This window comes from Gymnoscopelus microlampas, assembly GCF_963454915.1.
Source record: "Gymnoscopelus microlampas genome assembly, chromosome: 16".
In the NCBI taxonomy this organism is placed as follows: Eukaryota; Metazoa; Chordata; class Actinopteri; order Myctophiformes; family Myctophidae; genus Gymnoscopelus; species Gymnoscopelus microlampas.
The window spans coordinates 47,162,963-47,224,164 of record NC_139953.1 but is presented as its reverse complement, the minus strand read 5'-3'; the positions used below and the strand labels follow the sequence as shown (position 1 = coordinate 47,224,164).

At 41.3% G+C, this 61,202-nt stretch overlaps 1 pseudogene across 1 annotated transcript; it reads right to left on the bottom strand.

Annotated features, from left to right (window-relative positions):
- Positions 1-32,730: 32,730 nt before the first annotated feature.
- Positions 32,731-42,358, bottom strand: LOC311063046 (annotated as a pseudogene). The gene is made up of 2 exons: positions 40,648-42,358; positions 32,731-34,852 (listed from the first exon to the last, which is right to left on the bottom strand). The product of its transcript is annotated as an uncharacterized misc_RNA (transcript).
- Positions 42,359-61,202: the final 18,844 nt, after the last annotated feature.

Genomic DNA, 61,202 nt, shown 5'->3' with positions numbered 1-61,202 from the left:
ATGGATGATGCTACACTCTGAGGAAGAGTAGGCATGGCCTGGTCCAGTCTGGTGAAACTGAGACCCAACAAGTCAGGGGTTAACATCAGCCAATAATAACGAATGAAATCACATCTACCTGTCTTCAAAAAACATAATACTATATATTGATGGATCTACTTACATTATTTGGTACGATGAGCAGGAAATGTTTCCCTGAAAAGTGGCAAAAATATGTTGTCATTTCAAACCTTAATGTGCATGGTTACATTTTCTATTATCTTTACTTTATGTGTTTTACCGTTCCAGAGAACATAACAAGGTGGGACACAAACTCAGCCAATCCAGTTGGAGATGCAGTCAGGGAGTCAAACACTGCGTTGATGACAACGTCTTTCTCAGCAGGAAGAGGCAACACCACAAGTTCTGCACTCTGCTTTGGAGACAGGAGCCTTACAGCCTCCAGCTGGACAGAAAGACAGTCAAGAAAAGATTATCACCACCACTGGATTTTATTTGATAATAATAAGGTAACTATTTGGTCTAATCATTCTTCAGAGTTTTTTTGATGTGGCAGCGATGAAGTCTTACAGGGGAGAAGCCTGGGTTGAGATTCAGGAATTCTCTGACAGACACAAGGGCTGAGAATGGCCCAAAGTTGTTCTGCAGCCAGTAAGCACTGCTGTTGTAGGGGACAGATCAGAACAAAGTATTAAGGCATCCAAACAGAAAAATGGCTGCAAATACCAGTCAAAACATTTTCCAGTAAAGATATCCCATTCTAATTGAGAATAGAATGGGAATATATTTATTCAGCAAATACATTTGAAAATGACAGCCAAACTGTTATTGAGATATTGCAGTTAGTCAGTACCTGGCTGTGGTCGGGAGAGGAAAGGGAGGATTAGTTCCTTCAGGCCCAAATGCTGCTGCTGTGAGGTCATGTTGTCAAACTGATGGCTAAACTCCTTCAAACTGGTGAATCAAACACAGAATGAGAAATACTTATTTCTTAGCTTATTGGTGAAGCTAGAGAAAAGGCAACGGAGTCATCAAAATCAAAATCATCCCCCAGGAAGAATGAAGGTGCACAGAAATGTCTATGGAAATCCAGCAGTCAGAATTGCCACTCTCATCTCTCCAATCACATCCAGAACCACAGACGCTGATGGACCAGTCATGGTCATGGACTAGGGGAAGGATTACATGGATCAATATTTAATATTATTACATTTGCATTAATATTACGTGATGATATTTAGTGTACGGAATAGTAGATAAAGATTCTGGCTCTATAATAGAGATATTCTTTCAAATCTTGATAGACTGTTTGCCTGACAGTGAATAGGGAATTTTTATTAGCATTTTTTTTCATTAGCAAATCTTTTTAAGATTATTAAAAACATGAGCTTTAAATTTAAATAATTTCAGAATTCAGATGTGTTACTTTTAATTAGTTTTTAGAGATTGTTCATTCTGTCTTCACCATAAAAGTTGTTTTCAGTGTCTGGTTAGAGCTACTTTTTGTACCGTGTTGGCAAGAAGATCCAGAGCTGCATCACAGAGGTCTTAGAGAGGAACAGCTTCCAGACTGGTCTGGAACCAGTGGAGCTGGGGGGCTGGTTACACTTCATCACTGCTGCCAGATCCTGTGCTGTCAACATGGACACCTGGGTGGAGATAATGGACAAAGCAGAACAGAAAAAACAGGAAACCTTTAATGAAGTCAAAATTGGAAAATAATAACTGTTGCGTTCAATGTGAGAGACTTAAGTGGCTTACTGAAGCACACGTGTATTCTTCAATGCCAAAGTCACAAAAACGTCCATTCATCTGTCCGTTGTTGAGGAGGAGCTGTAGTGCAGTGCTTTGGTAGCCGAAAAGGAAAACATATCAAATGTGTCTTGAGTTGCAAAACGAAAAGTTTGTTCATTAAATATATTTGAGATATTGTAGGCATTGCCTCAGAACACTCACCTGTTAATTCCAACACAAATGTCTGTTTCTGTGAAAACATTAATTAATTAATTCATTATGAAAATAAATCACAATAAAATTCATAACAATGAATCAAAACTACTATACACTTACCATTTGCTGAAGTAACATTGCACTTGGGAAAGAAAGAAAGAGTGAAATGTTTTTAATTTGGTGACATTTAGTCAATTAGACTTTAAAATGTGAATATCATTTCAGGTACCTACCTCGCCACTGTAGATGATGCAGCCTAAGTATAGACAGAAAAGGTTTTGTTGATTTTAGAAATGCAATGGGAAAAACATAACCACTGCCAATAACATGTGAACATAACAGTATAGTGATACATCACTTTTAACTCAGTCGAAGATCTCACCTGGTGGAATTTGATGAAGCAAAGTCAGCTTGTTGTATGTGATGGATGATGCTACACTCGGTGGAAGAGTAAACATGGCCAGGTCCAGTCTGGTGAAACTGAGACCCAACAAGTTGGGGTTAACATAGGCCAAAAATAATGATTTGAATTATTTCTACTTGGTCTTCAAAAAACTAAATATACTGATAGATAACTTACATTATTTTGTACGACAAGCAGGACATTTCACCCTGAAAAATGACAAAAAGAGTTTGTGATTTCAAACCAAATGTGCATAGTTACAGTTTATATTACCATCATTACTTCACAGTTTTTACCTTTCCAGAGAACATAACAAGGTGGGACACAAACTCAGCCAATCCTCTCTCCTTTGGAGATTCGGTCAGATAGTCAAACACTGCGTGGATGACAACGTCTTTCTCAGGAAGAAGAGGCAACACCACAAGTTCTGCACTCTGCTTTGGAGACAGGAGCCTTACAGCCTCCAGCTAGATGGAAAGAAAGTCAAGAAAAACTTGATCACCACCACTGGACTTTATTTTATATTTAAAAAGTAATTATCTCTTGGAGTTAATAATTCATCATTGTTATGTAATGTAACAACTTTAAAGTCTTACAGGGGAGAAGCCTGGGTTTAGATTCAGGAATTCACTGACAGACACAAGACCTGAGAATGCACCAAAGTTGTTCTCCAACCAGTAAACACTGCTGTTGGACACACGGCCTCGGTCTGAAGGGGACAGATCAGAATGAAACATTAAGGCATTGAAAGGTGTCTGGAAATACAGTCAATATATTTTCCTGTACAAAATATATAACATTTTAATAGATTGTAAAAATAGATAGATAGATTGCAGTTAGTCAGTACCTGACTGTGGTCGGGACAGGAAAGGGATTATTAGTTCCGTCAGGACCACTTGCTGCTGATGTGAGGTCATGTTGTCGAACTGATGGCTAAACTCCTGCAATCAGTGGATCAAATCAAAATACAATGAAAAATACTTGTTTTCACTTCTTCGTTTTTCGGCCAATTCCCATCAGGGTGCGCCACATCATCCGTTTCCATCTGCTTCTGTTTTCGGCATCTTCCTTGGTCACTCTAGCCACCTGCATGTCGTCTCCCTCCGCATTCATAAACTTCATCTTTGGTCTACCTCTTCTCCTCTTGCCTGGCAGCTCCATCTTCAGCATCCTTCTCCCAATATACCTCTCATCCCTCCTCCGTATATATCCAAACAAACATCCAAACCTCGCCTCTCTTGCATTATCCCAAAACCTTCTAACCTGGGCTAATCCTCCAATGTAATCATTGGCATCCTCAATTTTGCCACCTCTAGTTCCGCCTCCTGTCTTTTCATCAGTGCCACCATTTCCAAGCCGTACACATCTTCCCTCTCACTCTAGCTGGAACCCTTCTCTCACAAATCACCCCAGACTCCATCAGTTCCACCCTACCTATCGCTTCTTCAGCTCTCTTCCACACTACCCATTACTTTGGACTCAATTCAACTTCACTATTATATGACTTTTTACTCACGAGAAAAAAGAAAAGAAATTCAAAACATTGTGACTTAGCTATGCTTTTCACCCAAACACCCCATTATGGGAGATGAAATGTGAAATACATCCACATAAAGATGATAGCCCCAGGTGGGAAAATTCAGTCAAAGGGTATACAGATGGAAGAAGTCTCCAGCTCAATACTTACACTTGCTGGTATGTGTTACAGCTGAGGTTCCTGCTGCTGAGGCAGTATAGAAACTCTCCTGATGCCGACGACAGGAACCCTCTCAAACGTCCAGAGAACCACTTCCCAATGACATCACTGTCCCTCAACTGTTCATCCGTCAGAATCGACACTCTCAGCTCTCCAATCACATCCAGAACCGCAGACGCCGATGGACCAGTCATCGGCATGGACTAGGGGAAGGATTACATGGGTCAATATTTCATTTAAATGTGCATTACGTGTGAGCTCATTTGGTGTAAAGAATAGTGGACAGGGCTTTTCGCTCTACAATAGAGAACTTTCATTCCAAACCTGGGTGGACTTTATGTGGACAAATAACAGCTTCTGGCCAGAAATAATTGATTTTTTATTTTTATTTTGCATTGGTGCATTTTATAATTACTAATTATAAACATAGACTGTAATTATGTGTAGGTCTGAGATGTACTAACTCAGTCATCATTGTTCATTTTAATTAGTTTCAGTGATTGGTCATTCTATCTTTGCCATTACACTTAGCAGTTTAGTTTCAGTTTATTTCAGTGTCTGGTTAGATCTAGTTTTTGTACCGTGTTGGCAAGAAGATCCAGAGCTGCATCCAACACCCCAGAGGCCTTGGAGAGGAACAGCTTCCAGACTGGTCTGGAACCAGTGGAGCTGGGGCACCAGTAGTTCGGTAGGCTTGCGTGCCGCACGTCTGGGGGCCAACATCCTCCGAGACTAGGCAGTGGTACTATTTAACCCATAGTTGGGGGCTGGTTCGTGGGCACCAGTAGTTCGGTAAGCTTGCGTGCCGCACGTCTGGGGGCCAACCTCCTCCGAGACTAGGCAGTGGTACTATTTAACCCATAGTTGGGGGCTGGTTCGTGGGCACCAGTAGTTCGGTAGGCTTGCGTGCCGCACGTCTGGGGGCCAACCTCCTCCGAGACGAGGCAGTGGTACTATTTAACCCATAGTTGGGGGCTGGTTCGTGGGCACCAGTAGTTCGGTAGGCTTGCGTGCCGCACGTCTGGGGGCCAACCTCCTCCGAGACGAGGCAGTGGTACTATTTAACCCATAGTTGGGGGCTGGTTCGTGGGCACCAGTAGTTCGGTAGGCTTGCGTGCCGCACGTCTGGGGGCCAACCTCCTCCGAGACGAGGCAGTGGTACTATTTAACCCATAGTTGGGGGCTGGTTCGTGGGCACCAGTAGTTCGGTAGGCTTGCGTGCCGCACGTCTGGGGGCCAACCTCCTCCGAGCATTATAATTGCACAAATTTAATGACCAGAAGTCTAGCTTCACATTTGCGCTTTTTATAGAATTGTCACATCAGAGGACAGACCCTTGCAGCGTAGAGAATAGAGAATAGTTATACCCTTCCAGACAAGAGCCATATCCCTGCAGACACGGCCGTCTTCAAGGCAAGAGTACAGTCAGAGTGCAACATATGCAACATTAAATAAATGCACTCATAAACCTTATAGACGCCGGTAGGGAGGGGCTTTATTATATTATTCGCTTATAGATTCCAACGAGTTGGAATCAACACTCGATTAATGTTAGGACGTATCAACAGATAAATCCTATTGACACACTTCCCTAAAGGCAAGGCTCCTTTCAGTCAGAGGAGGCATTTATCTGAGCTTCAGAGCTTGCTCTATCGGCCACGGCGATCGGATCCCTTCAAGACAGACTTCAAGACTGGAAGGGTAGAACTATTCTTTACACTGCGAGGCTCGGTCTTCTGATATGACATTCTATAAAAAGAATACAGGGGAGAAGCCTGGGTTGAGATTCAGGAATTCTCTGACAGACACAAGGGCTGAGAATGGCCCAAAGTTGTTCTGCAGCCAGTAAGCACTGCTGTTGTAGGGGACAGATCAGAACAAAGTATTAAGGCATCCAAACAGAAAAATGGCTGCAAATACCAGTCAAAACATTTTCCAGTAAAGATATCCCATTCTAATTGAGAATAGAATGGGAATATATTTATTCAGCAAATACATTTGAAAATGACAGCCAAACTGTTATTGAGATATTGCAGTTAATCAGTACCTGGCTGTGGTCGGGAGAGGAAAGGGAGGATTAGTTCCTTCAGGCCCAAATGCTGCTGCTGTGAGGTCATGTTGTCAAACTGATGGCTAAACTCCTTCAAACTGGTGAATCAAACACAGAATGAGAATTCTTAGCTTATTGGTGAAGCTAGAGAAAAGGCAACGGAGTCATCAAAATCAAAATCATCCCCCAGGAAGAATGAAGGTGCACAGAAATGTCTATGGAAATCCAGCAGTCAGAATTGCCACTCTCATCTCTCCAATCACATCCAGAACCACAGACGCTGATGGACCAGTCATGGTCATGGACTAGGGGAAGGATTACATGGATCAATATTTAATATTATTACATTTGCATTAATATTACGTGATGATATTTAGTGTACGGAATAGTAGATAAAGATTCTGGCTCTATAATAGAGATATTCTTTCAAATCTTGATAGACTGTTTGCCTGACAGTGAATAGGGAATTTTTATTAGCATTTTTTTTCATTAGCAAATCTTTTTAAGATTATTAAAAACATGAGCTTTAAATTTAAATAATTTCAGAATTCAGATGTGTTACTTTTAATTAGTTTTTAGAGATTGTTCATTCTGTCTTCACCATAAAAGTTGTTTTCAGTGTCTGGTTAGAGCTACTTTTTGTACCGTGTTGGCAAGAAGATCCAGAGCTGCATCACAGAGGTCTTAGAGAGGAACAGCTTCCAGACTGGTCTGGAACCAGTGGAGCTGGGGGGCTGGTTACACTTCATCACTGCTGCCAGATCCTGTGCTGTCAACATGGACACCTGGGTGGAGATAATGGACAAAGCAGAACAGAAAAAACAGGAAACCTTTAATGAAGTCAAAATTGGAAAATAATAACTGTTGCGTTCAATGTGAGAGACTTAAGTGGCTTACTGAAGCACACGTGTATTCTTCAATGCCAAAGTCACAAAAACGTCCATTCATCTGTCCGTTGTTGAGGAGGAGCTGTAGTGCAGTGCTTTGGTAGCCGAAAAGGAAAACATATCAAATGTGTCTTGAGTTGCAAAACGAAAAGTTTGTTCATTAAATATATTTGAGATATTGTAGGCATTGCCTCAGAACACTCACCTGTTAATTCCAACACAAATGTCTGTTTCTGTGAAAACATTAATTAATTAATTATGAAAATAAATCACAATAAAATTCATAACAATGAATCAAAACTACTATACACTTACCATTTGCTGAAGTAACATTGCACTTGGGAAAGAAAGAAAGAGTGAAATGTTTTTAATTTGGTGACATTTAGTCAATTAGACTTTAAAATGTGAATATCATTTCAGGTACCTACCTCGCCACTGTAGATGATGCAGCCTAAGTATAGACAGAAAAGGTTTTGTTGATTTTAGAAATGCAATGGGAAAAACATAACCACTGCCAATAACATGTGAACATAACAGCATAGTGATACATCACTTTTAACTCAGTCGAAGATCTCACCTGGTGGAATTTGATGAAGCAAAGTCAGCTTGTTGTATGTGATGGATGATGCTACACTCGGTGGAAGAGTAAACATGGCCAGGTCCAGTCTGGTGAAACTGAGACCCAACAAGTTGGGGTTAACATAGGCCAAAAATAATGATTTGAATTATTTCTACTTGGTCTTCAAAAAACTAAATATACTGATAGATAACTAACATTATTTTGTACGACAAGCAGGACATTTCACCCTGAAAAATGACAAAAAGAGTTTGTGATTTCAAACCAAATGTGCATAGTTACAGTTTATATTACCATCATTACTTCACAGTTTTTACCTTTCCAGAGAACATAACAAGGTGGGACACAAACTCAGCCAATCCTCTCTCCTTTGGAGATTCGGTCAGATAGTCAAACACTGCGTGGATGACAACGTCTTTCTCAGGAAGAAGAGGCAACACCACAAGTTCTGCACTCTGCTTTGGAGACAGGAGCCTTACAGCCTCCAGCTAGATGGAAAGAAAGTAAAGAAAAACTTGATCACCACCACTGGACTTTATTTTATATTTAAAAAGTAATTATCTCTTGGAGTTAATAATTCATCATTGTTATGTAATGTAACAACTTTAAAGTCTTACAGGGGAGAAGCCTGGGTTTAGATTCAGGAATTCACTGACAGACACAAGACCTGAGAATGCACCAAAGTTGTTCTCCAACCAGTAAACACTGCTGTTGGACACACGGCCTCGGTCTGAAGGGGACAGATCAGAATGAAACATTAAGGCATTGAAAGGTGTCTGGAAATACAGTCAATATATTTTCCTGTACAAAATATATAACATTTTAATAGATTGTAAAAATAGATAGATAGATTGCAGTTAGTCAGTACCTGACTGTGGTCGGGACAGGAAAGGGATTATTAGTTCCGTCAGGACCACTTGCTGCTGATGTGAGGTCATGTTGTCGAACTGATGGCTAAACTCCTGCAATCAGTGGATCAAATCAAAATACAATGAAAAATACTTGTTTTCACTTCTTCGTTTTTCGGCCAATTCCCATCAGGGTGCGCCACATCATCCGTTTCCATCTGCTTCTGTTTTCGGCATCTTCCTTGGTCACTCTAGCCACCTGCATGTCGTCTCCCTCCGCATTCATAAACTTCATCTTTGGTCTACCTCTTCTCCTCTTGCCTGGCAGCTCCATCTTCAGCATCCTTCTCCCAATATACCTCTCATCCCTCCTCCGTATATATCCAAACAAACATCCAAACCTCGCCTCTCTTGCATTATCCCAAAACCTTCTAACCTGGGCTAATCCTCCAATGTAATCATTGGCATCCTCAATTTTGCCACCTCTAGTTCCGCCTCCTGTCTTTTCATCAGTGCCACCATTTCCAAGCCGTACACATCTTCCCTCTCACTCTAGCTGGAACCCTTCTCTCACAAATCACCCCAGACTCCATCAGTTCCACCCTACCTATCGCTTCTTCAGCTCTCTTCCACACTACCCATTACTTTGGACTCAATTCAACTTCACTATTATATGACTTTTTACTCACGAGAAAAAAGAAAAGAAATTCAAAACATTGTGACTTAGCTATGCTTTTCACCCAAACACCCCATTATGGGAGATGAAATGTGAAATACATCCACATAAAGATGATAGCCCCAGGTGGGAAAATTCAGTCAAAGGGTATACAGATGGAAGAAGTCTCCAGCTCAATACTTACACTTGCTGGTATGTGTTACAGCTGAGGTTCCTGCTGCTGAGGCAGTATAGAAACTCTCCTGATGCCGACGACAGGAACCCTCTCAAACGTCCAGAGAACCACTTCCCAATGACATCACTGTCCCTCAACTGTTCATCCGTCAGAATCGACACTCTCAGCTCTCCAATCACATCCAGAACCGCAGACGCCGATGGACCAGTCATCGTCATGGACTAGGGGAAGGATTACATGGGTCAATATTTCATTTAAATGTGCATTACGTGTGAGCTCATTTGGTGTAAAGAATAGTGGACAGGGCTTTTCGCTCTACAATAGAGAACTTTCATTCCAAACCTGGGTGGACTTTATGTGGACAAATAACAGCTTCTGGCCAGAAATAATTGATGTTTTATTTTTATTTTGCATTGGTGCATTTTATAATTACTAATTATAAACATAGACTGTAATTATGTGTAGGTCTGAGATGTACTAACTCAGTCATCATTGTTCATTTTAATTAGTTTAAGTGATTGGTCATTCTATCTTTGCCATTACACTTAGCAGTTTAGTTTCAGTTTATTTCAGTGTCTGGTTAGATCTAGTTTTTGTACCGTGTTGGCAAGAAGATCCAGAGCTGCATCCAACACCCCAGAGGCCTTGGAGAGGAACAGCTTCCAGACTGGTCTGGAACCAGTGGAGCTGGGGCACCAGTAGTTCGGTAGGCTTGCGTGCCGCACGTCTGGGGGCCAACATCCTCCGAGACTAGGCAGTGGTACTATTTAACCCATAGTTGGGGGCTGGTTCGTGGGCACCAGTAGTTCGGTAAGCTTGCGTGCCGCACGTCTGGGGGCCAACCTCCTCCGAGACGAGGCAGTGGTACTATTTAACCCATAGTTGGGGGCTGGTTCGTGGGCACCAGTAGTTCGGTAGGCTTGCGTGCCGCACGTCTGGGGGCCAACCTCCTCCGAGACTAGGCAGTGGTACTATTTAACCCATAGTTGGGGGCTGGTTCGTGGGCACCAGTAGTTCGGTAAGCTTGCGTGCCGCACGTCTGGGGGCCAACCTCCTCCGAGACGAGGCAGTGGTACTATTTAACCCATAGTTGGGGGCTGGTTCGTGGGCACCAGTAGTTCGGTAGGCTTGCGTGCCGCACGTCTGGGGGCCAACCTCCTCCGAGACGAGGCAGTGGTACTATTTAACCCATAGTTGGGGGCTGGTTCGTGGGCACCAGTAGTTCGGTAGGCTTGCGTGCCGCACGTCTGGGGGCCAACCTCCTCCGAGACTAGGCAGTGGTACTATTTAACCCATAGTTGGGGGCTGGTTCGTGGGCACCAGTAGTTCGGTAGGCTTGCGTGCCGCACGTCTGGGGGCCAACCTCCTCCGAGCATTATAATTGCACAAATTTAATGACCAGAAGTCTAGCTTCACATTTGCGCTTTTTATAGAATTGTCACATCAGAAGACAGACCCTTGCAGCGTAGAGAATAGAGAATAGTTATACCCTTCCAGACAAGAGCCATATCCCTGCAGACACGGCCGTCTTCAAGGCAAGAGTACAGTCAGAGTGCAACATATGCAACATTAAATAAATGCACTCATAAACCTTATAGACGCCGGTAGGGAGGGGCTTTATTATATTATTCGCTTATAGATTCCAACGAGTTGGAATCAACACTCGATTAATGTTAGGACGTATCAACAGATAAATCCTATTGACACACTTCCCTAAAGGCAAGGCTCCTTTCAGTCAGAGGAGGCATTTATCTGAGCTTCAGAGCTTGCTCTATCGGCCACGGCGATCGGATCCCTTCAAGACAGACTTCAAGACTGGAAGGGTAGAACTATTCTTTACACTGCGAGGCTCGGTCTTCTGATATGATATTCTATAAAAAGGTATTGAATTCATTGTTATATGGGTATTGAATTCATTGTTATATGGGTATTGAATTCATTGTTATATGGGTATTGAATTCATTGTTATATGGGTATTGAATTCCCATTATATGGGAGCGCCAATGGAGGGGGAAGGCTGCTTCTGTACACGCTCCTCAGCGTCGCAACGTTTTTCCTTCTTTTTAGTATTTTTAAGCTTTTATTATTTTACATGTACTTAAAAGACGTATGAAAAAATTGCCTTTCCCTGTTCTCAAGTAAAATATTGATATGCGATTAAAATGTGATTAATTGTGATTAATTCATTACAAAGCCTCTAATTAATTTGATAAATGTTTTTAATCGAGTCCCAACCCTAGTTCTTATATATATTTATAATGTTCTTACCCTTCATCACAGACACCTGTAGCAGAGTCTCCAAACTTTGATCCAGTGTACACAAACTGACCGTTGGAGATTTCCCCAGCAGAGCCACATGACTTCCCTGTGGAAGAGAAAGAAATGTCCTTCAATACACTGGTATGAAATATCCAGTGGTGTAAAGTAACTAAGTACATTTACTAAAGTACTGTACTTAAGTACAATTAGAAGGTACTTTTACTTTACTGGAGTATTTCCAATTGTCTATACTTTTACTTATATCTCAGAGGCAAATATTGTACTGTTACTCCACTACAATTATTTGAAAACTTTAGTTACTAGTTATTGTAGATATGAATTATTATATTATAAAAACATACATTAACCACTTGCCTTTCACAACCACAAGGACGCACGTACGCACGCACATGCCACTAACCTGTACACACTCGGGTCCAGATTGACAAAGGTGTCCATGTTGACATTGGAGCCAGCGGCACTTCTCACATAGGAAAGGGATGCACCACCTACAGGTCATAAAGAAAATACTGAATTTATCCATCTCTGAAGTGTGCGTGTGTGCGTGCGTGCGCAATAAAGGACAAGGATAGGATAGAACGCAATGGTATGAGCCAAAAGCGTCGTGTTTATTGAATTCCTAAAGGAAGCGGAAATATGGAAAAATGAACAAAACCAGTTGAAGGATTACATGGATCAATATTTAATATTATTACATTTGCATTAATATTACGTGATGATATTTAGTGTACGGAATAGTAGATAAAGATTCTGGCTCTATAATAGAGATATTCTTTCAAATCTTGATAGACTGTTTGCCTGACAGTGAATAGGGAATTTTTATTAGCATTTTTTTTCATTAGCAAATCTTTTTAAGATTATTAAAAACATGAGCTTTAAATTTAAATAATTTCAGAATTCAGATGTGTTACTTTTAATTCGTTTTTAGAGATTGTTCATTCTGTCTTCACCATAAAAGTTGTTTTCAGTGTCTGGTTAGAGCTACTTTTTGTACCGTGTTGGCAAGAAGATCCAGAGCTGCATCACAGAGGTCTTAGAGAGGAACAGCTTCCAGACTGGTCTGGAACCAGTGGAGCTGGGGGGCTGGTTACACTTCATCACTGCTGCCAGATCCTGTGCTGTCAACATGGACACCTGGGTGGAGATAATAGACAAAGCAGAACAGAAAAAACAGGAAACCTTTAATGAAGTCAAAATTGGAAAATAATAACTGTTGCGTTCAATGTGAGAGACTTAAGTGGCTTACTGAAGCACACGTGTATTCTTCAATGCCAAAGTCACCTAAAACGTCCATTCATCTGTCCGTTGTTGAGGAGGAGCTGTAGTGCAGTGCTTTGGTAGCCGAAAAGGAAAACATATCAAATGTGTCTTGAGTTGCAAAACGAAAAGTTTGTTCATTAAATATATTTGAGATATTGTAGGCATTGCCTCAGAACACTCACCTGTTAATTCCAACACAAATGTCTGTTTCTGTGAAAACATTAATTAATTAATTCATTATGAAAATAAATCACAATAAAATTCATAACAATGAATCAAAACTACTATACACTTACCATTTGCTGAAGTAACATTGCACTTGGGAAAGAAAGAAAGAGTGAAATGTTTTTAATTTGGTGACATTTAGTCAATTAGACTTTAAAATGTGAATATCATTTCAGGTACCTACCTCGCAAGATGATGCAGCCTAAGTATAGACAGAAAAGGTTTTGTTGATTTTAGAAATGCAATGGGAAAAACATAACCACTGCCAATAACATGTGAACATAACAGCATAGTGATACATCACTTTTAACTCAGTCGAAGATATCACCTGGTGGAATTTGATGAAGCAAAGTCAGCTTGTTGTATGTGATGGATGATGCTACACTCGGTGGAAGAGTAAACATGGCCAGGTCCAGTCTGGTGAAACTGAGACCCAACAAGTTGGGGTTAACATAGGCCAAAAATAATGATTTGAATTATTTCTACTTGGTCTTCAAAAAACGAAATATACTGATAGATAACTTACATTATTTTGTACGACAAGCAGGAAATTTCACCCTGAAAAATTACAAAAAGAGTTTGTGATTTCAAACCAAATGTGCATAGTTACAGTTTATATTACCATCATTACTTCACAGTTTTTACCTTTCCAGAGAACATAACAAGGTGGGACACAAACTCAGCCAATCCTCTCTCCTTTGGAGATTCGGTCAGATAGTCAAACACTGCGTGGATGACAACGTCTTTCTCAGGAAGAAGAGGCAACACCACAAGTTCTGCACTCTGCTTTGGAGACAGGAGCCTTACAGCCTCCAGCTAGATGGAAAGAAAGTCAAGAAAAACTTGATCACCACCACTGGACTTTATTTTATATTTAAAAAGTAATTATCTCTTGGAGTTAATAATTCATCATTGTTATGTAATGTAACAACTTTAAAGTCTTACAGGGGAGAAGCCTGGGTTTAGATTCAGGAATTCACTGACAGACACAAGACCTGAGAATGCACCAAAGTTGTTCTCCAACCAGTAAACACTGCTGTTGGACACACAGCCTCGGTCTGAAGGGGACAGATCAGAATGAAACATTAAGGCATTGAAAGGTGTCTGGAAATACAGTCAATATATTTTCCTGTACAAAATATATAACATTTTAATAGATTGTAAAAATAGATAGATAGATTGCAGTTAGTCAGTACCTGACTGTGGTCGGGACAGGAAAGGGATTATTAGTTCCGTCAGGACCACTTGCTGCTGATGTGAGGTCATGTTGTCGAACTGATGGCTAAACTCCTGCAATCAGTGGATCAAATCAAAATACAATGAAAAATACTTGTTTTCACTTCTTCGTTTTTCGGCCAATTCCCATCAGGGTGCGCCACATCATCCGTTTCCATCTGCTTCTGTTTTCGGCATCTTCCTTGGTCACTCTAGCCACCTGCATGTCGTCTCCCTCCGCATTCATAAACTTCATCTTTGGTCTACCTCTTCTCCTCTTGCCTGGCAGCTCCATCTTCAGCATCCTTCTCCCAATATACCTCTCATCCCTCCTCCGTATATATCCAAACAAACATCCAAACCTCGCCTCTCTTGCATTATCCCAAAACCTTCTAACCTGGGCTAATCCTCCAATGTAATCATTGGCATCCTCAATTTTGCCACCTCTAGTTCCGCCTCCTGTCTTTTCATCAGTGCCACCATTTCCAAGCCGTACACATCTTCCCTCTCACTCTAGCTGGAACCCTTCTCTCACAAATCACCCCTGACTCCATCAGTTCCACCCTACCTATCGCTTCTTCAGCTCTCTTCCACACTACCCATTACTTTGGACTCAATTCAACTTCACTATTATATGACTTTTTACTCACAAGAAAAAAGAAAAGAAATTCAAAACATTGTGACTTAGCTATGCTTTTCACCCAAACACCCCATTATGGGAGATGAAATGTGAAATACATCCACATAAAGATGATAGCCCCAGGTGGGAAAATTCAGTCAAAGGGTATACAGATGGAAGAAGTCTCCAGCTCAATACTTACACTTGCTGGTATGTGTTACAGCTGAGGTTCCTGCTGCTGAGGCAGTATAGAAACTCTCCTGATGCCGACGACAGGAACCCTCTCAAACGTCCAGAGAACCACTTCCCAATGACATCACTGTCCCTCAACTGTTCATCCGTCAGAATCGACACTCTCAGCTCTCCAATCACATCCAGAACCGCAGACGCCGATGGACCAGTCATCGTCATGGACTAGGGGAAGGATTACATGGGTCAATATTTCATTTAAATGTGCATTACGTGTGAGCTCATTTGGTGTAAAGAATAGTGGACAGGGCTTTTCGCTCTACAATAGAGAACTTTCATTCCAAACCTGGGTGGACTTTATGTGGACAAATAACAGCTTCTGGCCAGAAATAATTGATTTTTTATTTTTATTTTGCATTGGTGCATTTTATAATTACTAATTATAAACATAGACTGTAATTATGTGTAGGTCTGAGATGTACTAACTCAGTCATCATTGTTCATTTTAATTAGTTTCAGTGATTGGTCATTCTATCTTTGCCATTACACTTAGCAGTTTAGTTTCAGTTTATTTCAGTGTCTGGTTAGATCTAGTTTTTGTACCGTGTTGGCAAGAAGATCCAGAGCTGCATCCAACACCCCAGAGGCCTTGGAGAGGAACAGCTTCCAGACTGGTCTGGAACCAGTGGAGCTGGGGCACCAGTAGTTCGGTAGGCTTGCGTGCCGCACGTCTGGGGGCCAACATCCTCCGAGACGAGGCAGTGGTACTATTTAACCCATAGTTGGGGGCTGGTTCGTGGGCACCAGTAGTTCGGTAAGCTTGCGTGCCGCACGTCTGGGGGCCAACCTCCTCCGAGACGAGGCAGTGGTACTATTTAACCCATAGTTGGGGGCTGGTTCGTGGGCACCAGTAGTTCGGTAGGCTTGCGTGCCGCACGTCTGGGGGCCAACCTCCTCCGAGACGAGGCAGTGGTACTATTTAACCCATAGTTGGGGGTTGGTTCGTGGGCACCAGTAGTTCGGTAAGCTTGCGTGCCGCACGTCTGGGGGCCAACCTCCTCCGAGACGAGGCAGTGGTACTATTTAACCCATAGTTGGGGGCTGGTTCGTGGGCACCAGTAGTTCGGTAGGCTTGCGTGCCGCGCGTCTGGGGGCCAACCTCCTCCGAGACGAGGCAGTGGTACTATTTAACCCATAGTTGGGGGCTGGTTCGTGGGCACCAGTAGTTCGGTAGGCTTGCGTGCCGCACGTCTGGGGGCCAACCTCCTCCGAGACTAGGCAGTGGAACTATTTAACCCATAGTTGGGGGCTGGTTCGTGGGCACCAGTAGTTCGGTAGGCTTGCGTGCCGCACGTCTGGGGGCCAACCTCCTCCGAGCATTATAATTGCACAAATTTAATGACCAGAAGTCTAGCTTCACATTTGCGCTTTTTATAGAATTGTCACATCAGAGGACAGACCCTTGCAGCGTAGAGAATAGAGAATAGTTATACCCTTCCAGACAAGAGCCATATCCCTGCAGACACGGCCGTCTTCAAGGCAAGAGTACAGTCAGAGTGCAACATTTTGCAACATTAAATAAATGCACTCATAAACCTTATAGACGCCGGTAGGGAGGGGCTTTATTATATTATTCGCTTATAGATTCCAACGAGTTGGAATCAACACTCGATTAATGTTAGGACGTATCAACAGATAAATCCTATTGACACACTTCCCTAAAGGCAAGGCTCCTTTCAGTCAGAGGAGGCATTTATCTGAGCTTCAGAGCTTGCTCTATCGGCCACGGCGATCGGATCCCTTCAAGACAGACTTCAAGACTGGAAGGGTAGAACTATTCTTTACACTGCGAGGCTCGGTCTTCTGATATGACATTCTATAAAAAGGTATTGAATTCATTGTTATATGGGTATTGAATTCATTGTTATATGGGTATTGAATTCATTGTTATATGGGTATTGAATTCATTGTTATATGGGTATTGAATTCATTGTTATATGGGTATTGAATTCCCATTATATGGGAGCGCCAATGGAGGGGGAAGGCTGCTTCTGTACACGCTCCTCAGCGTCGCAACGTTTTTCCTTCTTTTTAGTATTTTTAAGCTTTTATTTTACATGTACTTAAAAGACGTATGAAAAAATTGCCTTTCCCTGTTCTCAAGTAAAATATTGATATGCGATTAAAATGTGATTAATTGTGATTAATTCATTACAAAGCCTCTAATTAATTTGATAAATGTTTTTAATCGAGTCCCAACCCTAGTTCTTATATATATTTATAATGTTCTTACCCTTCATCACAGACACCTGTAGCAGAGTCTCCAAACTTTGATCCAGTGTACACAAACTGACCGTTGGAGATTTCCCCAGCAGAGCCACATGACTTCCCTGTGGAAGAGAAAGAAATGTCCTTCAATACACTGGTATGAAATATCCAGTGGTGTAAAGTAACTAAGTACATTTACTAAAGTACTGTACTTAAGTACAATTAGAAGGTACTTTTACTTTACTGGAGTATTTCCAATTGTCTATACTTTTACTTATATCTCAGAGGCAAATATTGTACTGTTACTCCACTACAATTATTTGAAAACTTTAGTTACTAGTTATTGTAGATATGAATTATTATATTATAAAAACATACATTAACCACTTGCCTTTCACAACCACAAGGACGCACGTACGCACGCACATGCCATTAACCTGTACACACTCGGGTCCAGATTGACAAAGGTGTCCATGTTGACATTGGAGCCAGCGGCACTTCTCACATAGGAAAGGGATGCACCACCTACAGGTCATAAAGAAAATACTGAATTTATCCATCTCTGAAGTGTGCGTGTGTGCGTGCGTGCGCAATAAAGGACAAGGATAGGATAGAACGCAATGGTATGAGCCAAAAGCGTCGTGTTTATTGAATTCCTAAAGGAAGCGGAAATATGGAAAAATGAACAAAACCAGTTGACTGTGCAGCCCCAGGACAGTATCTCCAATATTTCAAAACACTCAAAAGCGAAATCAACCAAATCAACCACTTCATCAGTTACCGCAGCCCGACTCAAGGCTGAGGCTGAGAAGGCTGTGCTCCTTATAAGGGCATCGACTTTAAAGGCAAAGCAGGCTCTGGAAATGGAGCAGGCTAAAATGCAAGCCAGCCAGACTGGAACAAATGGAACTGGACATATGCCTGGCTGAATCCGATGCTAGATTAAAAATCCTAGCGGATCTTGACTCCATTTCACAACCACCAGCACCATCACTGCTTAAATCACAAACACAAATGTTACAGCCAAAATCACAGGATGATGCCATGAATGAGTATCTGGAAAATACTAAAACCACAAGCATCAATATGGACTCATTTCCAATTAATTAACTTGGAGCCAGACAAAAAATGAAATTACAAGGACCAACAAACCCAGGCCTAAGGCCACCAGAAATCACAGCAACTCATACCCAACAGCAAGCAATTGGGACAGGAACTGGAATTACAGTGTCAGACAATGACGACAAATTCTTGACTGTAATACAGAGGCAAAATGAGATTGCTGATTTACTGGTTGTCCAGCTAAAATTGACCTCACTTCCCTCTAAGGAAATCCCAGTTTACGATGGCAACCCTTTAGATTACCAGGCATTGATGAGGGCATTTGAGCATGGTATTGAGGAAAAGACTAGAAGCCACCAAGATGGGCTTTATTACTTGGAACAGTACACCTCTGGACCCTGCAGAGAATTGGTTAGGAGCTGTCTTCATATGAATGCCAACACAGGCTACATTCACGCTAAAACACTGTTAAAAAAGCATTTAGGAGATAACATAAAAATCTCAAGTGCCTATATGGAAAAAGCTTTAAATTGGAAAAGTATTAAGGCAGAGGATGGAGATGCACTGCATGCTTATGCACTCTTCCTGAGAGGCTGTTGTAACGCAATGAGAGATTTGGAGGATATAGAGGACCTGGATCTGACTTCTAACCTGAAACTCATTGTGTCCAAACTGCCTTATAAATTGAAGGAAAAATGGAGAACGACAGCTTGTGATATTTTAGAGCAAACGCAAAGGAGAGCAAGATTGAGCCACTTGGTACTATTTATGGAAAAGCAAGCGAGAATACTCCAGGACCCACTTTTCGGCGACATTCATGATCCTCTTGCCAATGTGAAGGTTTCAAAACCAAGGACTGCAGCTGAATCAACCTCAGGCAGATTTAAGAGCAAGGGGAGTAGTTTTGCTACTACGGTGGCAACAGTGTCTGACAGCAAAGCCGAAAAGTCACCTGTCAAAAGCAACATGCCTTTTGGTGCATATGATTTTGCATGTATTTTCTGTACCGGCAAGCATCCCTTACCTGAATGTCAGAAAATGAATGCACAGGCACATGAAGACAAAGTTCAGTTTCTCAGGGAAAAAGGACTATGCTTTGGATGTTCGAAAGTGGGACATTTGAGTAGAAATTGTAAACGGAGACTGACCAGCCAGAACTGCCAGGGCAGACATAGTTGGGGGCTGGTATACAACACTTACCACTTGCTGGAATAAAGTTGCACTTGGGGGAGAAAGGGGGGAAATAGTTGTGAATTTGATGACATTTAACTAATACTCTACTTAACGTTTAAAACTTGAAAACAAATTAAGGCAAATACCTCTCCACTGTATATGATGCAGCCTAAGAAAAGAAAAGTGCAGATATTAGGATTTTGTTCATTTCTAAAACACCATGGAAAAGCAAAATAACCAATACAAATAAAATGTAAATGTAACGGCAATGTTTACGTCATGTAGATAGAAGATCTCACCTGGTGGAACGTGATGAGCTAAAGTTAGCTTCATGTATGCGATGGATGATGCTACACTCTGAGGAAGAGTAGGCATGGCCTGGTCCAGTCTGGTGAAACTGAGACCCAACAAGTCAGGGGTTAACATCAGCCAATAATAACGAATGAAATCACATCTACCTGTCTTCAAAAAACATAATACTATATATTGATGGATCTACTTACATTATTTGGTACGATGAGCAGGAAATGTTTCCCTGAAAAGTGGCAAAAATATGTTGTCATTTCAAACCTTAATGTGCATGGTTACATTTTCTATTATCTTTACTTTATGTGTTTTACCGTTCCAGAGAACATAACAAGGTGGGACACAAACTCAGCCAATCCAGTTGGAGATGCAGTCAGGGAGTCAAACACTGCGTTGATGACAACGTCTTTCTCAGCAGGAAGAGGCAACACCACAAGTTCTGCACTCTGCTTTGGAGACAGGAGCCTTACAGCCTCCAGCTGGACAGAAAGACAGTCAAGAAAAGATTATCACCACCACTGGATTTTATTTGATAATAATAAGGTAACTATTTGGTCTAATCATTCTTCAGAGTTTTTTTGATGTGGCAGCGATGAAGTCTTACAGGGGAGAAGCCTGGGTTGAGATTCAGGAATTCTCTGACAGACACAAGGGCTGAGAATGGCCCAAAGTTGTTCTGCAGCCAGTAAGCACTGCTGTTGTAGGGGACAGATCAGAACAAAGTATTAAGGCATCCAAACAGAAAAATGGCTGCAAATACCAGTCAAAACATTTTCCAGTAAAGATATCCCATTCTAATTGAGAATAGAATGGGAATATATTTATTCAGCAAATACATTTGAAAATGACAGCCAAACTGTTATTGAGATATTGCAGTTAGTCAGTACCTGGCTGTGGTCGGGAGAGGAAAGGGAGGATTAGTTCCTTCAGGCCCAAATGCTGCTGCTGTGAGGTCATGTTGTCAAACTGATGGCTAAACTCCTTCAAACTGGTGAATCAAACACAGAATGAGAAATACTTATTTCTTAGCTTATTGGTGAAGCTAGAGAAAAGGCAACGGAGTCATCAAAATCAAAATCATCCCCCAGGAAGAATGAAGGTGCACAGAAATGTCTATGGAAATCCAGCAGTCAGAATTGCCACTCTCATCTCTCCAATCACATCCAGAACCACAGACGCTGATGGACCAGTCATGGTCATGGACTAGGGGAAGGATTACATGGATCAATATTTAATATTATTACATTTGCATTAATATTACGTGATGATATTTAGTGTACGGAATAGTAGATAAAGATTCTGGCTCTATAATAGAGATATTCTTTCAAATCTTGATAGACTGTTTGCCTGACAGTGAATAGGGAATTTTTATTAGCATTTTTTTTCATTAGCAAATCTTTTTAAGATTATTAAAAACATGAGCTTTAAATTTAAATAATTTCAGAATTCAGATGTGTTACTTTTAATTCGTTTTTAGAGATTGTTCATTCTGTCTTCACCATAAAAGTTGTTTTCAGTGTCTGGTTAGAGCTACTTTTTGTACCTTGTTGGCAAGAAGATCCAGAGCTGCATCACAGAGGTCTTAGAGAGGAACAGCTTCCAGACTGGTCTGGAACCAGTGGAGCTGGGGGGCTGGTTACACTTCATCACTGCTGCCAGATCCTGTGCTGTCAACATGGACACCTGGGTGGAGATAATGGACAAAGCAGAACAGAAAAAACAGGAAACCTTTAATGAAGTCAAAATTGGAAAATAATAACTGTTGCGTTCAATGTGAGAGACTTAAGTGGCTTACTGAAGCACACGTGTATTTTTCAATGCCAAAGTCACAAAAACGTCCATTCATCTGTCCGTTGTTGAGGAGGAGCTGTAGTGCAGTGCTTTGGTAGCCGAAAAGGAAAACATATCAAATGTGTCTTGAGTTGCAAAACGAAAAGTTTGTTCATTAAATATATTTGAGATATTGTAGGCATTGCCTCAGAACACTCACCTGTTAATTCCAACACAAATGTCTGTTTCTGTGAAAACATTAATTAATTCATTCATTATGAAAATAAATCACAATAAAATTCATAACAATGAATCAAAACTACTATACACTTACCATTTGCTGAAGTAACATTGCACTTGGGAAAGAAAGAAAGAGTGAAATGTTTTTAATTTGGTGACATTTAGTCAATTAGACTTTAAAATGTGAATATCATTTCAGGTACCTACCTCGCCACTGTAGATGATGCAGCCTAAGTATAGACAGAAAAGGTTTTGTTGATTTTAGAAATGCAATGGGAAAAACATAACCACTGCCAATAACATGTGAACATAACAGCATAGTGATACATCACTTTTAACTCAGTCGAAGATCTCACCTGGTGGAATTTGATGAAGCAAAGTCAGCTTGTTGTATGTGATGGATGATGCTACACTCGGTGGAAGAGTAAACATGGCCAGGTCCAGTCTGGTGAAACTGAGACCTAACAAGTTGGGGTTAACATAGGCCAAAAATAATGATTTGAATTATTTCTACTTGGTCTTCAAAAAACTAAATATACTGATAGATAACTTACATTATTTTGTACGACAAGCAGGAAATTTCACCCTGAAAAATGACAAAAAGAGTTTGTGATTTCAAACCAAATGTGCATAGTTACAGTTTATATTACCATCATTACTTCACAGTTTTCACCTTTCCAGAGAACATAACAAGGTGGGACACAAACTCAGCCAATCCTCTCTCCTTTGGAGATTCGGTCAGATAGTCAAACACTGCGTGGATGACAACGTCTTTCTCAGGAAGAAGAGGCAACACCACAAGTTCTGCACTCTGCTTTGGAGACAGGAGCCTTACAGCCTCCAGCTAGATGGAAAGAAAGTCAAGAAAAACTTGATCACCACCACTGGACTTTATTTTATATTTAAAAAGTAATTATCTCTTGGAGTTAATAATTCATCATTGTTATGTAATGTAACAACTTTAAAGTCTTACAGGGGAGAAGCCTGGGTTTAGATTCAGGAATTCACTGACAGACACAAGACCTGAGAATGCACCAAAGTTGTTCTCCAACCAGTAAACACTGCTGCTGGACACACGGCCTCGGTCTGAAGGGGACAGATCAGAATGAAACATTAAGGCATTGAAAGGTGTCTGGAAATACAGTCAATATATTTTCCTGTACAAAATATATAACATTTTAATAGATTGTAAAAATAGATAGATAGATTGCAGTTAGTCAGTACCTGACTGTGGTCGGGACAGGAAAGGGATTATTAGTTCCGTCAGGACCACTTGCTGCTGATGTGAGGTCATGTTGTCGAACTGATGGCTAAACTCCTGCAATCAGTGGATCAAATCAAAATACAATGAAAAATACTTGTTTTCACTTCTTCGTTTTTCGGCCAATTCCCATCAGGGTGCGCCACATCATCCGTTTCCACATCATCCGTTTCCATCTGCTTCTGTTTTCGGCATCTTCCTTGGTCACTCTAGCCACCTGCATGTCGTCTCCCTCCGCATTCATAAACTTCATCTTTGGTCTACCTCTTCTCCTCTTGCCTGGCAGCTCCATCTTCAGCATCCTTCTCCCAATATACCTCTCATCCCTCCTCCGTATATATCCAAACAAACATCCAAACCTCGCCTCTCTTGCATTATCCCAAAACCTTCTAACCTGGGCTAATCCTCCAATGTAATCATTGGCATCCTCAATTTTGCCACCTCTAGTTCCGCCTCCTGTCTTTTCATCAGTGCCACCATTTCCAAGCCGTACACATCTTCCCTCTCACTCTAGCTGGAACCCTTCTCTCACAAATCACCCCTGACTCCATCAGTTCCACCCTACCTATCGCTTCTTCAGCTCTCTTCCACACTACCCATTACTTTGGACTCAATTCAACTTCACTATTATATGACTTTTTACTCACGAGAAAAAAGAAAAGAAATTCAAAACATTGTGACTTAGCTATGCTTTTCACCCAAACACCCCATTATGGGAGATGAAATGTGAAATACATCCACATAAAGATGATAGCCCCAGGTGGGAAAATTCAGTCAAAGGGTATACAGATGGAAGAAGTCTCCAGCTCAATACTTACACTTGCTGGTATGTGTTACAGCTGAGGTTCCTGCTGCTGAGGCAGTATAGAAACTCTCCTGATGCCGACGACAGGAACCCTCTCAAACGTCCAGAGAACCACTTCCCAATGACATCACTGTCCCTCAACTGTTCATCCGTCAGAATCGACACTCTCAGCTCTCCAATCACATCCAGAACCGCAGACGCCGATGGACCAGTCATCGTCATGGACTAGGGGAAGGATTACATGGGTCAATATTTCATTTAAATGTGCATTACGTGTGAGCTCATTTGGTGTAAAGAATAGTGGACAGGGCTTTTTGCTCTACAATAGAGAACTTTCATTCCAAACCTGGGTGGACTTTATGTGGACAAATAACAGCTTCTGGCCAGAAATAATTGATTTTTTATTTTTATTTTGCATTGGTGCATTTTATAATTACTAATTATAAACATAGACTGTAATTATGTGTAGGTCTGAGATGTACTAACTCAGTCATCATTGTTCATTTTAATTAGTTTCAGTGATTGGTCATTCTATCTTTGCCATTACACTTAGCAGTTTAGTTTCAGTTTATTTCAGTGTCTGGTTAGATCTAGTTTTTGTACCGTGTTGGCAAGAAGATCCAGAGCTGCATCCAACACCCCAGAGGCCTTGGAGAGGAACAGCTTCCAGACTGGTCTGGAACCAGTGGAGCTGGGGCACCAGTAGTTCGGTAGGCTTGCGTGCCGCACGTCTGGGGGCCAACATCCTCCGAGACTAGGCAGTGGTACTATTTAACCCATAGTTGGGGGCTGGTTCGTGGGCACCAGTAGTTCGGTAAGCTTGCGTGCCGCACGTCTGGGGGCCAACCTCCTCCGAGACGAGGCAGTGGTACTATTTAACCCATAGTTGGGGGCTGGTTCGTGGGCACCAGTAGTTCGGTAGGCTTGCGTGCCGCACGTCTGGGGGCCAACCTCCTCCGAGACGAGGCAGTGGTACTATTTAACCCATAGTTGGGGGCTGGTTCGTGGGCACCAGTAGTTCGGTAAGCTTGCGTGCCGCACGTCTGGGGGCCAACCTCCTCCGAGACGAGGCAGTGGTACTATTTAACCCATAGTTGGGGGCTGGTTCGTGGGCACCAGTAGTTCGGTAGGCTTGCGTGCCGCACGTCTGGGTGCCAACCTCCTCCGAGACGAGGCAGTGGTACTATTTAACCCATAGTTGGGGGCTGGTTCGTGGGCACCAGTAGTTCGGTAGGCTTGCGTGCCGCACGTCTGGGGGCCAACCTCCTCCGAGACTAGGCAGTGGTACTATTTAACCCATAGTTGGGGGCTGGTTCGTGGGCACCAGTAGTTCGGTAGGCTTGCGTGCCGCACGTCTGGGGGCCAACCTCCTCCGAGACGAGGCAGTGGTACTATTTAACCCATAGTTGGGGGCTGGTTCGTGGGCACCAGTAGTTCGGTAAGCTTGCGTGCCGCACGTCTGGGGGCCAACCTCCTCCGAGACGAGGCAGTGGTACTATTTAACCCATAGTTGGGGGCTGGTTCGTGGGCACCAGTAGTTCGGTAGGCTTGCGTGCCGCACGTCTGGGGGCCAACCTCCTCCGAGACGAGGCAGTGGTACTATTTAACCCATAGTTGGGGGCTGGTTCGTGGGCACCAGTAGTTCGGTAGGCTTGCGTGCCGCACGTCTGGGGGCCAACCTCCTCCGAGACTAGGCAGTGGTACTATTTAACCCATAGTTGGGGGCTGGTTCGTGGGCACCAGTAGTTCGGTAGGCTTGCGTGCCGCACGTCTGGGGGCCAACCTCCTCCGAGCATTATAATTGCACAAATTTAATGACCAGAAGTCTAGCTTCACATTTGCGCTTTTTATAGAATTGTCACATCAGAAGACAGACCCTTGCAGCGTAGAGAATAGAGAATAGTTATACCCTTCCAGACAAGAGCCATATCCCTGCAGACACGGCCGTCTTCAAGGCAAGAGTACAGTCAGAGTGCAACATATGCAACATTAAATAAATGCACTCATAAACCTTATAGACGCCGGTAGGGAGGGGCTTTATTATATTATTCGCTTATAGATTCCAACGAGTTGGAATCAACACTCGATTAATGTTAGGACGTATCAACAGATAAATCCTATTGACACACTTCCCTAAAGGCAAGGCTCCTTTCAGTCAGAGGAGGCATTTATCTGAGCTTCAGAGCTTGCTCTATCGGCCACGGCGATCGGATCCCTTCAAGACAGACTTCAAGACTGGAAGGGTAGAACTATTCTTTACACTGCGAGGCTCGGTCTTCTGATATGATATTCTATAAAAAGGTATTGAATTCATTGTTATATGGGTATTGAATTCATTGTTATATGGGTATTGAATTCATTGTTATATGGGTATTGAATTCATTGTTATATGGGTATTGAATTCATTGTTATATGGGTATTGAATTCCCATTATATGGGAGCGCCAATGGAGGGGGAAGGCTGCTTCTGTACACGCTCCTCAGCGTCGCAACGTTTTTCCTTCTTTTTAGTATTTTTAAGCTTTTATTATTTTACATGTACTTAAAAGACGTATGAAAAAATTGCCTTTCCCTGTTCTCAAGTAAAATATTGATATGCGATTAAAATGTGATTAATTGTGATTAATTCATTACAAAGCCTCTAATTCATTTGATAAATGTTTTTAATCGAGTCCCAACCCTAGTTCTTATATATATTTATAATGTTCTTACCCTTCATCACAGACACCTGTAGCAGAGTCTCCAAACTTTGATCCAGTGTACACAAACTGACCGTTGGAGATTTCCCCAGCAGAGCCACATGACTTCCCTGTGGAAGAGAAAGAAATGTCCTTCAATACACTGGTATGAAATATCCAGTGGTGTAAAGTAACTAAGTACATTTACTAAAGTACTGTACTTAAGTACAATTAGAAGGTACTTTTACTTTACTGGAGTATTTCCAATTGTCTATACTTTTACTTATATCTCAGAGGCAAATATTGTACTGTTACTCCACTACAATTATTTGAAAACTTTAGTTACTAGTTATTGTAGATATGAATTATTATATTATAAAAACATACATTAACCACTTGCCTTTCACAACCACAAGGACGCACGTACGCACGCACATGCCACTAACCTGTACACACTCGGGTCCAGATTGACAAAGGTGTCCATGTTGACATTGGAGCCAGCGCCGAGCGGCACTTCTCACATAGGAAAGGGATGCACCACCTACAGGTCATAAAGAAAATACTGAATTTATCCATCTCTGAAGCCACTTCTCTCTTCTACAAAGCTAAAACATAAACCTTAAGTGCAATGTGGTATTCTGTCCACTGCGTGGCACTGTCTATCCAAATTAAAGCTGTAAACCCCAGTATGGAGGTATTTGAATGAGCCTTAGTTCCCATTGCTGGGAGTGCCCATGGTGACGTGATTGGACAGATTGTCGTCATAGAAACCCTGAAAACCCCATGAAAACCCCAGTATGGAGCTATATGAATGAGCCTTAGTTCCCATGGTTGGGAGTGCCCGTGGTGACGTGATTGGACAGATTGTCGTCATAGAAACCCTGCAAACCACTGTAAATGGAAGACGTTTCCCTCAGCCAGCTACGTGATGGATAGATATTTAGTTGTCCCTGTGGCCGTTAGCTGCGGGGATAGTGTCACGGAAAACAAAGTCTACAGTACAGTCATGTTTTAGTAAAAAAAAAGAAAACTAGCCTGCTACTGCTGATAATAATATTGGTAATAATAATACTGGTAGTAGTAGGCTAGTAGGGCTATAGTAGGCCTAATGAACAGCAGCAGTAGCTGCGTCCAGTTCAAACACCCGTGGTTACTTAAAATAAGTGATAATGTTAATAATAATAATATAAACCATAGCTTGAGAAACATAACGTCTACTGATGCTCTTGTGTTTATTGAAGGGAAAGCTAATAATGATAATAATATTAAATAAAACAATAGTGACATGATGAACAGCAGCGCATCCAGCTTGAACACCCCAGTTAAGCCTGCTGCCTATATCTTTAGTAATGAAACTAAACGCAGTAATATCCAGACAATCTGGAGTCTGCTTGGGTTGACAGTTTAGTGGGGAGGCTAGTCTTAAATTAAGAAGGCGATATGTCGAATATGTAGCGGCTCTAATAATGAGCGCCTCGCCATATATAGGCTTCTGGAAATTGAAGCCTCACAGGAATATTTTGTTTTAATAGAGATACGATGTCAAATACTATATTCCACTGTCAGAAGTACACAGCAGGGGGTTATAAAAAATACAATAAAAAATGGTCTAATTTATAGATTGATAAACGCAGAGAAGAAGTGATAAAAGTAGCCTAATACTAGACCTGGTAATAATCATAGTGACAGTAGTCTAATAATAATGAAGAAAAAATGATTTAAATTAAATCAGAGACGGCGAGTTAGCGCCAGTCCAGTATTTCACCAAACATTTTCTGATGTGTTTGTGGTTAGTTATTAGTCACTCAGTCAGTCGGCAAAGAACTATTCAAGCCTATTGTCCAAAATACACAAATAATTAATAATGGCAGAATGTATGTGTAGATTAATAAACACCAAAAAAAGTGATGATAATAATAATGATAGTAAAAGAAAAGGAAATTTAATTTAAAGCAGCGGCTCCCAGCAAGGAGCATTTTAAATTAAAGCAAATTGAATTAAAGCAACGAGGCAGACCCGAAACAACAAGTTAGCAGCAGTACTAGTCCACTATGTCAGTGGTTCTCAAACTTTTTCATGTCAAGGACCCCCAAATTGACACTTTTTAGCCTGCTGACCCCCCATTTGAAAAGATAAGCCAGGGACCCCCGTAAGAGATGATTTTTACAGCTCTAGCAGTGATTCTCAACCATTTTAATTTCAAGGACCCCCAGTTTGACATGCATTAGGCTACGGACCCCCATTTAATGGCATTTCTATCTCTGGGACCCCAATTTATATTGTAAAATCAATGTTAATTTAACTCTGAGAGTGTAAATGGAACCAAATTGACCCGTTAGGGTCCATTTGGTTCCATTTGTACACTCAAGAGTTACAGACCCATAAGGGTCCATTTGGTTCCTAACTATTCATCATTTAGCTGGGGACCCCCTGGAACCCCCTCAAGTACCCCTGGGGGTCCCCGGACCCCACTTTGAGAACCAATGCACTATGTTACAAAATGTTTCTGGTGTAAGTGGATACATATTAGGCCCACACACTCAGCCATCCGACAAACAAAGAGAGAAAAAAAAGAAAAAAGATGTTCTTCTGTAAAAAAAAAAAAAAAACCTCCACAGATACTAAATGTTGGCACACTTTATATATAAATTAAAAAAACACAGTAGAAAGTGATAATAATAATGATAATAAAGGAAAATATATTTAATGAAAGCAACGGAGCCAACCGATACAACAAGTTAGCACCATTCCACTATGTTGCAAAACGTTTCTGGTGTAAGTGGCTACATATTATTCACTCAATCTTACCGCAAAAAGGAAAAGAAACAAAAAGATATTCTACTGTCAAACCTACACAGGTAGTTAAATGATGGTACCATTTTATGTAGATTAATAAGACACAGAAGAAAATGAAGATAATAATAATAAAAAAAGGTAATTTAAATTAAATGAAGTGAGTTATTATTATAATAAAAGAAAGGTGATTTAAAATAAATTAAGTGAATTATTATACACTCAGTCATTCGGCAAAAAAAGATGTATAAATATTCTACTGTCAAACCTGTAATAGATGATTGTACAATTTTAGGTTAATAAGACAGAGAAAAATGAAAATAATAATGATAATAAAGGAAAGGTGATTTAAATTAAGGCAACGGAACCAACCAGAAATGTGAATTAAATTAAAGCAGCAGAGAGAAAAGTGATTTAAATAAAAGCTGCGGAGCCGACCAGAAACCTCAAATTAGCAGCACCAGTCCACTATGTTGCAAAAAGTATTACTCACTCAGTCCAAGAAAAAAAAAAGAGAAAAAAAACCCACATATACTGTCTGTGTGTGAAGATACGGCTACTTCTGAGGGCCCGTACATAATTATAACATCCGTGGCCATGGGGTAAAAACTGTGTTTGAAATCTGAACGTTCGTGTAGATGAATGGGCCAAAAAAGGCGGGGAAAAACTATATATAAAGTAATAAAGGCGGGAAAAAGTTTTTTTTATAAAGTAATATTACTCACCTCAGACAAAAGACGACGAAATGAAAGTAGATCAGTGATATATGAACCGAAATCAAGTAGAACAGTTTCCAATAGTAATCTGTCATCGGACGGAGAGACCTAGTATCCACACGTACACTTGAGAAATGAGGCGAGCAGCTTCCAGCGGTGGTATTTAAGAGGAGGGACAAGATCAGCAAGGGCTGTGATTGGTCTGACAAGCAGACATGCGTACATGCCCTGTACGCAAGCACAGCCCACATTTCACTAATTTAAAAGTTAAAGAGAAGAAGTTAGCGAAATATATAACAGCAATAATAATAATAATAATAAGGGTAATAATAATAAATATAATAATAATAATAATAATAATAATAATAATAATAATAATAATGATAAATGTAATGAAAATTTACTTGAGTAAAAGTACAAAAGTATCGGCATCAAAATATACTTAAAGTACCAGAAGTAAAAGTAGTAATTAGGCAGAATGTCACATTTTAAGTTTTCAAATGCGTAAAATGTATACAAATCATTAGAAAATAGCAGATCTACAAGCTCACAATGCATCCGGAACTAGGTCTGGACTAGGGATAACTGGGCACCAAAACCATCTTGGCACTAGGGCAGGGGTCTTCAACAGGGGGTCCGGGACCCCTAGGGGGTCCTCAGTGTTACTACAGGGGGTCCGCCAAATCTTTGTGTGATATGATTTTTTTTTTACCTTATCCACTTGAACCCTAGCATCCCTTTTCTGAGGAGAACTTTAGCCAAAAATAGCCGATCTACAAGCTCACAACGCCTTGCAGCGCGAGGCGCTGTGAGCTTGTAGATCGGCTATTTTTGGCAAAGAGGTATCGGTGTAAAGGGAAACAACAGCAGACCAAGTAAACAAAAAAAGTTGAATCTGAAACACAATTTTAAACAATATAGAGTAGGGGGTCCCTGCTTCATCTCTTTCTCAGCTAGGGGTCCTTGGCTTGAAAACGTTGAAGACCCCTGCACTAGGGACATGAGGGTATTAGGGACACGTGGGCACTAGAGAAATGTGGGCACCTGGTCAACTGGGAACTGGGCACTTGGGACATGTGGGCATCTGGACAACTGGGCACCTGAATTAGGGAAATGTTCACATAGGCCTGTTATAGCGCCACCAGGAGGCCACTTTTTGCAAAACCATTTTTATGACAGTAACTGAAAGTAAAGTAACTGAAACCACCTGCACTGATGTGCTTGCTTTGATACATGATGTGACACTGCATGTCATGTCTACTATTACCTGCTGTCTACAAGTATCATGTCTACAAGAAACATGACCATTCACACTGTTTAACTCTCACATTGTTCATGTACAACTTTATAGGTTAATAATAGTCAATAGTGACATCTAGTGGGAATGCAGGCTAAACCTGCATGTCCATGTATGTACCTAAACAGTGCATCTGAGTGAGAATAAAGTGAATCTGAATCTATGTTACACCCACAGTTATATTGATATGGGGGCCGTGATAACGTGCAAAATACACACCAAAACATGTATATTGTTCTATTCAAATGATATTGAATCGTGTCTCAAAACGGTCTCCCTAAACTGGATATCAGAACATTAACACTTTTTATGAGCTGATGTCCATTTGACACTGAACTGTGTGGCTCATAGAATTGTTAATATTACATCCACATGAGTTTAGCTTGAATGTATTTACTTAGCCTTACTGCTCTGAGTTCATAACTAAATCACCATGGATGGATTCTATATTGTTCCATTATTATATCATAGTGTTCTAATGTTCCATTATTATATCATAATGTTCTAATGTTCCATTATTATATCATAATGTTCCATTAACCATCTATGGAGCAGCTCCAGCATGTGTCTCTTGGTGACATCATCACTAGTCTTGTCACTCTGCCTTTCATCTTAAGACAATTAAAACTGATCTGTACAATATAGAAATAAATAATGTCAACTCTTTTAAAGTGAACTTTAACAGTAGCAACAGGACTTATTCATATATTTCCGCTGTGTTTTCTGGTAACTTGGCCCTTGACTGAACGTTGTTGAATCAACTTTTTCAACAGCTAATACATTAATTTGAATGGTGACATTTTGAAGTTATGCCTGTGGCCAAGTTGACACCAAAGTCTTGTCTGTCACTAGGCAGATCAGAACGTAATATGAATAAGTCATATCTGAATACAGAATGTACTCGAATTATGAATTACAAAATGTGTAACAAAATGTAGGCTATTTATCAAAGTTAAATGCCCTGCATAACCAGTTTGAAAAGTACGAATGTCTTCGTTTGATAAAACAATTATGTGACGTTACTGACAGTCATTATAGAGGAGGGATAACATCAAGGGAATTGGTTTTACTCAAGATATCGTATTTTACAATAAAACTTATTTAACCTGGATAGTCCACATATTTGTTGTAAATATTAACTCTTTAGGTAACGTTCAGTGACTCAGACAGGACCAAACAGAAACGCTCAGGCAAGAATTCAGCGTTCACAAGATTTAATCCATATTAAAGTCAAGTACAGAACAGAACAAAAAGACTAATGTAGCTGTCAGGGAACAGGCAGAGAATCACAACATGATAATTAGTCGCTCTGGAGCTAAATGCCTAAATTATAAATGGTAAAGGTTGTATTTCTGAGGAAATCAGAAGATATGACTTTGCTGAGCCCTGAAATACCTTTTGTATGTAAAACATGAATTATTGCACATTAATCAGACATTCTGCATAATAAGACAAATAGCCATTCTATTAATCTTGCAGTTGGATCCTATCAGAGCCAATGTGCAGTACTTAAAACCCATGAACAGTGGTGGACGGTAACTAAGTACATTTACTCTTAAACCATTGAACAGTACTGGACAGTAACTAAGTACATTTACTCTTAACCCATTGAACAGTAGTGGACAGTAACTAACTAACGATGTATATTAACTCACACTGGGGTCCTTCAGTGGAAGTCACTGAGGGAGTCCAATTACATTTTGAGAACAGACATGTTTTTAGGTCAGATTTAAATGTGGTTGGGGAATCATGATGGTTTGTTTCTTGTGACATCTTCAAAGTCATTTTTCTAGGGGACGGAAATATTTTAAGATGGGGATCCACGGCCAAATACACATCAATTTGGGGGTCCTCGACATGAAAAGGTTTGAGAACCAATGCTTTAGGAAACACTTGTTAATGTGACTGTCATTGACCACAACATAATCACATATTCTGCTAAACTGAGTAATATATTCCCCCTTATAGACTCATCATCATCTCGTCATGTCTAACTGCATTGTTCCACAGACTAGTTACACCGATCTTCCCAGGTAACATCTTCAGAGGGACAGTATAATCAGAAGTGTAAATGTATGGAAAGAGCGTGTCAGTGAAAGTGTGTGTGAAGGTGTGTATGTGTGTGTTAGTATCAGGATCAGAGAATGACAGCTTTCCTTCATTCCAGTCCAGCTGGACTCTGATCCTCTGAGGATTCTGCTTCAATGAGAGATCAGTGTCTGACCCTGATGAGGAGCCTGCTGCGTATTCACCTTCCTCTAACCATATTCCCCAGTGCTGACCTCCTCTGACTCCCTTCCTCTGGTAAGACTCTGCTAACAAACCCAGCATCCAGTCTGCATTGTCTCCAACCTCAACATCCCAGCTGTGAGTCCCTGAGTTAAAGCCCTCAGAACCCAGGACATAGCCAACCTCGTCAAACCTCTCTGGGTTGTCAGGAAGCTGCTGTTCCTCTCCATCTCTCACACTGGTCAGATCATCAGACAGGGTGAACACTGGATGGGCAGTGTTGGGGTCCAGAATGACAGGAGTGTAGGAGACAATGTCCTTCATCTTGTTCCAGACTCTGAAGGTCAGGTTGCCCAGGTGTTTGGTTACGTCTATCAGTGATCCTGAGACCAGCTGTGGGTCCTGCAGTGTGAACTGGGCTCTTTCCATTGTGGTCTTGTAGTTCTGCAGGAATGAGATGTGTTCAGCTCTCAGCTCCTCCTCTATGGCTCTGATGTTGTTTGAAAGGGTTAATATGTCTCTGTTCAGACCCTCAATCTTCTCCTTCATCATCTGACTCTTCTCCTGCTCTTCATCCCTCAGTGCAGTGATGCTGGCCTCCTCTTCCTCTTGTAGAAACTGATGAAGCTTTTGAAACTGTTCCTTAATCTGCCTCTTTGTGTGTCGGGCCTGGACCTTAACGTGCTTTGCTGTTTGGTCACTTTTCTGTTTAACTTGATTAAAGACCTTCAGTTTCTTCTGTAAAGGCTTCAGTGATTTCTGCATTTCCTCCCTGTAATCCAGAGCAGCTTCATCGATGGGTCTGAAACTGTGGTTTATGTGTTTTTTAGAATCTCGACACGCAACACACACTGGCTGTTGACATTCCAGACAGAACAGTTTGAGTTTCTCAGCATGCAGACTGCAGAGATCCTCAGACCCTGATGAAGTTCTCTTACGTTTTGAAGCTCTCTGTCTCTCCTGTATGAAGGCCTCACACAGGTTCTTCAGAGCTATGTTACGGGGTAGATGATCTGTTGAATGTATTTCCTTACAAACTGGACATTGCTTTATTGTATTCTCTCTCCACCATTCCCGCAGACAAGCTTTACAGAAGCTGTGGCTACATGACAGGAGAATTGGATCTTTAAAGATCTCACGACACACAGGACAGGAAAAATCCTCTTCTGGAAGAGACGACGTGGAAGCCATTTTGACGCCGAGTCAAGCTACAAACACTCTGCTCAATACAGGAAGTGGTAACACTTCCTCCTCTAGAATGTTCCCTGAAGTTTACTTGTTGTTAAAGTCCATTCAGCTGACAGAGTCAGCAGCAGGTTCCAGTGGTCTGGGTCAGTATTCCCTCCTGTAGCTGATGTGGAAAGACAGTCTGTCCTCCTCTCTGGAAGTTGTGTTTGATCCGAAGGTCAATCTTATCGAATCTGACAGGGGGGCGGAGCTTTGACACACCACCACAGACCTGTTGCAAAGTACACACAAACACAAATTTGCCATTAATCTCACACACATATGACGTATGCCCCAAACATGTTTAGTCCCATGTCAAACAGATCCCTAAAACTTCCTTCTTCCACCTTCGCAACATTGTGAGCTTGTAAATTGGCTATTTTTCAATACCTCAAGTATAAAATAGGTTTTAATTTGTTAATGTATGTATTGTAATAATATGTATAAATAATTAAACATGCAAAGAAGGTAGTAAATAAAGTTTTTAAATGACTGCAGTGGAATTAAAAGCACAATATTCTCCTCTTAGATTTAGAGAAGTAGATATGCATAGAGAACTGAACATGTAAATACTCAAGGTACCTCAACATTGTACTTGGATTCAGTACTGAGTAAATTCAGTTACTAGTTACTCCACCATTGTGTAGGTGTAAAACACAGCAAAACAAGAACAACACTTTATAAAAATGCAATACTGCAGATTCAGAGATTATTACTGGCAGTAAGTCTGTCATAACAACATGACAAAAGTGGATTTTTGTGAAAGCCATTGATTATATACTGACAGGACAAGCATTGGGTTTATTTCTACAGAACTGGGACAACGCTATGGTTTGTTTTCACACTTAGATCAACCTAATGGTTTAATAAGTGTCAAGTATCACTCCCTCCAGACAAACACACAACTCAATAGTTATTCATATCATACACTGATAGTTCCACTGTGACTCATTTATACCTAGCCTTGATTTTCAAAATAGTGTTTGTGTAACCAATGCTGCAGCTCATGACAAAATAATTACAAAGACCATGTAGCTGTACCAACTGTAGAATGTATTTTATTTCCTTGTACAATTATTTTATTAACTCCACTGCGCCCTCTATAAATCTGCTCAATTGTCATTTATATTGACCAGATCTGTAAGGGGCGCAGTGGAGTAAATACAATGATTTCCTGTCTGGCGGTACATATGTTATTTTCTGCCCCAAAAGTGTATTATACAGAGAAGATGGGGTGCTGAGAGTCTTCCCATCCTGGAATATAGAGTTTCAACAAAACAAAACAGCCTTTATTTCGGTGAGTAGCTAAATAGTTTAGTTTATTTTTTACTAAAGACGGAGACCTCTCACGGCAGTGTAATGTTGGTCTATGAGCAGAGCAGCTCACCTGGCAGAGCGTTAGAGAGAACTCACTAACACTCTGGACCAGGGCTAAGATTCATATATATATTTATATAGACAGTATACAATACATAACAATATTCATACAGACGTAGCAAAAGGCATGGTTGACAACATTCTATGTGATGATATGATACCCATAACTAGAAGTGTTTTAATCCCGTCTGTGGACGATTTTGGAGGAAGTTAGTGATGGGGCGCATCCGGTGAAAGCCGGAATTACACTCAATGTAAACAGGAAGTAAACGGGGGGGGAGATGTCGTTCGGCCACCGACGGGATTAAAACACTTCTTTATTGAACAATATGGACTAATACATTACACACACACACCGGAAACCTAGTTAACATTTGGGGCAAGCGGGTAGGCACCTTATATTTTGCATTTTGTACATGTTAGGAGCAATACGGGCTTTGCTGGTGACATTCCACGAAAAAACGGGGGGGGGGGGGAGACTCTCGTAGATATAAAAACGTCAACATCGATCAAATACATCTACGATAGTCTTCTTGATCTAAGGCTAATATCATATATATATCATAAGATACCGTTAAAGCTCTTAAATCAACATGTTCAGTGCTCACCTAACAGAAGAGAGTCTCACAGAAGATACGTTAGAGTCACTTGATGTTTCTCACACAGGCAACAGCAAGCACCGATGTGAGAAGGAACGGCTGTCGTAAAAACGTCCGTGGCGTGAATCAGTACTGTCGTAACACTTAAAGGGCACCGCGCATTGCATGAACGCATAGAGACTGTAAAAGAATGAGAGTGAATCTGGACTTCAGATCATGTTTCTAGAGTCAGACTTTCATGAGGTATGCAGTCCCATTAGATTACACATCAGTAACAGCTAGTCTCCCATCTCATTTAAGTGACTACGAAAAGAAAAACAGCTAACAGGACAGTTCAGCAGAGGTGGGGACTTGGACTCGAGACTCGAGACTCGACTTGACTTGAAGTCCCGATTTTGATGACTTGAGACTTGCTTGACCAAATCAAAAATAGACTTGGACTTGCTTGGGACTTGAATGCCAAAGACTTGAGACTTGACTTGACTTGAACACTAAAGACTTGAGACTTGACTTGACTTGAGCCCTCGTGACTTGAAAATTCAAGTCTTTTCAAGTCACCTTCAAGTCACTTTCAAGTCACTTAAGCAAGCCAAAAATGTTTAAAAAAGTGTGCATCAACTATAATGTTATTAGTCAGAAATCCCGGCCGTCAGTGACACCTAGTGTAGTGTTGCCAAAGCTGCTTATTTACCCTAACCTTTGGACAAAATTTGGTTTGTTTTTGGCTTGTTTTTGGAAGTCGGTTCGCTTGTTTCTCTCCCGATACTTGGCAACACTGGCCCACATGATGCACGTTACCAAACAAACAACACACTGGCTTCACTCCTGCCGTCGCTGCTGGAACTGAAGCCAGGTGGAATAAAATGTCAACTCCAGCAGTTATAGCTTTCGGTTTTAAAGATAGACAAGACGAGAAAAGCAGTATGCAAGGCAAGACCTATACTTCACATTAACATTACTGCGTGCTAAGTGCAAACTATAACCAGTGGTGGAAAGTAACTAAGTACATTTATTCAAGTACTTTACTTAAGTACAATTTTGACTTATTTTTTACTTTACTGAAGTATTTGCAATTTTCAGTACTTTTACTTCTACATTATTTAGCAGACGCTTTTATCCAAAGCGACTTACAGTAAGTGCATTCAACATAGGTAGGGAACGAAACTACTAATCACCAGAAGTCTTAAGTGCATTTTCTGCAAAAACAAGCAACCAAGAGTATACCTAGCGCTAAGGTAAAAGTGCAATATATCAGCTACCTACTTCTACTCAACTACATATGAGAGGCAGATATTAGCCTACTTTTACTCCACTACAATTATTTGAAAATTTTAGGTACCAATTACTTTGTAGATTTTGGTTATTAATACAAAACATACATTGACCACTTCAGCGCTATATACATTTCCTCTTCTACCCCGGATTTGAACGCGGTTTCCAGTGCAAGTGCTGACATTTCACCATCGTGATAATAGAGCCTGCCTGCTTGATCAGAGGATACACTGAATTTGTGTCAGATCCTGTGTCTAGGTGAGACATGGCCTTTGACATTATCTAAATGTCTCAATAGAAGAGCAGGGAGACAAAATACAACCACCCTGATTGTATAAGTTATATTGTAGTAACATACTCTACCATACAGATTGTACAAAATTACATTATATTAATTAAAAAGGGCCCTTTTAAACCCTGTCCTCAAGGAGGATATTAAAAGTACAGTATCTGCTTTCTGTTGGCCTGGAAGAACCCATGTTTTAAAACAAATGCAAATTGTGAAAAATGCTCATGATTTATGTAAATCTTTACATATCTTGAATTAACATTTTGACTTGTTTGGGACTCGAAACAAAAGGTTAGGACTTGTTTGGGACTCGAAACAAAAGGTTAGGACTTGTTTGGGACTCGAAACAAAAGGTTAGGACTTGTTTGGGACTTGAAACAAAAGGTTAGGACTTGTGTGGGACTCGAACCAAAATGCTAAGGACTTGTGTGGGACTCGAAACAAAAAGCTGAGGACTTGGACTTGACTTGGGACTTGGCTGTGTTGACTTGGACTTGACTCGGGACTTGAGAGCAAAGACTTGAGACTCGACTTGGACTTGCAACATAGGGACTTGGTCCCACCTCTGCAGTTCAGCGAGCATGAAGACCATAGTACAGTAAAATAACTGTAGTAAACACACACACACACACACACACACACACACACACACACACACACACACACACACACACACACACACACACACACACACACACACACACACACACACACACACACAGTATATATGCCGCAGTCTTTACTCCTCTTTACTCACAGCTTGTGATGTGAGACCTATGAATGCCTTGATTATTTCAAATTATTTACACACCTGGCGGTAAGAGTCCATTTGGAACCCTCTCAAGGAACCCTGAGGGTCCCTGGTCAGTGGTCCTGAGACCAGCTGTGGGTCCTGCAGTGTGAACACACTTTAATGTAATATAACATAGTGACCTCTGACCTCTGCTCAGCATCTTATAAGATGTCATACTTTATAATGTCAGAGCTGATCTGTGTGTCACTTTGTGTCACGCTGCGTGCTTGTACATCTGTTATTTTAAAATATTTGAAAAATATTGATAATATTAATACTTTTTAAATATATATCTTCTTTTCTGGGGGTCCCTGGCACAAAACATTTTCAGATGGGGGTCCGTCACCAAATACATATCAATTTTGGGGTCCTTGACATGAAAAGGTTTGAGAACCACTGCAATAGACACTCAACTGAAATGGTGTCCTGAAGGTTTGTTTCTGGTGACATCTTCAAAGTGAATGTTTAGGCTACATATTCCCTTTGACAAGAAATGTGCATTTAATAACCACGGAAATTCACACAAAGGCTCTGGATTAGGGCCTCCTGAGTTCTTGGGCCCAGTATAGGCCCAGTTTTGTAATACACCCCTGAATAGAGCCCATAATACTAGTCTTCTTTTATGCTTTCACAAACTCTAAATGTTGAAAATGGTCGTAATTAATGTCATTACGTATGAAATTATTTATTCAAATACTAAATATCTACACAGCAGTTTGAGTAAAAGACGTCATACCAACACACCCTGCAGTAAGACTAGACTAGAATCACACATGAAGTTACTGTATGAATCCACTACCTCTCACTATAAAAACAACCATGACTTCAGATCATGTTTATAATCAGACTTTAATGTAGAATGCAGTCTCATTACACATCAGAAACACTATGTCTCCCATGTCATTGAGAGACAATACAATAAACAGTGAACAGAAGGACAGTTGAGCGAACATGAAGAACACAGTACAGTTAAAAACAACTCTACCAGATTGACTCAACGTTGTTTTGACATTGTATTTACACTTTTAGTTGATTGTCTTGTTTTCCTGTTCATTTCCATCATTCTCCTTATCTACCCCTTTGACTGTATTCATCCTTTTCACTCCTTTAATTTATTCTTTACATTTTTGCTATCACAGGACAGTAAATCAGGCTGTAAATCAGTCCTTTTGATCAGAACGGTCAACGTTTTTAAACACAGATTTTTTTTACGTGTATAGCAATTTAAATGAAAAGAATATTATTGTTACCATCCTCATTCTAATGATTCATTATTAACCAAAAACAATAGATGATATCCATAATAACATGACATCACAAATTCACAATGTGGACATTTTGATGAGGTCAAAGATCAGAATGTTGCATTAGGAAACACTTGCTAGTGTTGATTGACAAGAACACAATCATATGATATTATAGATTCTATAAAACCCCCTTAAAGATCATCATCATCATCATCATCATCATCATGTCTAACTACATCATCCACAGTTACACTGATCTTCCCTGGTAACATCTTCAGAGAACATGTACGACCAGTGTAAATGTATGGAAAGAGTGTGTCAGTGAAAGTGTGTGTGAAGGTGTGTATGTGTGTGTTAGTATCAGGATCAGAGAATGACACCTTTCCTTCATTCCAGTCCAGCTGGACTCTGATCCTCTGAGGATTCTGCTTCAATGAGAGACTGACTGACCCTGATGAGGAGCGTGCTGTGTATTTACCTTCATATAACATTATTCTCCAGTGCTGACCCCCCCTGTCTCCCTTCCTCTCGTAAGACTCTGCTAACACACCCACTAACCAGGCTGCATTGTCTCCAACCTCAACATCCCAGCTGTGAGTTAAAGCCCTCAGAACCCAGGACAATGGGCGCATGGTCGAACCTCTCTGGGTTATCAGGAGGCTGCTGTTCCTCTCCATCTCTCACACTGGTCAGATCATCAGACAGGGTGTATGATGGATGGGCAGTGTTGGGGTCCAGAATGACAGGAGTGTAGGAGACAATGTCCTTCATCTTGTTCCAGACTCTGAAGGTCAGGTTGTTCAGGTGTTTGGTCACGTCTATCAGTGGCCCTGAGACCGGCTGTGGGTCCTGCAGTGTGAACTGGACTCTTTCCATTGTGGTCTTGTAGTTCTGCAGGAATGAGATGTGTTCAGCTCTCAGCTCCTCCTCTATGACTCTGATGTTGTTTGAAAGGGTTGATATGTCTCTGTTCAGACCCTCAATCTTCTCCTTTATCATCTGACTCTTCTGCAACTCTTCCTCCCTCAGTGCAGTGATGCTGGCCTCCTCTTCCTCTTCTAGAAACCGATGAAGCTTTTTAAACTGTTTCTTAATCTGCCTCTCTGTGTGTCGGGCCTGGACCTTAAAGTGTTTTGCTGTTTGGTCACTTTTCTTTTTAACTTTATTAAAGACCTCCAGTTTCTCCTGTAAAGGCTTCAGTGATTTCTGGACTTCCTCCTTGTGATCCAGAGCAGCTTCATCGATGGGTCTGAAACTGTGGTTGGTGTGTTTTTTAGAATCTCGACACACAACACACACTGGCTGTTGACATTCCAGACAAAACAGTTTGAGTTTCTCAGCATGCAGACTGCAGAGATCCTCAGACCCTGATGAAGTTCTCTTACGTTTTGAAGCTCTCTGTCTCTCCTGTATGAAGGCCTCACACAGGTTCTTCAGAGCCAGGTTACGGGGTAGATGATCTATTGAATGTATTTCCTTACAAACTGGACACTGTTTTACTCTCTTCTCTCTCCACCATTCATGCAGACACGCATTACAGAAGCTGTGGCTACATGACAGGAGAACAGGATCTTTAAAGATGTCATGACACACAGGACAGGAATAATCTTCTTCTGGAAGAGACGACGTGGAAGCCATTTAGTCTCTGAGTGAAGCTACAAACACTGTGCTTAATACAGGAAGTCAGTCAGTCGTAGTAACACTCCCTCCTATAGAATGTTCCCTGAAGTTTACTTTCACTGTGAATCGTGGTTGTTGTTAAAGTCCATTCAGCTGACAGAGTCAGCAGCAGGTTCCAGTGGTCTGGGTCAGTATTCCCTCCTGTAGCTGATGTGGAAAGACAGTCTGTCCTCCTCACTGGAAGTTGTGTTTGAAAGTGAATCGTATTGTCTGTCTATCCATGTGTGTGTGAGAGCGTGTCATCACTGAGGAATGTTTCCTGTTTTTTGTCAGATGACTCAGGCAAGGGGAGGAGCATTGGCAGACCATAAAACTGTTCCAAAGTTCACACAAACACAAACAAACACACACACACACACACACACACACACACACACACACACACACACACACACACACACACACACACACACACACACACACACACACACACACACACACACACACACACACACACACACACACACACACACAGTTTACAAGTAGCATGTCTACAAGAAACATGACCATTCACACTGTTTAACTCTCACATTGTTCATGTACAGCTTTCTAGGTTGATAATAGAGTCAATAGTGACATATAGTGGACATGCAGGGTAAACCTGCATGTCCATGTATGTACCTAACCAGTGCATCTGAGTGAGAAAAAGATCTGAGTCTATGTTACACCCACAGTTATATTTATATGGCGTCTGTGATTTAAAGTTAAATGCAAAATCCACACTAAAACATTTATATTGTTCTATTCAAATGATTTTGAATCGTGTCTCAAACTGTCTCCCTAAACTGGAAATCAGAGCATTAACACTTTATATGTTATGTATGGGGAGAGATTTGCCTCAAAATTATTTGTGTATCCAATCCAATACCATGATGCACAAATATTCCATGATTTGACAGGAGTGATGTGTTTCCATGATTTACAAATGTGTTTTGCAATCTACAAACACAAATTATTTATTCGGGACATTTTTAAATATGAATTTGTAATTTTCACAAAAAATAATTATACTTGTGTGTGCATTTATCATAAAATATCATTCGGAAATCGTCAATTCTGCCTGTCAATTGTTGAATCTGCATTTGTGAGTAGACCAACACACCCATACATTCCTTTTTCCTGTTACATTAGATGGCCGCGAAGCGAAGCGGCCCTCACATCTAGTTATTATTATTATTATGTGCAGAAACTTGCCATGTCTCCTACTACATCCGGACAGGCCAGATATATATATATAGGATTGATTAAAGTCTTCTCTCAAGACAAACATCACGCTTTTTTAAGAACATTTTTACAAATTAATTTTCCTATCTTCAAACTTACTTGTAAGTTGGCATTTAAATACATGTGCTAAGATTTATACAAATATATGACTATTTGTCATATATAAACCTCATATGCAAGCTACATTGAACAGATGAACTGGTTCTAGTTTCTATGATTTCAGACGGTGCATACAAAGAAAAGAAGAGACAGAGATTCCTGGCCTAACCCTTTCCATTACGCCCCATATATGGACATTCCCACCCCTTTGCACTTGAACCGTGATGAGTATATAGCACTTGAAATTAACACCTGTCACCTTACTGTTTCAGTAGTAGAAGACACTTTATTGCTAAATGTATTTGCTAAGTTTGCACAAGCTCTGTGATTTTGCCTTTATTGTTGGAAGTGACCTGTTGTATTTGTATTTTAGTTAGCTTAGTGGGCGCCACAGGAGGTTGAGGGTTTTTATTAGTATAGTGTTATTTTTGTTGTTTTTGTTGATTGGTTTTATGGCATAGATGCCTTTGTATTAGGGACAATAAACTTGACTTACCTTTTTATACAGACCTGTTTCATTTAGTTTTCTCAAGGAATATTTTTCAAAGTGTTGTTCTTAGTGTTTTACACTTACTTGGGTTCGAACCTGTAAATAGCCTGAAAAGAAAAGGAAATGTTATAGAGGACCTTACCTCTTTACAAAAAGGTGGCGTAGTCGTTTGCAGTATTGATTCAATTTATTCTCACAATAATTGCGTGTGTATATATATATATATATATATATATAAAACACACACACATTTGCATTAAGTATGCACCTTCTTGCGCACACACACACGCACACACACACGCACACGCACGCACACACACACACACACACACACACACACACACACACACACACACACACACACACACACACACACACACACACACACACACACACACACACACACACACACACACTACAGTGTCAGAGTAACACTGCCGTGATGACTCTCCAGGTAAAAACGAAACCTGACACCTGGCTGTTACCATGACACTGTGGGGGAGGGGGGAGGGGAGGGGGGAGGACAGAAAGGGCTGATGGGAGATTGGACAGGGTTAGAAGGACTTCAGCCATGCAGCGAGTCCAGGCATCTCTTCTTCTCTCCTCACGTCTCTTTCTTTCTGCAAGTCTGGAGTACATCAGCTGACCCCCAGCCCCACCCACCCACCCACCAGAACAAGAAGAAGAAGCAGAAGAAGAAGAAGCCAATACTCACCCATGGGAAATTAACAATTCCATTCTCTGGAATATTTGCTGTGTGTACGTCTGGCCTGGTCTGTGTGTGTGTGTGTGTGTGTGTGTGTGTGTGAGTGAGTGTGTGAGCGTTAGAAGAGAGATAAGGGGGGGCATCAGCTGGTCTAAGTAACACCTGGTGAAATATTGATGATGGGGCGACAGGTGTGATCCCAGAGAGAGGCCCCGCCCTGCCTGGCAGGTCGCTTGGCCTTCTGATCCTATGCATCGCACGTCCAGGTGGGTGCCAGCACCCCTCCCTGCCCGCCACAGAGCCCACCACGGACCCCAGCGCTGGTGAGTCTCTGGGGGATCAAACCTCCTCCACACACACACACACACACACACACACACACACACACACACACACACACACTCTGGATTGATTTGACGTTTTTTCTTTTGATGATGATCACGTGCTTTATTTATCCTTCCTTCTCACCCTGTGTGTGTGTGTGTGTGTGTGTGTGTGTGTGTGTGTGTGTGTGTGTGTGTGTGTGTGTGTCCACCGCCTCAAATCGCTTTGAACACTTTTTTTTTGCTCTTAATCCCATTCAATCCTGGAACGCGTCTGTGTCACTTCTTGATTTGAGCTAAAAAAGCATTATTTTACACTTTGGCTATTCAAAAATAGCATACAAGCTCATATTGTCATATTGTTTTAAAGCGAACATTTGTAACTCAAATCTTTGCTTCTGGGGGGTCCCTGGAACAACATATTTTGAGATGGGGGTCCGTGGCCAAATACATATCATTTTGCTGTCCTTGACATGAAAACATTTGAGAACCACTCACATACGACAACATACGTTTTCTTCAAAATACTGTTAGGATTTAGAAGACATTTATAGAATCGGAACCTCAGGCCTTAATCCCATTCAATCTGGGAACACATCTGTGTCATTTTAAGATTTCTTTGGCTATTCAAGAAATAGCAGATTGGACAGGGTTACTTGTAGATCAGCTTGTATATCGGCTATTATTTGAAAAATCTTGAAAATGTGTGCAAACCTTTGAATATATATATATATGTATTTTTTAAAGCGAACATTTTTAACTCAAACCTTTGCTTCTAGGGGGTCCCTGGAACAAAATATTGTATACAAATGTTCGCTTTAAAAATATATATATTCATAAGATTTTCACAAATTGTCACGATTTTTCCAAAAGAATTGCAGATCTACAAGCTCATAGTACAGTAAGCAAGGAAAACACGAGGTTATACATCAAATGCATAAAAATAGTCATCTAGGATCATAGGTAAACCAAGAACCTATCATCAGTCTAAACAGTATATATTTTTAAAACTCCTTTTAACTACTTTTAATCTGTGTTATTTTGTGCAGCACTTACAGCACTTAACTTCCGTTAGAAAAGTGCTATAAAAATCAAGTTATGATTATTATTATGTGCAGAAACTTGCCATGTCTCCAACTACATCCGGACAGGCCAGATATATATATAGCAGGGGTTTTCAGCCAGTGGTCCGGGGACCACCAGTGGTCCTTGACGGGGTTCCAGGGGGTCCCCAGCCAAATTAATAGTTAGCAACCAAATTGACTAACTATGTCTGTAACTCTGAGAGTGTACAAATGGAACCAAATGGACCCGTTACTCTCAGAGTTAAATGAACACTGATGATGGTGATACAGTGTAGATTGGGACCCCCAATAAATCTAAATGGTTGAGTCCCTGGCATATTTTTTTCAAATGGGGGTCCGTGGGCTAATATGTGTCAATTTGGGGGTCCTTGACGCGGCTGAAAGGTGACGAGGTTGAAAACCGCTGATATATAGGATAGATTAAAGTCTTCTCTCAAGGAGCTCACCACGCCACCACGGCGCCGCTATCAGCAGGACAGAGAACTAGGCCATGCATCGGCAAGCGAGGAGGAGGAGAGCGTCTCCGGTTACGAGCGTTATCTCCTCCTTCACACACGTGTGTGTGATCGCCTTTCTCTTCTCTCAGAGAGTGTTGACTTGTAGTTGTATCCCCATTACCGCTCAGCCTAAGCCTTCTACACAAAGCCTTAAATGCATAGGGAGAGGAGGTTCTGATGGGACAAAGACATCGTTAATGACCAGACGATGAGCAGGTGATAAGTGTCTTTCAGCCACTTGAAGACACTTCTCTACACCATTGGTTCTCAAAGTGGGGTCCGGGGACCCCCAGGGGTCCTGGGGGAGGGGGGGGGGGGGGTACCAGGAGGTACTGCTCTATACAAAGTAGCTGTAAAAATGTGTCTCCTTTCCCACAACAGGAAGTATAAGTGAGCCGTGCCGTGCTGCTGTGAAACATGTTTCATAGGTTCTGGATTTCGTTGCTGTCGGGCAGAAACCTCTTATCTCCATATTCTCTTTCTTTGTGTGTGTTTTTTCCCCGTAAATTAACGCCCTACTTGCATCACACAAATATCATCAAAAGTAGCAGATCTACAAGCTCGAAACCCGGCACGAAGCGGCGCGTCTTGAGATTGAAGATCTGCTACTTTTGCTGTTTTTGAACCTGGGATCCTGAAAAGTAACAGTTTTGTACGTATGAGGTTTCCACCGGGGAGAGACGATTTGTTTACACACACACACACACGCGCTATATATAGCCGGCCTCTCGTTTTCACATGAGATGCTCAGGCACTCTCAGAGTTACAGACCCATAAGGGTCCATTTGGTTCCTATCCATCATTTAGTTGGGGACCCCCTGGAACTCCCTCAAGGACCCCTGGGGGTCCCCGGACCCCACTTTGAGAACCAATGCTTCATACAACAGACAAATCGTCTCTGTCGGGTAGAAACCTCATAGGACCAAAACTGTTACTTTTCAGGATTGAAATTCAAAAATAGCAGATCTACAATCTACGATGCTTTTGTGTGACGCTGTAGCGAGATCATGTAGGCTGTTAATTAACCCAAAAGAATATATGGAGGTAAGAGGTTGCTGCCCGACAACAACTATTTTGATTGAACCTGGCTTTTCTCCACAACTTTTGATAATGACCACATGACACGGTGGTTTTTGTCCTCCTGTGTCTCTCTCTTTCCTGTCCCTCCTGTCTCTCTCTCCTCTCTCGTCCAGATCCAGAGAAGCCCACTCCTCCTGGGGGAGGAGATGGAGATGGAGGAGGAGGAGGGGAGCGAGCAGAAGGAGGTCAGGGAGACCATCCTCTGTTCTACAGAGAGCTGTGGTTCATCGTGGTGATGGCAGCCGTAGCCCTGGTGATGCTGGCTATAGTACTGGCCATCATCCTGCACAAGGTCAGAATAATAATAATAATAATAATAATAACCTACTAAATTTAGGCATAGTTTCTATAAAGAAAACATCACATGGATGCACCTGGGACGTATCATCAGTGTTGTAGCCTGGGGTCATAGGGTGTTTCGGGTCTCGCAACAACATACACCCTTACCCAGATGACCCAGCCGGGGTTGATCAAGCCCCCGACTTACGTCCCAGTAGCTACCCACGGTCAGTCCTATAGGGAAAGACAGGGCCACTCAGTCCGCTTCTCCAGAACTACTCTGCCGGGACTCAGGGAGGCTCTGGCATGTGGAGATTTTACTGATGTTAAGTTTAGGAATAAGGTTAGGTTTAGACATAGTTTTACTGAGGTTAAGTTTAGGAATAAGGTTAGGTTTAGGCATAGTTTCACTGAGGTTAATTTTAGGAATAAGGTTAGGTTTAGACATAGTTTTACTGAGGTTAAGTTTAGGAATAAGGTTAGGTTTAGACATAGTTTTACTGAGGTTAAGTTTAGGAATAAGATTAGGTGTAGACATAGTTTTACTGAGGTTACATTTAGGAACACCCAGGGCGAGCGTTCTAGTATACGTGAAACATGATTTGTGTGTATTCTCTATCAGGATTCTCCCTGCAGTGTGTGGCAGTGTGGTGCTGCCAGTTGGTGCTGTGGGAGGCACTTCACGCACGTCAATAATGCTGTGCTGTGCTGGCAGTGTTAAATGGCCTTTAGACAGAAACAAATAAAAACATTGCAATATTTCACTATTATAGCAGCCAGAGGCTATGGGTGGCTATTTGGTAAAAGTTTGGGGACCTGACCTCTGCTCTCTGGCTGTCCATAAGGGAGGCGTTGTGGACTGTGCAGCTAATGTGAAACTTAACTGGCTGCTCTGGAAGATTCTGTTTTTGTATTCTATTACATTTTTTACTCAGAAAGAAAAACATCTTGTTCATAGATGTTCTGCAGCCAGTTGTGCAGCATGGAGAAAAATCACATTTCCACCAGTTTGGCTTTATTTTAAAGGACAATTCCATACTAAATAACATATAGTCTCATTTTCCAAATAACTGGCAATACGATACTAATCGCTACTTAAGCAATTTCTTGCGGTCAAACGTGATTTTTATTTTATTTTTATGAATCTGTTATTAGTTGTCATTACACACACATCCTTGCCTATAGGTTCTCTATAGGTCTCTCTCTCTCTCTCTCTCTCTCTCTCTCAAAGAGGCTTGTATTAGAAGAGAGGCTTTTAATCGCTTGCTTTTTACGTTTTTTAAAACCGTTAAACCGTGCTTTTGCTATTTATGAATTTACGGTACTCAAGTCAACTAAGTATATAGGGTTGAAGTGATTTATAAATTCATCCAAATGAGAAATAGCCACATAAGAAGTATACATGTCTGATTTGTTTGTGCGTTGAACAGACAGAGTACATTCTACACTATGTATCCTGCTGTAGTAAAGACACTATTACTATTATTACTGTAACTAAAAGGTGTCTCCTTGTCACGGTGGTGCTCCAGGCTCTGAACAAGGTCCCCTTAACCAGAGAGAGACCCCCGCTGGTGCCCCTGCCCTTACAGAAGAGAAGCCCTATGGTTGCCTACCTGCCCCGCTCCTATCTGGTACCACTTTACATCACACACTCACAACAAGCACTAGAAAGCAGTACACAATGTGTGATCAGTTTAAATAATCATAATAGAATTTGAAGGAAAAACATGTTTCAAAGATAGAAAAAACATGGCTGATCTACAAGCTCACAACGTGTTGCGATGCAACAAGTTGTGAGCTTGTAGATCTGCTATTTTTGCTCTCGTATGACAAATGATATAGGGTGTAACTTTTCTATGAATTGAATACACAGGACCCCAAAGGAAACAAGCCATAGTGCTTTCTTGGGTTCAATCCTTTTAGCATTGTATTTGTACTGTACTTTGTGCTTTTTTTTGCAAACAGTTAATAAAGTATTAAATCTATTAAATCAATCAATAGTGGTTAAGAACACTGTGGTAGGGTCTGTAATGATACAGAATGGATACTACTGCAGTGCCCTCTTGTGGCGGTCTCAGAACAGTGCACTGTGTTTGCTTTCCAGTTCGACACAGTACCAGATACAACCAGCTTCTCCAACACGGTCACACTGAAGGGCTTCACCATGCATCTAGAGGTACATGACTCATGACTGTGTGTGTGTGTGTGTGTGTGTGTGTGTGTGTGTGTGTGTGTGTGTGTGTGTGTGTGTGTGTGTGTGTGTGTGTGTGTGTGTGTGTGTGTGTGTGTGTGTGTGTGTGTGTGTGTGTGTGTGTGTGTGTGTGTGTGTGTGTGTGTGTGTGTAAATGTTAGTTTTAGGTTTACATTTTTTTTTTGTAATAATATTTTTTTTCAAACATTTCTGAAAATCTTTGAAAATGGGTTAACTTCTTAATATTTTTTAAACTATTTTTGGGGGTGGGGAGGAGGGGAGGAATAAATTAATAAATACATAAGAACAAAAACTTGTTGATCTGCTAATTTTGCTATTTTTTTTTATTGGAATCCTAAAAAGTAACATTTTTATTTCATTTCAAATGCATTTAGTTAATGTTAACTCTATGAACTTAAATACAAATATGGACCTAAAAAAGACAATGGAATTTTAATACTAGTCATTAAGCTACTAATATAGACCAGACTAGAATATAGATAGTCATCAACGCGGGTCATGTTTGCAATTGTAGCAGCTGAATAATATATCAGTATTCCGATAATAACATGCGGGGGCCGCATTAAGTGAAGGTGGGGGCCGCCAGTTGCCCATGTATGGTCTAAACCAGTGGTTCTCAACCAGTGGTCCGGGGACCACCAGTGGTCCTTGAGGGGGTTCCAGGCGGTCCCCAGCCAAATGAATGGTTAGGAACCAAATTGACCCTCATGTGTCTGTAAATCTGAGAGTGTACAAATGGAACCAAATGGACCCGTTAGGGTCCATTTGGTTCCATTTGTACACTCTCAGAGTTAAATTAACACTAATGATGATGATACAGTGTAGATTGGGACCCCCAAGAAACCAAAATGGTTGAGTCCCTGGCATATCTTTTCAAATGGGAGTCCGTGGGCTAATATGTGTCAATTTGGGGGGTCCTTGACGCGAAAAAGGTCGAAAACCACTGGTCTAAACAGTGTTAATATCCATCTCTCAGGAAGTCATAGACATCAAATGTGAGGCCCTGGTGGGCGGCGGTGCGGACGGCCTGATGCCGGACGGCGGTGAGCTGGGCATCCTGAGCGTCTCCAGCCTGCAGACACAGAGCGCTCTGCACCGCAGCGTCAGCCAGATGATGGACGCCAAGCCCCGCCCCCTCCCCCCGCCCGCCGCCGAGCAAGAGGACAGCGACAGCGTGTGGGACCCCCACGTGCAGGGGGGCCACGACAGCGGGATGGTGAGAGACCCCATAAAAAACGTATGTTAGGCGTAGCGTCACTGTCGGGGGGGGGGGGGGCAGACAACCTCTTATCTCCTCATAACGCCCTACTTGATCATAACTACTAACAGCTGTCACGCTAAAGTGTGAAAAGTAGCAGATCTACAAGCTCGAAACGCGGCGCGAAGCGACGCGTTCTGAGCTTGTAGATCTGCTGCTTTTGCTATTTTTGAATTTGAATCCTCAAAAGCAACGGTTTTTGGACATAGGAGGTTTCCACCCGACAGAGACCATGTTTAGTGTCACATTTCTCAAACATTTTGTGTGTCATAACGTCAGTGGTTCTCAACGTGGGGTCCCGGGGGCCCTCCAGGGGTCCTCCGGGGGTCCATGAACTAATGCATATCAAACTGGGGGGGGCTGGACGGTTGAGAATCACTGATATACTGTACATAATCAATACTTATTTTTTCAGGCAACTGCATATTGTTGTCGTCAGGCAGAAACCTTGCATCTCTTTATTTCAAAGGTTTTTGTAAATGAATGCCCTGGCTTACTCCATCGCACGGCAGTGGCATGCAAAAGTAGCTGATCTACAAGCTCACAACACATCGTGATATGACGGCTTGTGATCAAAAAACATTTGAAAGTGGAAGTGAAGGTGCTTAAGGGACTTTATATTTAACCAATGACAAATTGTGACTAAACAACAATGGATCCATTGGGTTCTTTTTTTTCCATTTCCTGAAAAGTAATGGGTTTTGGACTTACAAGGTTTCTAGCCCTCAGTGACGATATACAGTACAGTACATGGCTCGGCTCATTGAAGCCAACGGTCTCTTCTCTTCTCCTCTGTGTTCACAGTTCATGGATGACGAGGTGTTCGTGGACACGGTGAAGGGCTTCAGCACGGTCAGGAAGGAACACACCATGTTCCCAGACACCAACCTGTAACGTCAGGACGTCCCGTCAACCATCACCACCACCACCCAGCCCTCGGCTTCTGACCTCTGCAACGCGTTCAGAGACCAAAGTGACGTTCTCACATTAAACGTACATGGCGCCTAACTGTGTCACCGTGAACGCTGAAGTTGACCAAAGGGCCGTCAGCCGCATCACCCAAAAAGGCGTTCTTCCTTTTAACCCAGAGGAAAAAACATGAAGGTGTGGACCGTCCGCAGGGGCAAAGCAAGACGCCTTGATGTTCAATAATAAGAGACATGGGGGGGGCTACCTTCCTGAATCTGTACTGTAATTATACGCACAACGTGGAGAAGATACTGTACTTGATGTACGTACTTACAGTATGATGTAGCCCTGAAACATGACTGTCATATCATGACAGTGATGGTGGAACTTCAACCTGGTTTTGGCACTTTCTCCATCAACCTCCGATGTTCAGATTTCAAATATAAAGTGCTGACCCCATGGCCACGGATGTTTCAAGTTGTAACGGGCGGGTCTAAGTACCCGTATCTTCCGTATTGCTGAATAAAAAGCATTTCAATCCGATCTGTGGCCATTTTCTCAGAATTTTCCCCATATGCTTTCAACTACGCGACCCTATATGGGAGGTGTACTGCACTCTGATACATTATGACTCTGTGAGAAAATGGCCGCCGATCGGATTAAAATGCTTTTTTATTGAACAATACGGAAGATACGGGTACTTAGACCCACCCGTTTCAAGTTGTTACATCGGTGGCCGTGGGGTAAGCACTTCATATTTAAAATCTGAACGTTTATATAGATGTAGGGGTTGTAAATGGATAAAGTGCCAAAACCAGGTTGAAGTTCCACCATGACGCTTGTGACAGACGTCATGTGAACCATGGCTAGTAGTACATGATGCATCTTGAGAGAAGATGCAAGCACTTCATACAGTCGTTTCAGGACATCAGTCAAATTGTTCTAAAGGACATAACATGACGTCTCTTGTTGTTACGTGAAGAGGCACACATCTATCTTAGATCTATCTATACATTCACTAAATCTCTGAGTCGAGTGAGTGAGTCACCTGTGTATCTCGAGAATCGCCCGACCGATCAGCGGGATGAAACAATTGGCATGCGCATGCGCAACACACACACACACACACACACACACACACACACACACACACACACACACACAGCTTGCCTCTGAGTCTGAGGAGCCACTCTGTAAAAAAAGAACATGGTGTACATTAATCGATAGAAAAAAGTCATTTTGAGGGTTAACTATCCCTTAGTTTAAATCTATCCAATATATATTGTGGCCATGGCATACATACAGTGTTGAGAGGTCATCGTCTCTTGGTGGTTATGATTCTCTGGGAAGAGTTTTCTCTTCTAAAATGAATCATTAATTAATCCTATAATTTCTAAATGCTGATTTGTGGTATTTTAAAAACCTTACAACGGTTGATCTTTCAGGCCCGTTCAACTTGATGTGTTATGTCTGCAACTCCAAACACCCAAGGCCACTTCCAACGTACGTTATGTGTTTCAGTTCGCAGGTTCTCCAGAACATGTGAGAACTTTGGAGCGTACCGGTTGATTACACACATAATGCAAAACCTTTTAACACACTATCAAGCTCTAAACAACGTAAAAGGAGTGGTTCTCAAACTTATTCATTTCAAGGACCCCCAAATTGACACCCACGGACCCACCATTTGAAAAGATATGCCAGGGACCCCCATAAGCATAGAGAATCTTTACGGCTCTAGCAGTTGATTCTCAACCGTTTTAATTTCAAGGACCCCCAGTTTGACATGCGCGAGGCTACTGACCCCCATTTAATGGCATTTATATCTCTCCCAATTTATATTGTAAAATCAATGTTAATGTTAACTCTGAGAGTGTACAAATGGAACCAAATGGACCCGTTAGGGTCCATTTGGTTCCATTTGTACACTGTCAGAGTTACAGACCCATAAGGGCCCATTCGGTTCCTAACTATCCATCATTTAGCTGGGGACCCCATGGAACTCCCTCAAGGACCCCTGGGGGTCCCCGGACCCCACGTTGAGAACCAATGACGTAAAGGAGGTGACATGTTTTTGGTTATAAAATACGTGTTTAATTAGCTCTGTGTTGTGACAGTAATCATTGCTATAGTGTTTGTTCAGTAACATGGGCCTCCCTGTCTCTACAGCTCGTTATTAAACAGAAAATACATGTTCAGATCACCGGTTTTATCCAGTCAGGAGAGAGAATTCATATGGGATTGAAATTATAAATGATTGGAATAGAAACACAATTGTAACTGGAACACTATAAAACTGAAACTAATACAGGTCAATTGTCTTTGTGGAGTTCCCTCTCGTGATTGGATAAAATTGGTTTCCTGCAGTGGTGGAAAGTAACCGAGTCCATTTACTCAAGTACTGTACCATTTTGCTGTAGGACCTTTACTTTACTGGAGTATTTCCGACTTTTACTCCACTACATCTCAGACTCCATGCCACAAGAATTATTTGAACACTTTAGTTACTAGTTACTTTGTAGATTTAGACTTCGGCTATAGCCGATCTACAAGCTCACAACTGAACTTGTAGATCTGCCATTTGCTGAAATTGGACATTCTGCGTAATGAGTACTTTTACTTTTGGTACTTTAAGTATATTTTGATGTATGGTGGTATTGGTTTGATTTACCACCTCAAGTAAAAAAAAAAAAAAAAAGTACCACTGGTTTCCCCGACTTGAAAATGTATTTTCTGTTTACTATAGAGGTGGAGAGACCGCTGTTACTGAACAAACACTCTGTAGCAATTACAATCACAATATATAGCTTTAACTTTTGAACAAAAACATCACTTAAACCCCCTTTAAGAGATGTCTCCATTTTCATCCAAGCCATCAATGAATTGTGCATTTGTACACTGAAGTAATTGTGCTTGACTGTAATAATGAAATGTTTTTTTTGATAGGTATGGACAATTTGCGAGTACAGATTTTATTTAATAAAAGCGTGACACAATAATTTCTTGTCATAAATTGCACTGCAGACCAAAGTTGATTTTGACAGCAAATTCTGATTTAGTATTGGTCCTAGTCTTTTGAATAAAATTCCATTTAGTTTTAGTCATATTTTAGTCATCTGAAATGTTTTAGTTTCTGTCTGCTTTTGGTCGACTAAATATCATAAGATTATAGTCGACTAAATCTACAGTTGATTTAGTTGACTAAAATGTATTTTGGTGGTGCCTTGATGGCGTCATAATGGCAGATTTGACACTTGGTTGCATGCTGAAAATAGCAGATCTACAAGCTCACAACGCGTCGCAGCGCTTGTAGATCTGCTATTTTCAGAGAGCAACACCCGAGCGCAACCAAACATAAAATGACTTGTCTTTTAGTTTTACTGGATGGATCTCTTCTCCACTAGTCCTTCACTAACATTTTAGTCTAGTTTTTATTTGTTGACAACATTGTCAATATATTTAGTCATAGTTTGTTTTAGTCATCATAGCATAGTTTTTATTTAGTTTTCATCAGTGAAAAAAGGTAGTCGACGAACATTTTGTAGTCATAGTTGTAGTCGATGAAATAAACACTGCTGCAGACCGTGGCAAGTATTCACATATTAATTTATTTGAAATGAGCTGCAATGCAAATTCGGGCACAAAAAAAAAACACTTTTGTACCGCTACAGTCAATGATATGATTACAAAACATTTACATAATAAATTAATGCGCTGCGGTCAAGTACCGTATGAGACTGTAAACATAAAAACCCCAAAACGGGGGAGAAGAATTATATTGCATTAAAAACAAAAAAACAACAAAAAAACAGGAGTTTATTTAATGTACAAAAATTCCAGGCGTTTACAAAGGCAGCCTATTCTTGTCGTTTGTGTTGTTGATATATAAATATAAATCTCTAGCGTGGTTTGAACAACATTGTGGTCGTCAGGCAGAAACCTGGTATCTCCATATTTGATCCTTTTAGGCTTTTCCATAAATCAATGTCCCATTTTATTTGATTTGTATGACAGTGTCATGTACAATTACCGAAAAAGAAATAGGCTATCTACCAGTGCACAATGCGTTGTTATGAGAGCATTTTGAGCTTGTAGATCTGCAATTTTGCTACTTATGCTATCAAATAGGCCGTTAATTTACCAAAAAACACAAAAAGGTACAATATGGAGATAAGAGGTTTCTGCCCAACAGCATGGACATACATGTCATATTGTATAAGAGGGAGGACTTTGACAGTGATACATGCTTATCCCACGTCAAAGGTCCGCTGATGATAATGTTTCTAATCGCCCCAATTAACCCAATTAAGACCGGGAACGCATCTGTGTCATTTTCAGATTTCTTTAGCTATTAAAAAAAATAGCATATCTGCAGGCTTATAGAGCTTGTAGATCTTCGTACAAATCTTTAGTTTGAATATATATATTTTTTTTTTAAAGCGAACATTTGTAACTCAAATCTTTGCTTCTGGGGGGTCCCTGGAACAACATATTTTGAGATGGGGGTTCGGCGGTCAAATACATATAATTTTGGGTGGTCCTTGACATGAAAAAGTTTGAGAACCACTGATTATAGCTATAAGTTTTTTTTTTTTTTAAACTGTTAGGATTTATAAAACATTTGTAAAATCCCCCATAAGCAAAGATTTGAGTTACAAATGTTCGCTTTAAAAAATATATATATTCAAAGATTTGCACACATTTTCAAGATAAAATAAATAAATAGCAGATCTACAAGCTCATAGCACGACACTCAGTGCCACACTATGAGCTTGTTTATCTGCTATTTTTGAATAGCCAAAGAAATCTTAAAATGACACAGATGCGTTCCCAGATTGAATGGGTTAATAGCGATATTATTACTTATACTGTTAAAAAAAAACGAAACAAAAAAACATCAGTTATTGAAATGCATTTTGCAGCTGTTATGTAAAGTGCATGCAACACATGCTGGGGTTCTGAATGCTTTAGAAGCAAGCTGGCCATGTTGGAAAAACAACAGCAACAAAATATGTACATTTACAATAGAATACCACTAGCTCTCATGTCTTCCTTTACAAAAGATAACATTATTTATGGATCCCTCAACAATGCCAACAACCCTTTGAATAACCTTCACTTAAATCCATTATTTAAAACCATCTAATTTCCCTTCCCTTTCTACCATTCACATTATTATTTTTTCTGACACAGTAAAATCCTCATTATGTTGATTCAACTCATCAGCAGGGACGTGCACAGATAGACTCTAGGTGGTGCTAGAGCACCTGCCCTTTGCCCTCTTGACCAGAAGTGCCCTTTTGCCCTTTTTTCAGTTTACAGCACGGGTCTTCAACAGGGGGTCCGGGACCCCTAGGGGGTCCTCAGAGTTACTACAGGGGGTCCGCCAAATCTTTATGTGATATGATTTTTCTTTTTACCATAACCACTCGAAGCCTAGCATCCCTTTTCTGAGGAGAACTTTAGCCGATCTACAAGCCCACAACGCCTCGCAGCGCGAGGCGTTGTGAGCTTGTAGATCTGCTATTTTTGGCAAAGAGGTATAGGTGTAGAGGGGAAAAAAGAGCCAACCAAGTAAACAAAAAAAAAGTATAATTTACTTGAGCACCTGCCCACCTGCCCCTCAGTGTGCACGCCACTGCTCATCAGTGTTGAAATTGGATTCTTTATGGGTTGGTTTTATAACTGAGGATTTTTTTCTTACTGTGTAGCCGCAGGCAAAAGAGCTATAATTTCAACCGCAGCAACCAGGCCAAGGCTAAACTTACAACAGGAGAGCAGATAAGGACAAAGGGAGCTGGTCTGAGACATAACACACTTCATCACCAATGGATTCTGTCTTATTAGTCCGTTATAAAACATGCCAAACAGCAAGCCATTCATTTTATTTCTACGATGCAAACTAAAAAGGTGTCAGAATGCCACTAAATGCTACGTCCAGCTATCATTACGGCAGCTATTACAACCCTTTTACTAGATCTAGATTGCTACGACATGACATGACATGACTATCATCCCTAATTAGGTCCTTGTGGGTGCTATTGAAACGCTAGCTACGACAGTTAGTGAGGCTCTAGGGACTCACAGCGCCAGTCAAGTTATCTAAGGCCGGGTTTAGACGACAAGCGGTCTTCTAGAGAGAACGGCAAAGTGCCGTTGCGTTCTCACTTTTTATTTTGGGTTTAGACGGAGACACAACAAAGTGACTGAAAACACTGCAGTGTGCATGCTAGGGGGCTAGTTGGCGCTAGTGTGACGCACTGCCAGATAGACCGGTCACGCATGCGTAGAACAACTTCCGTTCTACTTCCTATCACAGCTGTTTGTTTGGTTGCCATGTCCGCTTATTTTAAGCGACTTTGTTTCTAAAGCGTAGTTGCTTACTTGCAGGGCTTGTTTCCTAATGTTGTTTAAACCTGTCGTTCTTAAACAGCTTCATGTCAAATTATGTATTTGTCCACAAACCCCCCCTTCTGAAAATATTTTGTGCGAGGGACCATACAAGATTTGCGTTGTTAAAAAGTTTCAAAAATGTTCCAAAATTACCTTTTTTCTCAAGATTATTATTTTTCTCATCTTTCAGATCTACAAACTCACAACGTTGTCGCATCGCGACGCGTTGCGAGCTTGTAGATCTGCAATTTTCAAATAGCCGTAGCCTGGTCGCTTCTTTTGGGCTTGTTTTCATAGACCTGGTTGCTTATTTCGATCGCAGAATCTGGCAACACTGGTTAACACCGTATTCCAAACGTTAACAAACATTTCATGTTTACACGGAGACGCGAGGCGGAGCGTTTTAAAAGATTTCCACTGTGGGAGGGCGTTTCACTTTGTTGCGGTTTCAAACAGATAACACCGTCTAAACGGTCTGATATTAGATTTTGCCATTTTCTCTTTAGGCGGTTGTCGTCTAAACGGGGCCTAAATGCTAAAGATAATCAAAACATAAAACTCATTTCTACAAGACAATCTTTGCACCACAGTTAAAAAAAAAAAAAAAAAAAAAAGCTACTCCCACTTAAGTCAAGCATTCACTGACTGCTAGTTTGAAGCTTGTTCAACGTGGCTTCATGGCTACAGGCAGCTTGTTATGGCACAGCGCAGTACAGCACAGCACAGCCTGGTCGCCTATAGCTGCTAAACTGATGCGAGAAACTTATAAAAAAACACTTTCAACCTGGCGTTCCTATTTTGGGCATGTTGTCCATGGGCGACAACTTAAAAAAAAATAAAAAAAATCAAGAGATATTGCAGAAAAAGAAAACAAAACACATTGAAGTGAAACAACTTGTGTCACACTGTTTCCTTTGAAAACCGAGCGACAACACGGGATGACAAAGTATAAATCAGGCTCAACACTGATACAGTACCTGAGAGCTAGATCACACCTGGTGTGTGTGTGTGTGTGTGTGTGTGTGAGTGAGAGTTACACCTGCTGGTATCGTTTTCCTAGTCATCTGTGGATCAGCGCACAGACTCACTGAAGATGTTTTGGACATTAGAGCGATCATCGGTCCAATAAGACATCACTGCCATTTAAGATATGATGAACCTGGGAAATGTTAAAAGAACGAGCAGCGAAATATGATCATCATCATCGCCCCGCCATCCAGTTTCTCAACCGTAAGACGGTTGCCATAACTACAACGCTCGCAATAACACCCAGCCGTAATCTGGTGAGATGCGGTACCAGAGGAACACCTATTGATGGATACCACCGGATCACTGAGAGATCTCAGTAGATCACATGACCAGATCACTGACAACAGATCCCTAGAATCACATGACCAGATCACTGACAGATCCCTATTGTCACACATGACAAGATCGCCGACAGATCCCACTAGATCCCTAGAGTCACATGACCAGATCACTGAGAGATCCCACTAGATCTCCAAGAATAGTACACAACATGAGGGGGTTGACAGATACCACACAGAGATCCTATGAAACCCATGAGGTTTTAAGCTCAAATACACTAAAGCTATCGGATGAGACATCAGACCTGGCAACACAACGTCTCAGATTATGGTATGAATGAATGGCTGAATGACATTTTATCTATCGAACTCAAAAAAGGAGCAAAATGTACATTATGAGGTATTTGTAAACTGGTGTGACGTCAAACTCCTGAAGCTATAGATTCGTACCCTGTCACACGACGGTGTCACGTTGCCGAAAAACAGCCGGGCGTAGTAGCGGTGGCTACGCCCATTTTCCGGTTCCATCGTTGCGGACCCCATTCATTTTTCCCCATTTCCAAGATTTCCAAAATATCGATTAGTTTAAGCCCAGAATCAAGCCATCCAGGGTCCTGGTGAATCATGACCATAACACATTTGATTATGTTAAAAGAGAGAAGTTGAATATTTAATTATATGAAATACTATATTTAATAAATACCCTTTTTTTTTTTATTTAACATACATTTTTGGAAATCTCTATGGCAGTGGTTTTCAACCAGTGGTCCGGGGACCACCAGTGGTCCTTGAGGGGGTTCCAGGGGGTCCCCAGCCAAATGAATAGTTAGGAACCAAATTGACCCTTATGTGTCTGTAACTCTGAGAGTGTACAAATGGAACCAAATGGACCCTAACGGGTCCATTTGGTTCCATTTGTACACTCTCAGAGTTAAAAGAACACTAATGATGATGATACCGTGTAGATTGGGACCCCCAAGAAATCAAAATGGTTGAGTCCCTGGCATATCTTTTCAAATGGGGGTCCGTGGGCTATTATGTGTCAATTTGAGGGTCCTTGACGCGAAAAAGGTTGAAAACGACTGCTCTATGGGAATGATGGTCTGCAACGATGGAACCAGAAAATGCGTTACGACAAGAGAATATCGTCTCTGTTGGGTGGAAACCTCAAAACAGGATTCAAGAGGTTTTCTGCCTGACAACAGCGAT